This window comes from Hylobates moloch, unplaced genomic scaffold (assembly GCF_009828535.3).
Source record: "Hylobates moloch isolate HMO894 unplaced genomic scaffold, HMol_V3 SCAFFOLD_13, whole genome shotgun sequence".
Classification (NCBI taxonomy): domain Eukaryota; kingdom Metazoa; phylum Chordata; class Mammalia; order Primates; family Hylobatidae; genus Hylobates; species Hylobates moloch.
The window spans coordinates 41,465,051-41,537,139 of NW_026652288.1; the positions used below are offsets into that span (position 1 = coordinate 41,465,051).

Below are 72,089 nucleotides of genomic sequence, written 5' to 3' on the forward strand. Positions count from 1 at the left end.
AGGACAGTCCCTCTCTCATCCACCCTCAAAGACCCCATGAGTGGAGCCAATCCTGAGCCCTGGGCCATTTGGCTCCCTGGAGGCAGAGGACAGGAGCAGAGCAGACAATAGTCACGATTTTGGGTACTCTTGTTTCAAGAAGTAAAGGTAGGTTGAAACCTTTTGTCTGATCTGTGCATTTCTGTATCTCTTAATCTGTACCTAGTTGCAATTAAAAAAAATCAAAGCAAAGCCTGGCTCAGAGTGGAAAGGCAGCCCTAAGTGTGGCAGATCCTGAAATACTTGGATTAAGGCGCAAGAGGTCCTTTTTAAAATAAAAATGTCATTGCATAGGAGCAAGATACTAAGCCCTGACAGCTATTCATAGGTATTAGAGCTTAGCTATAATTCATTTATCATACTGCAAAGTCTTTGAGGTGAGGACGGATCTGGGGCAGCGCCCTTTGCCTGGAGACCAGCTGTGGGTAGACTCTTGGCTTAATGTTTGCTAGGCACTGGCAGCAGGCTCGCTCCACCCGCGAAGAAGACATGCACTCAAGACAGGAGGAGGTGCTGTTAGCCTTCTCATCCTGCAAGGGCTTAGATGGGCCTGCCTAGAAGTCATTTTGTCTAAAATGAATTAAATTAAGTGAAATAATGTACATGTAACCCTTTGGAAATTTAAGTTCTGGTCATTATCAGCATTAGATAAGACACGATAAATAGATCCATAACAACATAAAAGGGAGATTCTGATACAGACACACAAACAAAAATTGGAAATTTTATTTAGACAGAATTAAAATTTTATTCTCTCTCACAAATGTGATGTTTTAAAAATGTGGGCTTAGGATGGCAGTGCATACTTGAGAAACTTATATAAGGAGACAAAGAAGTGTTTGTTCTAATAAGAGTTCAGGAAAACCTAAGACCGGGGCAGTCAGAAAAGCCATTTGTCTGCTTGGCATTTTTCTTGAGAGGCACGTTGTTGATCCTGTGTTTCATTTCGGGTCTTTGGTTCGTCTGGCTTGCTGTCTTATACCAGAAGAATTGATGACAATGTATCTTGGCTATTGATTGCTGTGCAATCCTGACAGTCAAACAGAGCTGCCTGCGAACTTGGAGCTAGAGGGGCAGGAAAACAAACAGGAATTTTCTTCTTCCACTTACAACATTGCCAAATTTACCCATTTTCTTAGAATTGAATCTACTACTGAGAGAGTAAAGGAAGGGATTTTTAAGAGAAGCAAGAAAGGGGGGGAAAAAAAGAGTAGGAGTTGGGGGAATTTGAATGGGGAACTAGAATTTTTTTTCTTTTTTTTTTGAGACAGAGTCTCACTCTGTTGCCCAGGCTGGAGAGTTCAGTGGCATGATCTTGGCTCACTGCAACCTCCACCTCCTGGGTTCAAGCAATTCTCATGCCTCAGCCTCCCAGTTTAGCTGGGATTACAAGTGTGCACCACCACAACTGGCTAATTTTTGTAATTTAGTAGAGACAGGGTTTCACCATGTTGACCAGGCTGGTCTCAAACTCCTGGCCTTAACTGATCCACTCTCCTTGGCCTCCCAAAGTGCTGGGATTACAGACAGGCGTGAGCCACCACACCCGACCGTAGAATTCTTTTCAACTAGTCAGGGTGGAAATGAAGTATAAAAGCATGAATAACCTTTTTTTTCCTGGAAACACTTGTCACATCTTGCTCCAAGTTACCATTGACTGGATGAAGGAGGGTGTCTTTCTACAGGCTGAAGAAAATTCACTCATCTATTCATTTATTTAGTAGATACTCATGGATATCTTGCAGAATATGTCACAGCATTTAATATCAGGCACTACATTAAATGCTGGAGCATATGTAGGTAAATAAAACAGATCACTTCCTGCCTTCAAGGAGCTTACAGTCAAGTGCAGGAGATATCTATGAGCAAGGAAACAAATTCTAATAAGCTTTACGGGGTTCTGTGATGGAGAATTAGGAAGCCTTAGATAGGACAGTTGCTGAAGGCCTTTGGGAGGAAATAACATTTGAGCTGAGGCCAGAGCGTGGAGTGATGACTGGGTGGGGGTTCAGTGGATGGTGGCATCCGAGGCAGAGGGAACACAAAAGCTGAGATGTTGAAAACACTTGTTGAATCGATGAAGGTCTACATTTGATTAGGGCCTTGCTTTTAGCACTGACCAAGAAGCAGGACTCCAGGAACACTAAAACCTCAGTGACAAATAGAAACCTTTCCTACTTTGGGGAAATTGAGCTAGCTCATTAGAAAATTCAAGTGATGGGCCAGGCGTGTTGGCTCACATCTGTAATTCCAGCACTTTGGGTGGCCAAGACTGGTGGATAGCTTGAGCCCAGGAGTTCGAGACCAGCCTGGGCAACATGATGAGACCCTGGCTCTACAAAAAAATACAAAAATTAGCTGGGCATGGTGGTGCACATCTCTAGTCTTAGCTACCTGAGAGGCTAAGGTGGGAGGATCACTTGAGCCCAGGAGGTCGAGGCTGTAGGGAGCCATAATTGCACCTCTGCACTCCAGCCTGGGCGACAGAGTGCCACTGTGCTCAGCTTTCTTTGGATGATTTTTATTTATTTATAAAATACAATAGGATTTAGCATCAATTCTCTATTTTTCTTTTGCTTCTGACAAGTGTAAGAGCTAAAAAATCTTTTTCACCTAAATAAGTGTAAGGGGAATGGAATGGCTTTCAGTTCTTTGAGTTCATTATGAATTAACTGTATTGACAACTTTGTAATGGTATAACTTAATAGTCTGTCAACTGACAACCAACTTTGATCCTCAGTCAATAGAGTAATCTATGTTCTCAACCCTGGCACTGGCACTTCCGGTTGCCTCCTTTTTGGAAGAGGTTTTTACACTGGTGGCCAAGGCACCAGAGGAAGATTCTGGATGGAGAGCAGTGCACTGTTGGCTGAAAGGTGACTGTGAAAAGCCCAGTGGTAAAGGTGAGCCTGAGCCTCCAGCACTGGCATACGCTTCAGGCAAATGACTTTAGGAAAGAGTGTATGTAGAAACTGAGAATCTGAACATTGATTTCCTTAAAATTCTCTGATGACACCCACAGAGGTATTTGTGGCCCAGTATGAAGACCATTGTCCAGAAAAACCTCTGCTCATGAGTATCATGGTCAAGAATATTGTCAGCATCCCTGTTTGTACCAGCCCCAGACTAGAAACAAGCCAAATACCCCTTGTCAGGAGAGAGCAAAAATAAATTTTAATCTGTTCATATAATGCAATTAAATATAAATACTGCAGTGAAAAACAAACTAACAGCCCAATGTGGTGGCTCACACCTGTAATCCCAGCACTTTGGGAGTCTGAGGTAGACAGATCACCTGAGGTCAGGAGTTCAGGACCAGCCTGGTTCACTTGGTGAAACTCCATCTCTACAAAAATACAAAAATTAGCCAGGCATGGTGGTGTGTGCCTGTAATCCCAACTACTCGGGAGGCTGAGGCAGGAGAAGAATTGCTTGAGCCCAGATCGTGCCATTGCACTCCAGCCTGGATGATAGAGGGAGAGACTCTATCTCCAAAAAAAAAAAAAAAAAAGAAAAACAAATTAACATATTTATATTCAATGATATGAAAACTCAACAAGATGAATCTTGGAAACATGATGTTGAGAAAAAAAACAAACAAAAAAACAACCAACTAACCAACCAAAAACCAACCACACAAGTCCCAGAAGACTATGACCTGACCTTGTTTGACCTTCAGAGTATTTCCGCGAACCATCCTTAGAAAGCTCAAAAACATAGTGGCTCATACCTGTTAATCCTAGCACTTTGCGAGGCTAAGGTGGGCAGATTGCCCCCCTTTATCATAAAATACAAAAAATTAGCTAGGTATGGTGGTGCTTACCTGTAGTCCCAGCTACTTGGGAGACTGAGACTTGAACCTTGGAGGTGGAGGTTGCAGTGAGCCGAGATCGTGCCACTGCACTCCAACCTGGACAACAGAGTGAGACTCTGTCTCCAAAAAAAAAACTCCACAAAAAAACAAAAAAGAAAGCTCAAAAAATGTAAAATCAGCAATATGTGTTTAGGGATACATGCGTAAAAAAAATTTTTTTTTTTTGAGACAGAGTTTCACTCTTGTTGCCCAGGCTGGAATGCAGTGGTGCGATCTTGGCTCACTGCAACCTCCACCTCCCGGGTTCAAGCGATTCTTCTGCCTCAGCCTCCCAAGTAGCTGGGATTACAGGGACCTGCGACCACACCTGGCTAATTTTTTGTGTTTAGTAGAGATGGGGTTTCACCATGTTGGTCAGGCTGGTCTCGAACTCTCGACCTCAGATGATCCACCTGCCTCAGCCTCTCAAAGTTCTGGGATTACAGGTGTGAGACACCACTTCCAGCCTAAAAAAAATTTTAAGGACAACAAAATGATAAAATTCAGAATAGTGCTTGCTTCCGAAAAGGGGAAACAAGTATCAGAAAGAGGAGAAACATATTGGTAGATGCAGCCTATGCCATCCCAAAATATGCTACTTTGGCCTAAGGATTACCTTGAGCTAGAGACACTTGAAAAACAGCAGGTGCAAGGAGGTCACTCTCACCTCCCCGTTTTTTCCTGAAAGGCGATAAAAATCTCATGTGAAAGATGCCCTCCCTACATCAGGAGGAAGGAAACATCACCAAGAAATGGGGAATCTAGGCCGAAAGAAATCTGGACAAACACGATGTTAAAGTAACTCTCATCTTCCTTTGGTCTTCTCGTGTATGGTAGGTACTTTTCCACAATTGTCTCTCTTTGTTCAACCGAGGATGTAAGCACTTAATTTTTGCTGCTTCTTTGGGTTTTTATTTTTCTATGGGGATTTCCAAGTACATGTAAAAATCTGTGTGCTTTTCTCCTATATATCTGTCTTATGTCAATTCAATTCTCAGGTCCAGCCAGAAACAGTAAGAGGATGAAGATGAAGTTTTGCCTTCTCTAAGCAAAAGTTATTCAGGCGGGCAGATCACGAGGTCAGGAGATCAAGATCATCCTGGTTAACACGGTGAAACCCCGTTTCTACTAAAAATATAAAAAATTAGCCGGGCATGGTGGTGACCGCCTGTAGTCCCAGCTACTCAGGAGGCTGAGGAAGGAGAATGGTGTGAACCCAGGAGGTGGAGCTTGCAGTGAGCTGAGATGGCGCCACTGCACTCCAGCCTGGGCAACAGAGCGAGACTCTGTCTCAAAAAAAAAAAAAAATTATTCATGGGGTGATCAGTTTGCAGATTATAATTATAGTATTATGCATTATAATTTAAATATGTTACGTATGTACTTACATATATATGACCTGTATTTATCTTTCAATAAAAATGAGGAAAAATTTTTAAAAAAGGAAAGGGGAATAATACATGAAATTAGACTTGATTTAAAAACAAAAAGAAATGCAAAGGAATAGATTTGACTTCTTTTTCCTGTTTCTTTATTCTCTGAGGCAAGAGCAAGTTAGGTTGATACATTCTTATCCCTTTATCTTTGCTATTTATTTATTTATTTATTTAGAGACAAAGTCTCACTCTGTCGCCCAGGCTGGAGTGCAGTGGTGCCATCTCAGCTCACTGCAACCTCTGCTTCTCTGGTTCAAGCGATTCTTCTGCCTCAGCCTCCCAAGTAGCTGGGATTACAGGTGCCCACCACCACACCCAGCTAATTTTTGTATTTCTAGTCAAGACAGGGTTTCACCATGTTGGCCAGGCTGGCCTCAAACTCCTGACCTCAGCTGATCCACCTGCCTCAGCCTCCCAAAGTGCTGGGATTTCAGGTATGAGCCACTGTGCCCGGCCTACCTTTGTTATTAAAAAAGAAAGAAAAGTTACAGTGATTCAGGGTGCTCAGTTAAAGACTTAAGCCATAAGAGAGAAAACAGACTTTATATTGTAGGTGCTCAAAACATTTTTATATAACAGGTTGCATTAGAAACCCCATGTTCTTGCTATGTCAACACTAATCACATATATACATGCCATGCTGTGAGTAAAATATAGTCAAACTTTATGGGAACTTGAATCGTGCAAATTTGAAACAGTATAAAACAAATTATTGAGTTTTATTTTATATGCACAATTTAAAATAATGCAAATCTTTCCCCCTCCAAAAATATTATCAAGAATCACATACTGTAATTTCAAAGCCAGCAGGCAAAGGCAGACAGAGATAGGAAAAGTGAATTGGAAACCATTTACACTATATGTTGTTGTCACATGTGAATATTACTTTTTTATAAAACAAATATATCTTTTTTTTTTTTTTTTTACTTTAAGTTTTGGGATACATGTGCTGAATGTGCAGGTTTGTTACACAGGTATACACGTGCCCTGGTGATTTGCTGCACCTATCAGCCCATCATCTAGGTTTTAAACCCCAACTGCATTAGGTATTTGTCCTAAAGCTCTCCTTCCCATTGCCCCCCACCCCTTGACAGGCCCTGGTGTGTGATGTTCCCCTCCCTGTGTCCATGTGTTCTCATTGTTCACCTCCCACTTACGAGTGAGAACATGCAGTGCTTGGTTTTCTGTTCCTGTGTTAGTTGGCTGAGGATGATGGTTTCCAGGTTCATCCATGTCCCTGCAAAGGACATGAACTTATTCTTTTTTATGGCTGCATAGTATTCCATGGTGTATATGTGCCACATTTTCTTTATCCAGTCTTTCACTGTGGGCATTTGGGTTAGTTCCAAGTCTTTGCTATTATAAATAGTGCTGCAATAAACATACGTGTGCATGTGTCTTTATAGTAGAGTGATTTATAATCCTTTGGGTATATACCCAGTAATGAGATTGCTGGGTCAAATGGTATTTCTGGTTCCAGATTGTTGAGGAATCACCATACTGTCTTCCACAATGGATGAACTCGTTTACACCCCACCAACAGTGTAAAAGCATTCCTATTTCTCCAAAGCTTTGCCAGCATCTGTTGTTTCCTGACTTTTTAATAATTGCCATTCTAACTGATGTGAGATGGTATCTCACTGATGTTTTGATTTGCATTTCTCTAATGATCAGTGATGATGAGCTTTTTTTCATATGTTTTTTGGCCACATAAATGTCTTCTTTTGAGAAGTGTCCGTTCATATCCTTCACCCACTTTTTGATGGGGCTGTTTGTCTTTTTCTTGTAAATTTGTTTAATTTCCTTGTAGATTCTGGATGTTAGAGTTTTGTCAGATGGGTAGATTGCAAAAATTTTCTTCCATTCTGTGGGTGCCTGTTCACTCTGATGATAGTTTCTTTTGCTGTGCAGAAGCTCCTTAGTTTGATTAGATCCCATTTGTCAATTTTGGCTTTTGTTGCACTTGCTTTTGGTGTTTGCCCATGCCTATGTCCTGAATAGTACTGCCTAGGTTTTCTTCTAGAGTTTTTATGGTTTTGGGCTTTACATTTAAGTCCTTAGTCCTTCTTGAGTTAATTTTTGTATAAGGTGTAAGGAAGGGGTCCAGTTTCTGTTTTCTGCATATGTCTAGCCAGTTTTCCCAGCAGTATTTATTAAATAGAGAATCCTTTCTTCCCCTTTGCTTGTTTTTGTTAGGTTTGTCGAAGATCAGATGGTTGTAGATATGTGGTGTTATTTCTGAGGCCTCTGTTCTGTTCCATTGGTCTATATATCTGTTTTGATACTGGTACCATGCTCTTTTGGTTACTGCAGCCTTGTAGTATAGTTTGAAGTCAGGTAGCATGATGCCTCCAGCTTTGTTCTTTTTGCTTAGGATTGTCTTGGCTGTACAGACTCCTTTTTGGTTCCATATGAAATTTAAAGTAGTTTTTTTCTAATTCTGCAAAGAAAGTCACTGGTAGCTTGACGGGAATAGCATTGAATCTATAAATTACTTTGGGCAGTATGGCCACTTTCAAGATTCTTCCTATCCATGAGAATGGAATGTTTTTCTATTTGTGTCCTCTCTTATTTCCTTGAGCAGTGTTTTGTAGTTCTCCTTGAAGAGGTCCTTTACGTCCCTTGTAAGTTGTATTCCTAGGTGTTTCATTATCTTTGTAGCAATTGTGAATGGGAGTTCACTCATGATTTGGCACTCTGCTTATCTGTTGTTGGTATATAGGAATGCTTATGATTTTTGCACATTGATTTTGTAGCCTGAGACTTTGCTGAAGTTGCTAATCAGCTTAAGGAGATTTTGGGCTGAGACGACTGGGTTTTCTAAATATACAATCATGTTATCTGCAATCAGAGACAATTTGACTTTCTCTCTTCCTATTTGAATACCCTTTATTTCTTTCTCCTACCTGATTGCCCTGGCCAGAACTTCCAATACTATGTTGAATAGGAGTAGTGAGAGAGGGCATCCTTGTCTTGTGCTAATTTTCAAAGGGAATGCTTCCAGATTTTGCCCATTCAGTATGAAATTGGCTATTGGTTTGTGATAAATAACTTTTATTATTTTGATATATGTTCCATCAATACCTAGTTTATTGAGAGTTTTTTGCATGAAGTGCTGTTGAATTTTATCAAAGGCCTTTTCTGCCTGTATGGAGATAATTGTGTGGTTTTTGTCATTGGTTCTGTTTATGTGATGGATTATGTTTATTGATTTGCATATGTTGAACCAGCCTTGCATCCCAGGGTAAAGCTGACCTGATTGTGGTGGATAAGCTTTTTGATGTGCTACTGGATTCAGTTTGCCAGTATTTTATTGAGGATTTTTGCATCGATGTTCATCAGGGATATTGGCCTGAAGTTTTCTTTTTTTGTTGTGTCTTCCCAGTTTTTGTATCAGGATGATGCTGGCCTCATAAAAAGAGTTATGGAGGAGCCCCTCTTTTTTGATTGTTTGGAATAATTTCAGAAGGAATGGTACCAGCTCCTCTTTGTATTTCTGGTAGAATTCAGCTGTGAATCTATCTGGTCCTGGGCTTTTTCTGGTTGGTAGGCTATTAATTACTGCCTCAGTTTCAGAACTTGTTATTGGTCTATTCAGGGATTTGACTTCTACCTGGTTTAGTCTTGGGAGGGTGGGTTTATATGTCCAGGAATTTATCCATTTCTTCTAGATTTTCTAGTTTCTTTGCATAGAGGTTTGTTTTTTTTTTTTTTTTTTTTTTTTTTTTACAGAGTCTCTGTTGCCCAGGCTGGCGTGATCTTGGCTCACTGCAACCTCTGCCTCCCAGGTTCAAGTGATTCTGCTTCCTCAGCCTCCTGAGTAGCTGGAATTACAGGCACGCACCACCACGCCTGGCTAATTTTTGTATTTTTAGTAGAGATGGGGTTTCTCCATGTTTGTCAGGCTGATCTCGAACTCCTGACCTCAGGTGATCCACCCACCTAAGCCTCCAAAAGTGCTGGGATTACAGGTGTGAGCTACCACACCCAGCTGAGACTTTTATAGTATTCTCTGATGGCAGTTTGTATTTTTGTAGGGTCAGTGGTGATATCCACTTTATCATTTTTTATTGTGTCTATTCGATTCCTCTTTATTAGTCTAACTAGTAGTCCATCTATTTTGTTAATCTTTTCAAAAAACCAGCTCCGATATTTATTGATTTTTTGAAGGCCTTTTCATGTCTCTATATCTTTCAGTTCTGCTCTGATCTTAGTTATTTCTTGTCTTCTGCCAGCTTTTGAATTTGTTCTTGCTTCTCTAGTTCTCTTGTGATGTTAGAGTGTTGATTTTAGATCTTTCCAGATTTCTGCCATCAGCATTTAGTGCTATGAATTTTTCATCCCCAGCCCATCAGCAGCACCCATTCCCTATCCCCCTGCACATCAAATTATCCTTAAAAACTCTAGTCTCTGAGTTATTGGGGAGGCAGATTTGAGAAATATCTCCTGTCCTTCTGCTCAGCTACCTTGTGATAATTAAAGTCTTTCTCTGTGGCAACTCCTGCTGTTCTCTGTAACATCTTTTTTGGGCAGCAGAAAAGCGGAATCCATCAGTTACACTCCTTTCCCCCACACCTTGCACAAAAAGTTCACATCCTAATCCCTGGAATCTGTTGTAGGGGATCAGAATTTTCCACCCCCAAATATTCTACCCTGACATAAGTATTATTTCAAGTTGAAGGCAATTGAGAAAAAGTTCACTGCCCTCCCTCCATCTTCCTAAAAACAGGGTATAAATTTTCCTTGTGAAGGTATCCCTCCTTTTCCTGTAGCAGAGAGAACAACCCTCAATACCATAGACAGAAATGGTACCAGAAGAGTCTACACAAACAAACCTTACTGGCTAGCCCTAGGGGGCTAACATTAATGATTCTCCTACATTTATCTTTTCACAAGTTATCACTGCTAGAACATTTAGAAACCTCTTTCCTTTGTCTTGTCATTTCTCTATAAATTTATCATCCTTTAAATGGTGTAAAAGCCTTCAAGCCTGGCTACTTCTTTGGTGGGGGTGGGTTCTCTTCTCTAGAACTCCCCCTTCCCATGTAAAACTTTTAAGATCAAATAAAATTTGTATGTTTTTCTCCTCTTAATATGTCTTTTATCAGTTTATTTCATAGGCTCATCCACTGAGCCTAAGAGGGTAGAGGGAAATTATTATTATTATTTTTGCCCTGCATTGTGAATATGTTACCTTATATGGCAAAGGGGAATTAAGGTTGCAGATGGAATTGCTGGCTTTGAAGATGAAAGGAGTAGCACAAGCCAAGGAAGGCAGGTAGCATCTAGAAGTTGAATAAAACAAAGATATGAATTAACCCATATAGCCCTCAGGAAGAAACACAGCTGTCTTAGTCCATTTTGTGTTGCTATAACAGAATAGCACAGATTGTGTAATATATAAAGAAAGGAAATTTATTCCTCATAGTAATGGAGGCTGGAAAGTCCAAGATCAACAGGCCTGGCATCTGGCAAGGGCCTCTGGCTGTGTCATGCCATGATGGGACATGAGAGGGCATGAGGGGTGAAAGACAAAGAGAGAGAGTGAGGGAGAGAGAGAGAATTCACAGCCTCAAGCCCTTTTCTAATCTGCATTACCCTATTCATGAGGGTGGAGCCCTTATGATCTAAACACTTCCTATTAGGTCCCACCTCCTGACTCTATTGCATTGGAGATTAAGTTTCTAACACTTACTTCTTGAGGGACACATTAAAAACACAACAGTCCTAGTGACATCTTGATTTTAGCTCAGTGAGTGCCGTTTTGGATTTCGAATCTCTAGAAAGGTAAGAGAAGAAATTTGTATTGTTTCAAGCCATTAAGTTTTCAGTAATTTTTTTTGAGACAGGGTCTTTCTCTGTTGCGCAGGCTAGAGTGCAGTGGTGTGAACATGGCTCACTGCAGCCTTGAACTCCTGAATTCTAGCAATCCTTCCACCTCAGCCTCCTGAGTAGCTGGGACTACAGGCATGCACCACCATGCCTGGCTAGTTTTTTTCCTTTTGGTAGAAACAAGGTCTTGCCATGTTGCTCAGGTTGGCCTTGAAGACCTGGGTTCAAGCAATCCTCCTACCTTGGCCTTCCAAAGTGCTGGAATTACAAATGTGAGCCACTGCCCCTGGCCTATGGTAACTTTTTTTTCTTTTTTTGAGAAGGCGTTTTGCTCTCGTAACCCAGGCTGAAGTGCAATGGTGCAATCTCAGCTCACTGCAACCTCCACCTCCTGGGTTCAAGCAATTCTCCTGCCTCAGCTTCCCAAGTAGCTGAGATTACAGGCACCCACAACCACGCCCAGCTAATTTTTGTATTTTTATTAGAGATGAGGGTTCACCATGTTGGCCAGGCTGGTCTCAAACATCTCACCTTAGGTGATCCACTCGCCTCAGCCTCCCAAAGTGCTGGGATTACAGGCATGAGCCACCACACCTGGCCTGGTAACTTTTTAAATAGAAGCTGTAGAAAACTAGCACAGGATTTATAGGTTTAGTTTATTCGTTTTAATTGCTATGTAGGTTTATTTATGTTAATTTATTCATTTTAATTGCTATATAGAATTCCACTGTATGTGTTCTTTGCCTATTACTTCTCAAAATTGTATTTGGGAGATTCAATCCCGCAGCATGTGCCGGTATTTTGTGCAGTTTTATTTGTTTTCTGTTGAATGACTACACAACATTTTATTTCTCTATACCCCTGTTGATGGACATTATTTCCATTTTTTTGTTATAAGCAATGTTATGAAAAATTTTGAATTTGTTTTCTATGTACATGTGCAAGAATTTCTCATGGGGCCGGGCACAGTGGCTCACACCTGCAATCCCAGCATTTTGAGAGGCCAAGTTGGGAGTATCACTTGAGCCCAGGAGTTCAAGGCCAGCCTGGGCAACATAGCAAGACCTCATCTCTACAAAAAGTTTAAAAGCTAGTCGGGCATAGTGACATGCGCCTGTAGTCTTACCTACTCAGTAGGTTGAAGTGGAAAGATTGCTTGGGCTCAGGAGGTCAAGGCTTCAGTGGGTATTGATAGTGCCACTGTACTCCAGCCTGGGCAACAGGGCAAGACCCTGCCTCAAAAGAAACAAAAAGATTTTCTTAATAGGCCAATGGGTTGATAGCCCACTGGGATAATGAATCTAATGTGCAGCCAGGTTTTTAACTGAAGGGGAGTGGAATTGCTGGATTGTAGGGAGTATGCATCATTAACTTCATTATATGGACTAAATTCCCGTCCAAAGTGGTTCTACCAATTTAACCTCCTCTGGCAATGCATGAAGGCGTCCATTTTCCTACAAATTCAAATTTGACTTTAACATTTTTGCCAATATGATGAGTATAAATGGCTTCTCCTTTTTATTTTAATGTGCATTTCCCTGATTACTAGAAAGGATGAACGTGTTTACATATGTTTATTGGCCATCTGCCTTTCCTGTTCCTTGAATTGTCTGGATAATGTGGAACAATATAAGATACAGACCTGACATGCAGGACAATGCCAATGTGAAAATGTAATTGAATCCCCATAGGCCTTGATGGTTATTTAAGTAGTATTTATTAAATTTAAGTAATTTTAAGTGAAATTTACATGAGGAACTCATGAATGTTTTATTTAATAAAATGTATCATGAATATATCATTTAATAAAATCTAAGTAATAATATTTGTCTTTTCACGTGAAGAATAATTTAAAGCTATTGAAGCTCTGAGAAACTTTAACATGGCTCTTTTGACAAAAACTTCCTACTTTTTTTTTTTTTTTGAGACAGAGTCTCACTCTGTTGCCCAGACTGGAGTGCAGTGGCGTGATCTTGGCTCACTGCAACCTCTGCCTCCTGGGTTCAAGCGATTCTCCTGTCTCAGCCTCCCGAGTAGCTGGGATTACAGGTGCCTGCCACCATGCCCAGCTAAGTTTTGTATTTTTAGTAGAGACGGGGTTTTACTATGTTGGCCAGGATGGTCTCCATCTCCTGACGCCAAGTCATCCTCTCACCCTGGCCTTCCAAAATGCTGAGATTACAGGCATGTTCCACCTCATTCGGCCAACATGTCCTACTTTTTGTTTCTGATTTAGCAATCAAATGTCAAGAATATGAACCCATTTTTCATTAAACAATGAATACATTTTAGATTCTAACCAGTTTATTTAACAATGAACACGTGTTAGATTCTAACCAGTTCATTTAAGAAGAATTAAAAGCTTCTAGCAACAAGGATATCATCTTGATAATTATTGAATGTTTAAAAGTATTTAATTCTTAGGTTGAAGGAAAGGACTTAGGAAATCACAGAAGGGCATTGGTGGCTGGGTGTTCTGCTCAATTGCTCTAAAGCTGCGGTGTGCGAGACAACTGCTTACTCCAAAGATCTGTTCATCCAACAGCTGATACTCTCCCAGTTCCCTACTCTCCTCTCCTCTGGCTCTTAAGTTGAGAAATATCAGAAGCAAAAAGTCAGAAAAGCCATGATGCTATCTGTGATTTCACTACTCCCCCTTTCGGACATAGACTGCACTTGCAGCATGAGAGTCATCCACTTTCCATGGCATAATACAATAAATGACTTCCATTTCTGTATTTCTACTTTGTAACCAAAACTATCAAATGGTATTTAGTACATAAAGACTTCAAATTAATATCTTTTTATCTATTTAGCTAACTATTTAATCTAGACATATCTATCTGCCATAGGTATATAAATATAGACAGGTAGATGGATGACAGAGAGATGGAGATATGGCTAGAGATATAGATAGATATAGGTGATAGGCTTGTTTTCCTTCTCTTTTTTCCTAAGTCTTTGTGACATGGAATTTCCCTCCACAAAGCATTTAAAAATATTGTTATCAATTGACAATTTGCCCTTGACTATCTGATGTCTTTTTATCAAATTCTATTTCATACCTTTTAATCATATTTAAAAATTATGATTATTATGATTAATTATGATTTATCTAGTTTTCTGATGTGATGTTTTTCCCATGAAAGAGAAACTGGCTCAGCACAAATCACCAACTTTGTATTACTATTATTTTAATTTTATTTTTTTGGACAGAGTTTTGCTCTGTAGCCCAGGTTGGAGTGCAGTGACATGATCTCGACTCACTGTAACCTCCACCTCCTGGGTTCAAGCGATTCTCCTGCCTCAGCCTCCTGAGTAGTTGGTATTACAGGCACATGCCACCACTCCCAGCTAATTTTTTGTATTTTTAGTAGAAACAGGATTTCACTATGTTGGTCAGGCTGGTCTTGAACTCCTGACCTCAAATGATACACCCGTCTCCGCCTCCCAAAGTGCTGGGATTACGGGTGTGAGCCACCACGCCCAGCCATATTATTTTTGAGACAGGCTCTGTTTCAAAAGGCTGGAGTGTGGTGGTGCAATCACGGCTCACTGCAGCCCTAACTTCCTGGGCTCAAGTGATCCTCCCACCTCAGCCTCCTGAGTAGCTAGGACTGCAGGTGTGCGCCACCATGCCCGGCTAATTTTTGTAATTTTGTAGAGACGGGGTTTGTCCATGTTATCCAGGCTGGTCTCAGAACTCCTAGGCTCAAGTGATCTGCCCGCTTTGACCTCCCAAGGTGTTGTGATTACAGGTGTGAGCCACCACACTCGGCACCAACTTTATTATACCAGCCTATATTTTATTCCTTTCCTTTCTATTCTTCCCTCCCTCCCTTCCTACCTTTCCTCCTTTCTCCCCTACTTTTTGTGATCTTTTGTAACTGCTGAAACGATCACAAGTATTTCTTGCTACAATGCAAGGTATATTGGGATAACAAAATATATGGGGAAGATAATAGCCATATATAAGTCAAAGGGTCCCTCTATTACTTTTGTTATTCATTAAGTTGAGCCAAGATTTTGTTGGCTTTACAATTAACTGGGAGATACAAGCATATGATGCAAAATTCATACAGTAGTAAAATGTATACAGTGAGGGAAAAGAGTCTGTTTTACACATCAGCTTCCTGCCTAAGGGACAATCTCTGTTGCCTGTTTCTTAACATATGTATTTTAAAAGCGAAATCCTCTGCACATGGTTAACAAAATGGAGTGGAATTTCAGGGTGATATTATGTTCCTCATTTAATGGAGAGAAAAAAGCATATGCCCTCAAATACCCTTCTGCCTCCCCTCCCCTCCCCTCCCCTCCCCTCCTCTCCCCTCCTCTCGCCCTCCCCTCCTCTCCCCTCCCCCCACTCCCTCCCTTCCTTCTTTTTTGAGATGGAGTCTTGCTCTGTCGTCCAGGCTGGAGCACAATGATGTGATCTCAGCTCACTGCAACCTCTGCCTTCCGGGTTCAAGAAATTCTCCTGCCTCAGTCTCCCGTGTAGCTGGGATTACAGGCGTGTGCCACTATGTCCGGCTAATTTTTGTATTTTATTATTATTATTTTTTCACCGTTTAAGGAATTTTTATTAAAGCAATAATTTTATAATCCAAATTACGTTTCCTTGCTCAGTTATCAATTCTGTTACTTAAAACAGAATTGACATTTTGAGCTATTCCACAGTAAAGAATTACAAAATTAAAGAAAGGAATGCTTTAAATTTTTGCACTTTACTGAAAATTCTTTTTCCCAGAGTCTATAAAACATTAATAGGTTTTCATATTTTACTATTTTTGAGTTTTCTTTTAATTTTTAAATCAATAAGTAATCTAGGACTAGCATTATGTTTGCTAGACCTGGCATTTGCTCGGTACATAAGGTTCAAAGTTTCTTTTCCTTTTTAAATTTATTTTATATTTTGCAATGTTTTTTCCATAATATTTGTATTTTTCGATGTTTAGATATTTTTCTTCTGTGAAGCACAAGTTTCTTTTCATGGTCCCTGATCAATTTTAAACAGTTGGAACACCGGTGGCACTGTTAACTGCTTTCTGGGCAGCCTCTTCAGCTTGGTGGGCTTGTAATACAGCTACAGCTTCATCAACCTTAGAACAGAGTGACTCTGGAGACTCCAGCATATGAAGAAGTTCTGAATTACCAATCTCCAACAACATGCCAGTGATTTTACCAGCAAGAGCAGGGTGCATGGCTTGAATAAGAGGAAACAGTCATTCACCCAACATTTGCTTTTGCTCTTGAGCATGGGCAGATACCAACATGGAAGTAGTCAAAGGTTCCTGACCTTGTACATGAACAGCAGGCTGTTGCATTGTAACTTGTGGCTGTACATTAAGATGTTTCTGAGGACTGCGAACTCCCGCAGCATAGTTATAATGTGGAGTTGCAGCAGCAGCAGCTGCAGGACGTGGACCCATCGTCTATGTTGATGTGTTAGCAACACGCTGCGTTGACATAACTCATGGAACCTGTGAAGAAGCTGGTCTCATAGTACTAAACGGTGGTCTAGGAGCAGCTGGGTGGATAGCACTGGACATATTTTGGAATGGATGGGGTCTGGCACCCTGAGCAGTCCAGTGAGGAACCGGTCTTAGTTGAGCAATTTGGCTAGGAGGATAGTATGCAGCACCGTTCTGAGTCTGTGGGATAGCTGCCATGAAGTAACCTGAAGGAGGTGCTGGCTGGTAGGGGTTGATTACAAGATGGGGCACAGCTCGTACACTTGCCATTTTTTTTTTTTTTTTTTTTCTGAGACGGAGTCTTGTTCTATCCCCCAGGCTAGAGTGCAGTGGCGCAATCTTGGCTCACTGCAAGCTCCGCCTCCCGGGTTCACGCCATTCTCCTGCCTCAGCCTCTCCGAGTAGCTGGGATTACAGGCGCCCGCCACCACGCCCAGCTAATTTTTTTGTATTTTTAGTAGAGACGAGGTTTCACCGTGGTCTCGATCTCCTGACCTCGTGATCCACCCGCCTCGGCCTCCCAAAGTGCTGGGATTACAAGCGTGAGCCACCGCGCCCGGCCTACTTGCCATTCTTTGCATATACTGGTTAGTGAGGTGAGCCTGGCACTCTTCTTTGCACTGAGCTAAAGGGACATACAATGGCTTTGTGGCCACAATTCTACCATTCATTTCTGTAACTGCTTTAGTGGCTTCTTCTGGTGAGGAGAAACATACAAAACCAAACCCTTTGCGGTGACCACCCTCCATCATAACCTTTGAACTAGTGATTGTACCAAATGGAGAAAACTCTTTCTGGAGACATTAATGATCAATGCCATCATCAAGATTTTTCACATAAAGATTAACACCGTGGTCTGGTGATCCTATCTTGCTTCATCTGTTCAAATTTGCGCTTAAGTTCTGTCTGCCCTTCCACTTTTTTCTGAGCTCTACCAACATATATTTGTTTTCCATTGAGCTCCTTTCCATTCATTTCATCTACAGCTTTCTGTGCATCTTCAAGCCTTTCAAAGCTTACAAATCCAAATCCTTTGGATTTTCCACTTTCATCAGTCATTACTTTCACATTTAAGGCACGCCCAAACTTGCTAAAGAGATCCTTAAGGCACTCATCATCCATGTCTTCTCCAAAATTCTTGATGTAAACATTGGTGAACTCTTTCGCGTAGCTCCAAGTTCAGCTTCTCGTTCTTTATGAGACGTAAATTGTCCAACAAATACTTTGCGATCATTTAGGAGCATTCCATTCATTTTTTCCATCGCTCTTTCAGCTGCTTCCTGTGTCTCAAAGTGTACAAATCCATAGCCCTTGGAATCATTTTCATCACAGCCCACCTTACATGAAAGGATGTTACCAAAAGCAGAAAGTGTATCATACAGTGCTTTATTATCAATGGATTTGTCCAGATTTTTAATGAATATGTAGCCCACTCCACTTTTGCGAAGTGATGGATCACGCTGAGACCACACGATGCGTACTGGCTTGCCCTTTATAACATCAAAATTCATAGTGTTCACAGCATGCTCCGCGTCCGCCGGCTGGTGGAGGTTCACATACGCGTAGCCCAAGGAGCCGCGGGTGCTCGATCGTGTCCCTGCAGACCAGGCTGGAGAGGATGGGCTCGGCCGGGCTGAACTTCTCGTAGAGCATCGCCTCGGTCACGTCGGGATGGAGGTCTCCCACGTACAGCGAGGACGTGGAGTAGCTGGGGGCACTGGGGTTCATCTTGGCACGGCTGCTCGCAGGGCCACAGGCCGCGACCTTTCCGTGAGAGGATGAGAGCGAATGCCGGGGCTGGGGGCCGGAGCCGGGGCGGGAGGGGGGAGGTGAGCCGGGGCTAGCGCAAGCGCAGAGGGACAAAAATCACCCGGAATCGAAAACTACTCAACCGCCCCAGAACGGTATTGATCCGCCGCCGCTGGCTGCGGGCGAGGGTGGCGGTGTCAGTCCGGGCAGCAGAAAGGCCTCGGTCTCTTGGTTCCTTTTCGGAGCTGCTGCGGGCAGGTGAGTCGGCCTCGGCTGCTTCAAGGGGTTATTTTATAAAAGAGGAAGAAAAAAAAAAATAAAAGCTTAGGGGGGGGGGAGAGACGGAGTTTTTGTAAATTTTGGGGAAGTTTTAAAAATTTTTTTTAGGTTTTTTTTTTTTTTTTAAATAATAAATGTATGTTCCAAGCCTGGAGCACACACTTCGCACGCTCAGCACTAACCGCCGGGGAGAAGGGGCTAATTTTTGTATTTTCAGTAGAGACGGGGTTTCACCATGTTGGCCAGGCTGGCATGGAACTGCTGACCTCAGGTGATCTGGCCGCCTAGTCCTCCCAAAGTGCTGGGATTACAGGCGTGAGCCACCACGCCTGGCCAGTTTTTCTTTTTTTCTGATGTAGGCACTTGTAGCTTTAAAATTCCCTCTTAGTACTGCTTTTGCTGTATCCCATAGGTTTTGGTATGTTGTGTTTCCATTATCATTTGATTCAATAAATATTTCAATTTCCTTTTTAATTACTTCATTGATCCACTGGTCGTTGGGGAGTATATTGCTTAATTTCCATGTGTTTGCATAGTTTCCAAAATTCCTCTTGTTATTAATTTCTAGTTTTGTTTCATTGTGGTCAGAGAAAATGCTTGATATTATTTCAGGTTTTTTTGTTTTTTTTTTTTTTTAGACCGAGTCTCACTCTGTCACCCAGGCTGGAGTGCAGTGGCGTGATCTCAACTCATTGCAACCTCTGCCTCCTGGGTTCGAGTGACTCCCTTGCCTCAGCCTCCCGAGTAGTGGGGACTACAGGCACGTTCCACCATGCCTGGCTAATTTTTGAATTTTTAGTAGAGATGGGGTTTCACTATGTTGGCCAGGCTGGTCTCAAACTCCTGACCTTGTGATTTGCCTGCCTCAGCCTCCCAAAGTGTTGGGTTACAGGCGTGAGCCACTGCACCTGGCCCTGTTTTTTTTTTTTTAAATGTTTTAAGACTTATTTTGTGACCTAATAGATGGTCTATTCTTGGGAATAATCTATGTGCTGAGGAAAATAATGTGTATTCTGCAGCCATTGGATGAAATGTTCTGTAAATATCTATTTGATCCATTTGTTTTATAATGCAGATTAGGTCCAATTCATTAATTTTCTATCTGGAAGATCTGTCCAGTGCTGAAAGTGGGGTGTTGAAGTCTTCAGGTATTATTATATTGGGACCTGTCTCTCTCTTTAGCTCTAATAATATTTACTTTATATATCTGAGTGCTCCAGTGTTGGATACATATACATTTAAAATTGTTATATCCCCTTGCTGAACTGACCCCTTTGTCCTTATATAGTGACCTTCTTTGTCTCTTCTTATAGATTTGTCTTGAAATCTATTTTGTCTGTTATAAGTATAGCTACTCCTGCTCTTTTTTGGTTTTTATTGGCAGGGAATATCTTTCTATCCCTTTATTTTCAGTCTATGTGTGTCTTTGTAGGTGAAATGTCTTTCTTGTAAGCAACAGATCAGTGGGTCTTTTTTTTAATCCATTTAGCTACTCTATGTCTTTTGATTGGAGAGGTTAGTTCATTGGAGAGTTTACATTCAATGTTATTATTGATAAGTAAGAACTTACTTTTGCGATTTTGTTATTTGTTTTCTGGCTGTTTTGTGGTCTTCTTTCTTTCTTTTCTTCCTGTTTTCCCTTAGTAAATGTTATTTTCTCTGGTGATATGATTTAGTTCCTTGCTTTTTGTTTTTTGTTTGTGTATTCATGCTATGTTTTTTCGTTTGAGATTACCATGAGGCTTGCAAATACTATCTTATAACCCATTATTTTAAGCTGATAAAAACTTATCACTGTTTGTATAACAAACAAGCAAAAAGAAACCTAATAAAAAGTTTACACCCTAACTTCATCCCCCCCTTTTTAATTTTTTGTTGTTTCTATTTATATCTTATTGTAACTGTTCATGTATTAAAAAGTTGTCATAGTTATTATTTTTGATTGATTTAATCTTTTTTGATCATTTAATCTTTCTGCTTATGATAAGAGTAGTTTACACACCACAGTTACAGTGTTATCATAGTCTGTGTTTCTCCATGTACTTACTATTACCAGTGAGTTTTGTACCTTTTCTTTCAAATTGAAGAACTCTCTTTAGCATTTCTTGTAGGACAGGTCTGGTATTGATGAAATCCCTCAGTTTTTGTTTGTCTGGGAAAGTCTTTATTTATCCTCCATATTTGAAGGATGTTTGGACTGGATATACTATTCTAAAGTAAAAGTATTTTTTTTTATTCAGCATTTTAAATATGTCATGCCACTCTCCCTTGGCCTGTAAGATTTTCACTGAAAAGTCTGCTGCCAGGTGTATTGGAGCTCTATTATATGTTATTTGTTTCTTTTCTCTTGCTGCTTTTAGGATCCTTTCTTTATCCTTGACCTGTGGGAGTTTGATTATTAAATGCCTTAAGGTAGTCATCTTTGGGTTAAATCAGCTTGGTGTTCTGTAATCTTCTTGTACTTGGATATTTATATCTTTCTCTATGTTTGGGAAGTTCTCTGTTATTATCCCTTTGAATAAACTTTCTACCCCTGTCTCTCTACCCTCCTTTTTAAGGCCAATAACTCTTAGATTTTCCCTTTTGAGGTTATTTTCTAGATCCTTTAGGGATGCTTCATTGTTTTTTATTATTTTTTTCTTTTGTCTCTTCTGACTGTGTATTTTCAAATAGCTGTTTTCATGCTCACTAATTCTTTCTTCTGCTTGATTCATTCTGCTATTAAAGGCCTCTAATGTATTCTTCAGTATACCAGTTGCATTTTTCAGCTGCAGAATTTCTGCTTGATTCTTCTTATTTCAATCTCTTTGTTAAATTTTTCTTATAGAATTGAATTCTGAATTCCTTCTCTGTGTTATCTTGAATTTCTTTGAGTGTCTTCAACGCAGCTATTTTGAATTTTTCATCTGAACATTCACATATCTCTGATTTTCCAGAATTGTTTCCCACTGCTTTATTTAGTTTATTTGGTGAAGTCACATTTTCCTAGAACGTCTTGATACTTAAGGATGTTTGCTTGTGTGTGGGCATTGAAGAGTTAAGTGTTTATTGTCTCACCTGAAGCCAGCAAGTCCCAGAGGTTCACTGTCTGGGCCAGACTACTGCAAATGTTCCCTTAAGGCTCAAGGGCTCTTAAGTCAGCTTTTTTTTTTTTTTTTTGGATGGTCCCTGGCCTGGGACTCACCCTTCATGGGGGTGTTCTCCTCTTGGCCCAGGGCAGGTCCAGAAATGCCCACCAAGAGTCAAGTCCTAGAATTGGGGACCTCATGAGCCAACTGGGTGCTTTACCCAGCTGTGGCTGTGCTGTTACCTAAGGTGCAAGACAAAGTCCCCATTCACGTTTTCCTCTGCTTTTCTCAAGCAGAAGGAGTTTTTCCCTGTAGCTACCACAGCTGGTAATATGCTGAGTCTCACCTGAAGCCAGCAAGTTCCAGAGGTTCACCAAGGCCCTTGATGTAGTACCTGGGTATAACTGGTGGTTATTCAGAGCTCAGGGGCTCTTCAGTTAGCAGGTGATGAATGCTACCAGGACTGGATCTTTCCCTTCAAAACAGTGGGTTCCCTTCTGGCCCACGGAACGTCTAGAAGTGTTGTCCAGGAGCTATGGCCTGGAACAGGGGCCTCATGACTCTGATGCTTTGTCCTGCTGTGGCTGACCTGGCATCCAAGATTCAAGACAAAGTCCTCGTGGTTCTTCCCTCATCTCAAGTGGAACGAAGGGGTCCTTTTGGAGCTGCAAGCTGTGCAGCCTGGAGTTAGGGGAGGGGTGATGCCAGCACTCCCTTTGCTATGCCAGCTAATGTCTCAGTAGGTCATGTACCCCCCAAGTCCACTGTCTCTGGGCCTAGTTCAGCACTAAGACTCACCTAAGAGTTGCAGTCCTATGGCCTAGACTACCTTTCAAGTTTATTTAGAGACCTAGAGCACTTTAGCCCTCAGTGGCAAGGTTTGTGGGAGCTCAAGTTCAGACTGCTGGGATTGGCAATTCCCCTCTGGCTAGGGCTGGTTGAAAGACTCCCTCTGTGGGTGGATGTCAGCTGAGTTTGGTCCGGTTTTCCTTTCTGCTATAACAGGACAGCACCAAGTTTAATGCCTCATAATTGCTGTTTTCCCTCCCCCGGCACCCATAGATGCTCTTTGCACCATGCCACCAATGCCACGGGATGAGGAGGGGTGGCATTGATGATTCAGAACTGTTTTCTCTCTCTCTTCATTGCCTCTTTCAGCAATACAAAGTTAAACTCAGGTATGATGAGGGCTTACTTGATTTTTGGTTCCTACGAAGGTGTTCTTTTCTGTGTAGACCATTGTTAAATTGGTGTCTGTGCAGTGGGGGGTGGGAAGGTGATCGGTGGAGACTTCTATTCCACCATCTTGCTGTGCCTTCCTGTATCCCATTACTGATAATGTATTGATCACTTGGTTAAGTTGGTGCTTTCTCAGCTGTAAACTTGTATGTTTTTTCCTTTATAACTAGTTAAGTATATTGTGAGGAACTACTTTGAGACTATGTAAATCCCTGCTTCTTATCAGACCACTAATTTTAGAAGAATGGGTTAACCTATCAGAGAAGAGTGATTATCTTTCGTTTCCTAGAAATGCATAAGCCAGACAATAAGGGGAAGCATCCCTGAAAGCCAAATGTGCTAGTCAGGATGGGCTGGGTTATGCTGTGACAACAAACAACCCTCAAATCACAATGACTTAATACAGTAAAAGTTTATGTATCTCATTTTTCATGTTCATTGTGAGTTGCTGGGGGGTTCTTCTCACTCAGGGATGCAGGCTGACTGAGGTCCATTTGGACACAAGCTTCCCTAACTGGTGAGGCAGACAAAGAGAATGAGAGGCTGACTGCAGTGGCTCATACGTGTAATCTCAGCACTTTGGGAGGCCGAGGCAGGTGGATCACTTGAGGTCAGGAGTTCAAGACCAGCCTGACCAACATGGTGAAACCCCGTCTCTACTAATAATACAAAAATTAGCTGGGTGTGGTGGCGCATGCCTGTAACCCCAGCTACTTGGGAGGCTGAAGCGGGAGAATCAACTAAACCAGGGAGGTGGAGGTTGTAGTGAGCCAAGATTGCACTGTTGCACTCCAGCCTGGGCAACAAGAGCAAAACTCTGCCTCAAAAAAAAAAAAAAAAAAAAAAAAAAAAAAAAAAAAAAAAAAAAAAAAGAAGAAGAAAAAGGGAATGAGGTGATCATACTTTGGCTTCTCCCAGGGATTGAAACACGTTACCTACATTATACTCCGTTGGCTAAAGTAAGCCATGATAGTCCTAGCTTCCAAGAGGTCCACTGAGTGTAATCCTAGCATGTGCTCACAAGAGTAGAACTGAAATGCTTGTGAGTAGCCTCCAGGACTTTAACACCATGTCTCTTGTACTTCAGGTTTCACTAGTAGGGTGTGGTAACTCAGACTATTTCCAATATTTTCTCTCTTTCAGAAGACGGAGTATACACCTCCACCTGTTTGAGTTCAGGCTTGCCCCTGTGACTGCTTTGGTCTTTGGAAACTGGGCTGAAGGACAGGGTGCCAGTTCCAGGCAGAAACTTTGAGATCCAGGGCATGACTCATCACAAGGTACATCAATGATTGTCCTGTCCGGTTTTGACACTTCACTGTGAGAATAAAATGTTTCAGAGATGGGCTACTCCTTCCTCATGGGTTTTGGAAAGACTAAGACATGTGGGACCAAGTTGAGCAGGGCCCAGCGATGCCCCGCACAGTTGCAGCAGACAGGCAACCTCAGTGTAATGACGACAAGAAATACATGTCTGTTTTTGTACACCACTGAGATATTGAGGTTGGTTATTATCAGGCCAGGACTAGGGTGCTGAGAGTAAAGCACTCTCATTGGGGCAAGCTTCAGGGGGCGCCAAACAGTGTAGTAATCAAGGTGAGTGATATTTTCATGCAATTACTACCACCAAAAGTAATGTAAAATAATCCATGATGAACAAAATATCCAAAGTCAGAATCAAGACCAGATGAGCAGTATAGCTTAGCAAAAGCTCACTGAAGAAGAGTTTTTATGCAACTAAAACAAACTCTAGCTGGAGTTTTAGCAAGAGAAGGGAAGGAACAGAAAGCTGTAGGAAATAATAAAAAAAAAAAAATGTCAACAGCAGTTAGAAATGTGTTTCTGAGTTAATGATTCATTATTACGTTTTCTGTTTTGTTTTTACTGAATTTTTTTTTTTTATTATACTTTATGTTTTAGGGTACATGTGCACAATGTGCAGGTTTGTTACATATGTATCCATGTGCCATGTTGATTTCCTGCACCCATTAACTCGTCGTTTAGCATTAGGTATATCTCCTAATGCTGTCCCTCCCCCACTCCCCCAACCCCACAACAGTCCCTGGAGTGTGATGTTCCCCTTCCTGTGTCCATGAGTTCTCACTGTTCAATTCCCACCTATGAGTGAGAACATGCGGTGTTTGGTTTTTTGTCCTTGCGATAGTTTACTGAGAATGATGTTTTCCAGTTTCATCTATGTCCCTACAAAGGACATGAACTCATCATTTTTTATGGCTGCATAGTATTCCATGGCGTATATGTGCCACATTTTCTTAATCCAGTCTATCGTTGTTGGACATTTGGGTTGGTTCCAACTCTTTGCTATTGTGAATAGTGCCGCAATAAACATACGTGTGCATGTGTCTTTATAGCAGCATGATTTATAGTCCTTTGGGTATATACCCAGTAATGGGATGGCTGGGTCAAATGGTATTTCTAGTTCTAGATCCCTGAGGAATCGCCACACTGACTTCCACAATGGTTGAACTAGTTTACAGTCCCACCAACAGTGTAAAAGTGTTCCTATTTCTCCACATCCTCTCCAGCACCTGTTGTTTCCTGATTTTTTAATGATGGCCATTCTAACTGGTGTGAGGTGGTATCTCACTGTGGTTTTGATTTGCATTTCTCTGATGGCCAGTGATGATGAGCATTTCTTCATGTGTTTTTTGGCTGCATAAATGTCTTCTTTTGAGAAGTGTCTGTTCATGTCCTCTGCCCACTTTTTGATGGGGTTGTTTGTTTTTTTCTTGTAAATTTGTTTGAGTTCATTGTAGATTCTGGATATTAGCCCTTTGTCAGATGAGTAGGTTGCGAAAATTTTCTCCCATTCTGTAGGTTGCCTGTTCACTCTGATGGTAGTTTCTTTTGCTGTGCAGAAGCTCTTTAGTTTAATGAGATCCCATTTGTCAATTTTGGCTTTTGTTGCCATTGCTTTTGGTGTTTTAGACATGAAGTCCTTGCCCATGCCTATGTCCTGAATGGTATTGCCTAGGTTTTCTTGTAGGATTTTAATGGCTTTAGGTCTAACATTTAAGTCTTTAATGCATCTTGAATTAATTTTTGTATAAGGTGTAAGGAAGGGATCCAGTTTCAGCTTTCTACATATGGCTAGCCAGTTTTCCCAGCACCATTTATTAAATAGGGAATCCTTTCCCCATTTCTTGTTTTTGTCAGGTTTGTCAAAGATCAGGTAGTTGTAGATATGTGGCATCATTTCTGAGGGCTCTGTTCTGTTCCATTGATCTATGTCTCTGTTGTGGTACCAGTACCATGCTGTTTTGGTTACTGTAGCCTTGTAGTATAGTTTGAAGTCAGGTAGCATGATGCCTCCAGCTTTGTTCTTTTGGCTTAGGATTGACTTGGCGATGCGGGCTCTTTTTTGGTTCCATATGAACTTTAAAGTAGTTTTTTCCAATTCTGTGAAGAAAGTCATTGGTAGCTTGATGGGGATGACATTGAATCTATAAATTACCTTGGGCAGTATGGCCATTTTCACGATATTGATTCTTCCAACCCATGAGCATGGAATGTTCTTCCATTTGTTTGTATCCACTTTTATTTCATTGAGCAGTGGTTTGTAGTTCTCCTTGAAGAGGTCCTTCACATCCCTTGTAAGTTGGATTCCCAGGTATTTTATTCTCTTTGAAGCAATTGTGTTTTTACTGAATTTTTAAAAGCTTTAAACACATAAAGCATCTCAAACAACAGATTGCAAAAAGAGAGTAAATCAAAGAGAGAAAAACACAAACAAGGAATGTTTTAGAAATTTAGGCCCAACACTGGGCACAGTGGCTCACGCCTATAATCCTAGCATTTTGGGAGGCTGAGGTGGGTGGATCACCTGAGGTCAGGAGTTCAAGACCAGCCTGGCCAACATGGCAAAACCCTCATCTCTACTAAAAAAAAAAAAATACAAAAAGTAGCCAGGGGTGGTGGCACACGCATGTAATCTCAGCTACTCAGGAGGCTGAAGCAAGAGAGTTGCTTGAACCCAGGGGGCAGAGGTTGCAGTGAGCTGAGATTGCGCCACTTCACTCCAGCCTGGGTGAAAGAGCGAAGCTCTGTCTAAAAAAAAAAAAAAAAAATTAGGCCCAAACTGCACCTCCCTGGAAAGAATTAGGGGCCAGTTTGGAGCGAAGTGGTGACGGTTTAGTGAGGCCCCTCCAGCCTGACAGGGGAATTCCTCTTCTGCTATGTGGTTTTTAAAACCAAGGCTTCGCTACCCAGGAAGTTAAGTTGCAACAATAGTGTTTTCCATTTTCATCTCAGAAAGGTAAATAGATAATTTATTTAAAGCAATTCAGATCTATCTCAAGCAAGACAGACACATAGAAACCATAGTTGAATCGAAGATAAGTTTAAATACCAGGTTGATTTAGCCATCTGGATATTTTGGCAACCAACAAATGGAAGCTTATTTGACTAACTTCTCTCAGTAAACAATCCGAGAATCTGTCATTTGTGTTGGGAGTGATACAACCAGTTATCATAATGAAAGAGGCAAAATGTATATTCTAGAAAGTAAATAAAGGACAAAGGCTTCAGCATCTGAGAAGATTTTCAAGTGCTGAATGTGTTAATGTGACTTTTTTTTTTTTTTTAACATTAGAGACTCTATAAAATTTAAAGGCCGACAATAAGATTAAGTCCTAGAAACTGTGGTTTGCTGCCTAGAGCAGTACCTGCAATACACTAACTGTTCAACATGTTTGTGTAAAAGGAGTGTTTTAGTGAAACTTTAGTGGAAGTTTGCCACACACTAGACTGTAGAAAAGGTACTATATTCACTTGCATAATTTGCTTCTTTTTGGAAAAAGTTATTTCAACAGTAAAGCAGGACACATCCGAATCTTTGCAATAAGATGTAGTTCAACAAAAACGCATCTCGACAGTTGAACAGCCTAGACCGTACTGTCCCCTGCTGTGGCTGCTTTGTCAGCAACTTCAACTCTAGCACAAATGTAGAACTCCTAGGGAGTGAGACTGCAAGTCAAAAAGAAAGAATGCAGTTTCCTTTCAACTGGTAACTTTAAAAATATCTGTATTAAAAAAATCTGTATTTCTGCTACAGGAAATAACCCAACTAGAATGTACAAAACTAGAAGACACATTTTCGCCTCATTAGCTTACTTAAATAAAATAACTATAACTGTTAAAATAGTGTTTTAGGCCGGGTGCAGTGGGTCACCTATAATCCCAGTACTTTGGGAGGCCAAGGTGGGTGGAACTCTTGAGGTCAGGAGTTCGAGACCAGCCTGGCCAACATGGTGAAAATCCGTCTCCACTAAAAAGAGAAAAAGTAGCCAGGTGTAGTGGTTGGCACCTGTAATCCCAGCTACTCGGGAGGTTGAGGCAGGAGAATCGCTTAAACCCAGGAGGCGGAGGTTTCAGTGAACCAAGATTGTGCCACTGCACTCCAAACTGGGTGACAGAGTGAGACTTCATATTAAAAAAAAAAAAATGTTTTAATTACTGCTTTCATGGTAACAAGTATAATGAATGACTATCAATAATTGGTGATGCTTGTGAATACTGATTTTTCACAGACGTTTAAGCTGTTGTTTTATATTTATGAAGGTCTTATGTTAGAAACTATTGATACTGTATTAAACTTTATATTTCAGAAGTTCTACTTGCTAGTTATAGCTTTAAATGTCAAATTATTTTGTAGATCAAATAATATATCTCATAGGTAAGATTTTTTTATACAACACCTGATTGTTTCTTCAATTTGTAATTAATCTCAGTAACATCAAATTGTTTTTGTGGTAGAAATTTACTACCTGAAAAAATATTACTTTATTATTTAAAAATTCGCCTAAATAAAATATAAATTTGAAAAACAGTACAAGATTTCATGAATTTATTAATTTAATTTTTTCTTTCAGACAGGATCTTGTTCTGTTGCCTAGGGTGAAGTGCGGTGGCACGATCATGGCTCACTGCAGCCTCGACCTCCTGGGCTCAAGTGATCCTCCCACCTTCGCCTCCTGAGTAGTTGGGACTGCAGGCATATGCCACCATGCCCGGTTAACTTTAGTATTTTTGTAGAGATAGGTTTCACCACGTTGCCCTTGCTGGTCTTGAACTCCTGGGCTCAAGCGATCTGCCCGCCTTGGACTCTAAAACTGCTGGGATTACAGGCGGGAGTCACCATGCCTGGCCGATTTCGTTAATTTAAGTGTATGAGTGTTAAAGAAAAGCAAGGGTGCTGTTTAAGTTCTTCAGCTTCGTTGTTACAAATAATCAAAAGGGAGAGTTGTTTGATTCATTCTTTCCCTCTAGGACAAAACATAGCCTCTGTTGTGAAATAAGAATTCACTCATGATGTAGATACACCTTCCTGGCACCATGTTGATTAAAACATACTTTTAGAATATAATATCTCAAAAAATATGTTTAGATATATATATATATATATTTTTTTTTTTTTTTTTGAGACGGAGTCTTGCTCTGTCGCCCAGGCTGGAGTGCAGTGGCGCGATCTCGGCTCACTGCAACCTCCGCCTCCCGGGTTCACGCCATTCTCCTGCCTCAGCCTCTCCGAGTAGCTGGGACTACAGGCGCCCGCCACCACGCCCGGCTAATTTTTTGTATTTTTGGTAGAGACGGGGTTTCACCGTGGTCTCGATCTCCTGACCTCGTGATCCGCCCGCCTCGGCCTCCCAAAGTGCTGGGATTACAAGCGTGAGCCACCGCGCCCGGCATATTTTTTATGTTATAAATTCCATTACTTTGTTAGAGACTCAAAATTACTGTGGCTTATATGTGATAAAGGTGAAAAAAAGGTTCAAAGCTCCTTCTCTGCTAGAGTTTTATATTACAGTGGAAGGAGGTAAACGAACAAAGAAATAAATCTAGTAACTGAATGAAACGAATGTTATTTAGCTACTGAAATAGTGGTATGAATGACACATTTTTATTCCAGAAAGAGAAAAAAGCTTATATAAAAGTATACCCAAGAGAGCATGTTTACTGAACAGATAATGAGGGAAAGCACGAGCACTTGTTGAGGGGTAGAAGACAAGGCTGGAGAAATAGGTTGGAGTCAGATTGTGAAGGATCTTGGAATAACAATTTATAAAATGTTAATTTTAGCTGGGTGCAGTGGCCCATGCCTGTAATCCCAGCACTTTGGGAAGCTAAGGAAGGTGGATCACTTGAGGTCAGGAGTTTGAGACCAGCCTGGCCAACATGGTAAAAACTCCATCTCTACTAAAAGTACAAAATTATCCAGGCGTGGTGGTGCATGCCTGTAATCCCAGGTACTCAGGAGGCTGAGGCAGGAGAATTGCTTGAACTCAGGAGGTAGAGGTTGCAGTGAGCCAAGATTGCAGCACCACTGTACTCCAGCTTGGGCGAAAAAGTGAGTATCTGTCTCAAAAAGAAAAAAAAGGTAATTTTAAGTTATAGGCAACAAAATGCCACAGATGCCTTTAATTGATTGTGACCTGATAGTATTTCTATTTTAGAAGTATGTATGTGTGTGTCTCCTTCTCCTTCTTCTCCTTCCTCTCCTTCCTCTCCTTCCTCTCTCTCCCTCTCCCTCTTCCTCTTCTTCTTCTTCTCCTTCTCCTTCTTCTTCCTCTTCCTCTTCCTTTTTCATACGGGATCTCACTCTGTCATCCAGGCTGGAATGTGGTGGTGTGATCATAGCTCATTGCTGCTTCAGCCCCCTAAGTAGCTGGAACTAGAGCTGCATGCCACAACGCTTCACTAATGTAAAGTTTTTTTGTAAAATGGGTCTCACTATGTGACCCAGGCTGGTCTCGATCTCCGTCCTTAAGTGATCTTCCTGCACTGGCCTCTCAAAACTCCAGCATTACAAGGCACAGGCCACTGAGGCTGACCTATTATTATTCCTTCATGGCATTTTTCCTTCAATGAACTTGACATTTGATTTAGTTTGTTGAAACTGGAAATGATTAACTTGCACCCATGAAACTAAGGCAGTGCTGAGAGTTGGAGAGGCAGGGAAGACATGCTATTGTGGTTGTCCCTCTGAGATGAGACAAAATCTGCAAATGAGGGAGAGGTGTTGGGGATGGAGGGAGAGGCCTTATTCTAGGAAGACTTGGGGGTAAAAGGCACAGAATTTGGTGATTAATTGGAGGAATAGGGAGGAATAAATATGATGTTACGGATTGTAGCTTGGGAAACAGCTAATGAAACCATTTACTGAAATTAAAAATGTTTGAGAGGAAATAGGTTTGTGTGTGTATATTGTGGAAAAAGACAGTAACGAATACAGTTGTAGCTTCATGGTTTAAGTGCCCAAAAGACATCTAGGTGGGGCTAAAAGAGCCATTTGAGGGCCTGTGACACACTGAAGATGCCAAGTCATATGCCAGACAACTTATAGTAAGCGGGACTCTAATTCTTTCTGAAGATATAAAGAACTACAGCCATGCATGTCTAATGACAGGGATATGTCCTAAGAAACACATCCTTACATGATTTTGTCATGCAAACATCATAGAGTGTATTTACGCAAACCTGAGTAGTACAGCCTACTACACACCTGGGCTACATGGTGTAGGCTATGGCTCCTAGGATGCAAACCTGTATGTGTAGCACATCACCGTACTGAATACCATAGGCAATTGTAACACAAATGTTAAGTATTTGTGTAGTTAAACATAGAAAAGGCACGGTAAAAATATGATATAAAATGTTAAAATGGCACATCTGTGTAGAGCTCTTATGAATGGAGCTTGCAGGCCTGGAAGTTGCTCTGAGTGAGTGAGTGAGTGAGTGAGTGAGTGAGTGGTGAGTGAACGTGAAGACCTAGGACATTACCGTAAACTACTGTAGACTTTATAAACCCTGTGTATTTAACCTACACTAAATTTATAAAAAAAATTTTTCAGGCTGGGCGCAATGGCTCACACCTATAATCCCACCACTTTGGGAGGCCAAGGCAGGTGGATCACCTGAGGTTAAGAGTTCAAGACCAGCCTGGCCAACATGATGAAACCTCGTCTTTACTAAAAATATAAAAAATTAGCTGGGTGTGGTGGCAGGTGCCTGCTATCCCAGCTACCTGGGAGGCTGAAGCAAGAGAATCACTTGAACCTGGGAGGCAGAGGTTGCGGTGAGCCGAGATCATGGCACTGCACTCCAGCCTGGGCAATAAGAACAACTTTGTCTTAAAAAAAAAAAAAAAAATTTTTTTCTTGACAAATAAATTAATGTTAGCTTACTGTAAATTTTTATTTTAGCCGGGTGCGGTGGCTCACGCTTGTAATCCCAGAACTTTGGGAGGCCGAGGCGGGAGGATCACGAGGTCAGGAGATCGAGACCACAGTGAAACCCCGTCTCTACTAAACATACAAAAAATTAGCCCGGCGTGGTGGCGGGCGCCTGTAGTCCCAGCTACTCAGAGAGGCTGAGGCAGGAGAATGGCATGAACCCAGGAGGCGGAGCTTGCAGTGAGCCGAGATTGCGCCACTGCACTCCAGCCTGGGCGACAGAGCAGGACTCCGTCTCAAAAAAAAAAAAAATTTATTTTATAAACTTTTTAAACCTTTTGATTATTTTGTAATAACAGTGTTGAAAACACATTGTACTGCTGTACAAAATTTTTTTATATCCTTATTTTATAAACTTTAGTCTATTTAAAAATTTAAAAAATTTATTGTTACTTTTATTTTCTTACTTTTTGTTAAAAATGAAGACACAAACACCCGCATTAGCCTAGGCCTAGACAGAGTAAGAATCATTAACATCACTGTCTTCCACCTCCACATCTCACCCTACTACAAGGCCTTCAGGGGCAATAACAGGCATGGAGCTGCCATCTCCTGATAGCAATGCCTTCTTCTTCTGGATACCTCCTGAAGGATCTGCCTGAGGCTGTTTAACTTTTTTTTTTTTTAATAAGTAAAAGCAGTACACTCGAAAATAATGATGATATGGTTTCCATCTGTGCCTCACCCAAATCTCATGTTGAATTGTAATCCCCAGTGTTGGAGGCAGGGCCTGGTGGGAGGAGATTGGGTCATGGAGGTGGATTTCCCCTGTGGTGCTGCTTTCCTGGTAATGAGTGAGTGCTCGTGAGATCTGGTTGTTTAAAAGTGTGTAGCACCCACCCCCTTTTCCTTCTGCTCTGGCCATGTGAAGACACGTCTGCTTCCCCTTCGCTGTCTGCCATGACTGTAAGTTTCCTGAAGTTGTCATGCTTCCTGTACAGTCTGTGGAACTGTGAGCCAATTAAACCTCTTTTCTTTATAAATTACTCAATCTCAGGCATTTATTTATAGCAATGCAAGAACTAACTAATACAAATTGTAAAAAGTATAGTATAGTAAATACACAAAGCAGTAACATAGTCATTTATTGTCATTATTAAATATTATGTACCGGACATAATTGCTGTACTTTTACTTGACTGGCAGTGCAATAGATGTGTTTACACCAGTATCACCACAAACACGTGAGTGATGTATTGCAATACATATGTCATCACTAGGCTATGACATCACTAGGCGATAGAAATTTTTCAGCTCCATTATAATCTTACGGGACCACTATCATATATGTAGTCTACCATTGACTGAAATGTCATTATGTCGCATACATAATGTAGAGTTTTCAAGGGTACCTTAAAGAACATCTATAAATACATACACACACAACACACTTATACACCCAGTAGTCAAAATGATTTTAAAAATCACATCTTAGCTCAAAAAGATAATTAACTTTTATTATTCATTAAAAATGAACTTTCTAAAATATTATTAAATTTCATTTTAAGCTCTGTCTTGAAGTGCTGATACCACTGAAGTAACATTTTTCTTCTTTCAATTTTTTCTTGTAAAATTATAGTTTTCTCTTTTTCTAAAACAGCAGGGAGATCCTTCCAGTTCTTGATAAAGATAAAGGGAGCACCCATGGACTTGAGTAACTGCAGAGGAGCACTGTGGTGCACAGATGTATTCCCACAGTTGCCAGCTGTCATCACGTCTTCTACCACAGGAATGGAGCCATAGGAGCAAGCCTCATAGATTCGATAGCATTCTGTGTTTACTCCGACTGGGCACAATGTGAGATCACTCTGAAGCAAGGCATCTTGGTAATTCTTAAGACTTTCATTTGTTTCCTGAGGCTGCCAGCTAGAAAATCAGAAAAACAACTGTAGTTTTCATTTAGTACTAAGTATATATTTTGTGAACAAAAATACCTTATCTTTTAATAAAATCAGTTTCAGGAAATGGTGAAACTTTATAGAGATGATAGGCATAAGAGATATCCAAAATCCTGGCCCAAACAGATTTCTCAAAAATGCTGAATAATTGGAACGTTTTACAGTTGTACATTCATAAAATCTAGGAGTCACCGTAACATTTCTGAATGGATAATAATAATTCAACCCATACTTTGGGAGTCCAGGTCCTCTCTTCCCTACCTTGCCCTCATGGAGCATATATTCTAGTTCTAGTGGTGGAGATGGATAGTGACCAAGTGAAGTCAGTAAATCATTTAGATGGGGTAGAATACTGTGAGAAAAGAGCAAAGGAGTAAGTAGAGCAGGAGTTTCTGGGGGGGTAGGGTTGCAATCTTAAATAAGTGATGAGGGACTGTCTTACTGCGGCAGCATCTGAGCACAGAGTTGGGAATGAAGGAGCAAGTCACGTAGATCTGGGGGGATAAAAGAGCAAGCAAGAGTGAAGGCCATGAGACAGCATGTGCCTGGCATGCTCAAGGAGCTGCGGGGAAGCCAGGGTGGCTGAGGTAGGGTAACTGAGGGAACAGGCGCAGAAGAGAAAGTCTGAATGGTCACACGGGACTCTATCATGCAGGCTTTTGATCATGGGGTGACATGACGTGATGTAGGTTTCATTAGAATCAATCTGGCTATTGTGCTGAGAATGGACTGTACGGGGCAAGGGTAGAAGCTGAAAGATCAGTAAAGAAAGACGCGGCTGGGTGCGGTGGCTCATGCCTGTAATCCCAGCACTTTGTGAGGCCAAGGCGGTGGATCACCTGAGGTCAGGATTTCGAGACCAACCTGGCCAACAAGGTAAAACCCCGTCTCTACTAAATACAATAATTAGCCGGGCATGATGGCGTGCACCTGTAATCCCAGCTACACGGGAGGCTGGGGTAGGAGAATTGCTTGAACCTGGGAGGCGGAGGGTGCAGTGAGCCGAGATCGTGTCACTGCACTACAGCCTGGGCAATAAGAGTGAAACTCAGTCTCAAAAGAAAAAAAAAAAAAGATAGATGCTTTCTCCTGACTATTCTCAGTGAAATAAGCAATAGGGTCATAAAGTAAGAAAGATGGAGGTGTTAAGAGTGTAGGAGAGAAGAAGGTATAAAACAGCCTTCTAGGAGAGTGGGAGAATATGTGGACAAGGGAAATATAAGAGTGCTGGGCACCTGAGGTTCAAAGTCGTGTGTTTAAATAAAGGTCAATTAGCACCTTTCTCCAATTATGTTTAGCTGCATGGGTGCAGGCATAGAGTAGGCAGAGAGCTGGATTTAACCAGAGTTATGGTTTGCCAGATTCGGGAATTAGGGAGCTGATGGTATAGGCAATTATGATTGACAATGAAATTTAACTTAGGTGAAGAATAAAATGAAGAAAGGGGAGTGAAGGACAACAAAAGGGTAGTAGGAACAATAGATTCTAAGTGCCAGCTGAATTGTGAGAGTCAGATTATTACACGGAATGAGCTGGAATGACAGATGATGGTGGTTGTAGAAAGAGATGCTGTGACTTCAGATCATGTTGAGAAGGTGCAGTATCTGTAATGACAAAGTCTAGGAAATAACCATGAGAGAGAATAGCTGAGGTCAGGTGGAAGCCCAGATTATTGGAGGAGGGGAGGTGAAGGAACTGCAAAGACCAAAATGATAGAAAGACCATCTATGTAGATTTGCCAGTCTACACTAAGAATTGAGAACAGAGTAGTGTCAGACAGAGCTAGAGAGTACCAGGAGCTAAACTCTTCAAAGAAGTAGGGGGATAAACCCAAGGGTAAGTGCATGATTTCAGAGAGTAAGGGTGATGGATGGTTTTGTCTGCTGACATGAGTTTCAAAATTGGGATTATTAGGGAGGCAAAGGGGAGAATAGTCTAGAAGCAACAATGAGAAACAAGGAAAACATCTACTCAAACCTCTGGCTCAATGGTATGAGAGGAATTACAAGAATTATTCCCGTAATAACCTTTGTTATTTTACACTGTCCTCATTCATTCCACTCCAGACATACTGGCCCTGTTGTTCTTGTAACATAGCACACTCCTGCCTCAGGGCCTTTGCTCTTCCCTCCGTCTGGAATAGTTTTCTCCCAAATATACACAAGACTCACCCATGCACACTTAAGGCCTGTGCATAAATGTAACCTTCTAATGAATGTCTTCCTTGGATATTCCAAAATAGCAAATGCTCCACCACCAACACCCAAGCTCTTTCTATGCCATTCTTCTGCCTACTTTTTTACAGGGCATTTATCATCTTCTGACACACAATATATTTTACTTGCTTGTCTCCCCCAACAAGCATTTAAGTGCCAGGAGGGCATGGACTTTGTTTTGTTCACTGCTGTATTTACTGTGGGTAAAAAGTTTCTGGCATAGAGCAATTGGTTGGTAAACATTGACTGAACGAATATGATATGGTTACATTGCAATAAAGACTACCTGCTATAATTTAAAAAGTAAAATTCCAGACCTAACCGGACATTTTTAAGGCATTACTTCCCTGATGACTCTGCATTATGCTTTGTTTATTTGAAAACTTGATTTGTCTATTTAAAAACAAAATAAATGATTACAAATTTACTTCCTTCACACCATGAACACCTGTTTCCTGGTTACTACATAAAAGAAGAAATTTAACCCTATTGAGTCTCCCTATCCAACCATTCATCCACTCACCATTTATCCTAGGCCTACTTTGTGCAAGGTCCTATGTTAGATCTGGGGATTCACAGAAGAAGAATACAAGGTCCATGTCCTGAAGATGGTGTCAGGTTCCTGAATTTCTGAATTTGTGAGGGGTACTGCACACTGGTCTTGGAACACTGAATTGGTCCACTGCACATCATCTCAGTGATGAACCTAAGTATCTCATTAGCATTTATAATCTCCTATGTGACTAACAAATATTATTGAGGAAACCCTAACAACTGAAATTTGCAAATGACAGTTACCAGTGTTCCTCTTCAAGATGGACTACAGTCATAGGTGGTTCTCCCTATTCTAAATGTGTACAACCCAATCTCTTCACAGTTTTAATTACTAATGTATCTTCTGGGGAAAGATTGGTACAAATAGAGTTAACAATGCCTCTTTGGAAACCTGTGTTTCTACATAAAGCAACTCTCAGACTGGAGAACAAAATGAATGAATTAAATAAGCATAGAACTTACTGTTCTCTTGCTGAAACCCAACAAAGCTTATCGTTCCCATCTTTTTTCAAAATGTTCATTAGTGCCTGTCTGGATGAATTTTCATAAATCGTTCCTAAGAAATTACATAAATATGGCCTCTCATCATGCAGCATTGACCAACTTGCCTCCACCACAGGAAAATTCCTATATCTATAAAAATAAATACACATGAATTAATATATGATATAGAACTGGCAAAAATTCCCCATAACCCAACCTCTTAGGTAGCAAGAAGTATACAGAAGAGGTTTAAAATGTGATTTCTAAATCTCAAATTGTAATTTTCCATGCATACTTTGGAAAATTCCCTGAATCTACTGACTTAAAAAACTGAATTTCACACTGACACCTCTTACAAAAGTGTTACAGAGATGTTGTGCCTAAAGTTATTTGTTTTTGACATTCTTTAACTTGCATTACTCATCTGAAGCTGTTAGGCATGTTACATTCAAAACCTTCAAAGTATAAAGACTCTTCTGTATTCATAATGATCATGATTTAGGCAACATTTTAGCCAGGTGATGAAAAGATTACAGAATACTCCAGGGGAGGGAGATGGATGGGGAAAAGGAAGATGGTGATCAAAGGGTATGAAGTTTCAGTTGGACAGGAGGAATAAGCTTTAGTGATCTATCACACAGAATAGGGAGACTATAATAAATAATAATGCACTTTATATTTCAAAATTGCTAAAACAGCAGATTTTATGTTTTTACCACAAAAATTGTTAAGTATATAAGATTACGGATTTGTTAGTCTGATTTAAGCATTCTACATTGTAAATGTATTTCAAAACATCATTTGTACCCCATTATCATATACAATTACTATTTGTCAATTAAAAAAAAAGGAAAGATTATATATTTTGCTATTGCAAAGGGCTCTGAAAAATTAATCCCAAGGGCTTTTCAAGTAGATTAAAACAAACTGACAGATAAAACCATGGTATGCCATACAGGAAAAGTTACCTATTTTTATGAGCATTTGGAAATACCAGGGATTAAACTGTGTACCTGAAATATAACCTTCACACGAGAACAAAATTTTACCTAACAGTTAGTATATAACAGGGTTTCTTAGCCTCAGCATTACTGACATTTTGGGTTAATTTTTTCTTGTGGAGGCTGTCCTATACATTGTGAGGTGTTCAGCTGCATCCCTGGGCTCTATCTGCTAGATACCAGCTGTGACAATCTCTTTCCTCCAGTTGTGACAATCAAAAATGTCTCCAGGCCAGGCACAGTGGCTCATGCCTGTAATCCCAGCACTTTGGGAGTCCGAGGCAAGCAGATCACTTGAGGTCAGGAATTCGAGACCAGCCTGGCCAACATGGCGAAACCCCCTCTCTACAAAAAATACAAAATTAGCCAGGAGTGGTGGTGCCCACCTGTAATCCCAGCTACTTGGGAGGCTGAGGCAGGAGAATGGCTAGAACCTGGGAGGCAGAGGTTGCAGAGAGCCGAGATCGTGCCACTGAACTCCAGCTGGGGTGACAGAGCAAGACTTTGTCTCAAAAAAAAAAAAAAAAAGTCTCCAGATACTGCCAAATGCCTCCCGGTAGGCAAAATTGCCGCTGGTTGAGAACCACGGACCTATATAAGAAATATACTGACCTAGTGCAACAACACCATGATTACCAAGAGGTTCCATTTTATACTATATGAAAACATTTTACAAATGCAGGCTCTGCTCAAAAAATAGATTTTTAAGAGGGTCTTAACCTGGCTTTACTTAACAAAAACCTTTTTGTCTGGCCTTACCCCAAACCTACTGAGTTAGGGTGTTATAGGAGTAGGCTTGGGAATACATCTCATTACTGGCACAGATGTACCAGTGACATCTGTGTCGCTAACTAGGCAGCAGTCTAAGGCCACATCCAGCAACCAGTGACAGAATAATGAATAATGAATGTATGATTCAAAAATCATGTCAGTGAGATTTTTCATAATTTATCCACTCAACAAATACAGAATGCCTACTCTGTGCAGGTGCTGTTTTAGGCTCTGTGGATAGAGCAGTGAACAAAAGAGACAAAAATCCCTACTCTCAGGAGGTTTATATACTAGTGGCAACTTATCTTAAAGTCAGCTTGCTCTTAATTAAAAATATCCTATTAACAGAAAGATAAAAATATATGTTTTCCATTTTATAGCTGGAGAAAGACTGTATCTTTTTTTTTTTTTTTTTTTTTTTGAGGCACAGTCTCATCTCACTCTGTTGCCCAGGCTAGAGTGCAGTGGTACAATCTCAGCTCAATCTCCTGGGCTTAAGTGATCCTCCCGCCTCAACCTCATGAGTAGCTAGAACTACAGGCGCCATACAGGAGTCCATGTCACCATGCCCAGATAATTTTTGATTTTCTTTTTTGTAGAGATAGGGTTTTGCCATGTTGCCCAGGATGCTCTTGATCTCCTGGACTCAAGCAATCTGCCTACGTTGGCCTCCCAAAGTGCTGGGATTACAGGCAGTGAGCCACTGCGCCCAGCCTAAAAGACTGTATCTTGAGAAACCTTAGCTATCATTTAATTAATCCCTCCTTTTATAGAAGGGATTTGTATAAATTCAGCCAGTCTCAAACACAATGGTACAGTATATTCCTGATACAATAATATTGCCTTTTTTTACTATAATTTATATAGATACTACCATTGTTTTTAAAAAAATCTATCTGCCATTTCTCTGCCAAATATCTGTTTATGGCACTCCTAATAAGCTTGAAAAATCCATTCTATGCCTTGGGGTTTTAAAAGAAAAAAAGTAACTCATCTCCTCGTTAAAGAATAAAATACTCTTAAAAACATCATAATTGTTATTGAAGGATGCGACCACACCCTATTTTTATCTCTGAGAAAGACTGTACCTGGCCTCAATAATCCCAGAAGAACTAAATTTATTACAATTTTGAATAAGTCTTCCTGGTTCAGAAATTCAGGTGTTAGGGCCTAAAAATGTTTAATCATATTTTGTACTTACGTTGCTACTCCTAAAGGCCACTGAAAAACATCCACATCATTAACCCAGGGGCTGTCATATATTATGAAAAGCAGCTCCACGAAGCCTCCATTTCTTTTGAGGAATGGGTTTATCCACTCATTATCACAATGTTCATTTCCGAGCAAAACAACAGCAAGATGCTGGAGTTTTTGAATTTGCACTAAATTTTGTGCATAAAGTAACCACTGGGTGGCATAAAAGATCTTTGCTTTTTCTCTTCCATTTAAAATAAGTACCACATTATTCACATCAACGGAGAAGTACCCTGGTATTACAGCTGGACCAGTGATGAAGCTGTTAAAAACAACACAACAAAAACAAGAGACAAACAAAGCCTGAACAAAGGTATTTGGTATCAGAAATTCATCATTTTATACAAAATCTACAATGAGACTTAATCCATATTCTATCTAGAAGTAAAATTTCTATAATACAATTTCTTTTGAACAAGTTTGAATGATGGGGCATAGCTGTAGATTAATGGTAAGCTTTGGTTGTAGGCAGATCAATTTGCATATGATAATACAAAATGCGATAGTTTTTTTTTTTTTTTTTTTTGAGGCAGGGTCTCAACTCTTGTGGCCCAGGCTGGAGTGCAATGGTGCAATCTTGGCTCACTGCAGCCTCCACTTCCCTGGCTCAGGTGATCCTCCCACCTCAGCCTCCCGAGTAGCTGGGACTACAGGTGTGCACCACTACACGCAGGCAATTTTTTGTATTTTTTTGTAGAGATGGGGTTTCACCATGTTGCCAATGCTGGTCTTGAACTCCTTGGCTGAAGCAATCCACCTACCTCAGTCTCCCAAAGTACTGGGATTACAGGCATGAACCACCATGCCTGACCTTTTTTTCTGTTGTTGTTTTAACCATACTGAAAATAAATGCTGGCTAGAATTTAAACTCTTAAACAAAGAAATATAATTGAATAGCATGGAACTCTGTAAAACCTGAAAGGTATTTAAAGTCAGTAGTTCTCAACCCTTTTATGGTGTGAGCTGCTATTACACTCTTCATCTGATTCAATGGATGAGAAAGTGCTGACAAATTAAGAAATGAAGAATAGCATTACAAACATTCCATGAATGTTATATCTCAAAAATATAATGTTAAAAAAAGCAAGGATTAGGACACTCACAAAATATACATAAACTTGAAAATACAGTCATAAAAATTATTTACGCATATATATTTAGGATCAGTATAAATATAAAAATTTGAATGGGAGGATCCACATCAAATTCATGATAGCAATTGTATCTGAGGAGGAAGGAAGAGGAAAGGGACTAGAAAACAGTAGAAAGGGAGCTTTACCCTTATTGAAAGTATTTAATTATTTTAACAGGAAAATTAAATATCTGAAGCAAATATGATAGAGAGCTGAAATTTGTTAGTTTTGAATGGTGAGTAAATGGGAATTTGTTGTATTACCATTTTTTTTTTTTTTTTTTGAGACAGAGTCTCACTCTGTTGCCCAGGCTGGAGTGCTGTGGCATGATCTCAGCTCAGCAGCTTCTGCCTCCTGGGTTCAAGCAATTCTTATGCCTCAGCTCCTGAGTAGCTGGGACTGCAGGTGCGTGCCACCATGCCCAACTAATTTTTTTATTTTTAGTAAAGACAGGGTTTTGCCATGTTGGCCAGGCTGGTCTTGAACTCCTGACCTCAAGTGATTCACCTGCCTTGGCCTTCCAAAGTGCTGGGATTACAGGTATGAGCCACTGTGCTCAGCCTACTCTCTTTTTAACTGTATTTTTAAAAAGTTTTCATTAAAGGAACAGACATGTATCATAACTCATTTTTTTCATATTAAGTGCTGCCTAGAACAACCAGTACCATTGAAATCTTTTCACTAGTATGTATTAAATAGAACAAGTACCATTTAATTCATCTTAAAATTAGTCACTCTTATCCTGGATTCTTTACAACTTGCTTAAACCATTTCTTTATATCCTGATAGAATCTTAATTTTCAGCACAAATATACCCAAAGCCTACTTTCATTGCTTCTTACTGCTGGGGATAAAAACATTTGTTCAACGCCTTTTATATACATGATACATAAGCACTTTGCATGGGTCATCATTAACCCCCACAACAACTCTGAGGAGTTCATTATTCTCTCATTGGCATTTGTGAAACTGCACTTTAGCTGTCAGCTTGTAATGGCAATGCTGAGTTCTCAACCAAGCTCTGTGTCACTTCAGAGCTTAAGTTTTTCCATAACACCATGGTTAACAAATACCAAACATATATTAGTTAAAACACAAAACCTAAAAATATATTTTACTATGTGTGCATGTACCATATGATTTATATGACATTATTCTAAAATTATATACCATACAGGGACCAGGACTATGTTTTGAGGACTATGTTTGCCTTGGACAGTATCTAGCACTGGCAATGACTAATGATTCAGTGATTACTTAGTAATTTAAGACAATATGCAGAATCTGAGGGGCTAGAAAAACTAGCAATGATGATGATAATTATGGTATGTTTAAAATATTTATTATTGGTAGCATATGAATACTTCACATTTCTCTTTTAGAAATATAAGCAGCTATAATTCTTAGAGCGTGAGAAAGTCTTCCAGTCCTCCTTCCCCATGTTAGGCAAATTTTATGAAGGAAAAAAAGGAAATCCTGAGAGAGGTTCTATGACTTGCATAAAGCTAGCTGACACTAGATAGGAAATGGTACAGATCAGACTCAAATTTGGTTATTTGACATCAAGCCCATATATATCATGTGCCCAAACAATTTTAGAGTGCCATACAGCTGGGTGTGGTGGCTCATGCCTGTAATCCCAGCACTTTAGTTGACTGAGGTAGGGAGATCGCTTGAGTCCGGGAGTTTGAGACCAGCCTACACAATATGGTGAAAACCCATCTCTACAAAAAATACAAAAATTAGCTGGGCATGGTGGTGCATGCCTGTAGTCCCAGCTACTCAGGAGGCTGAGACAGGAGGATCACTTGAGCCCAGGAAGTCAAGGCTGCAGTGAGCTGAAATCACACCACTGCACTTCAGCCTGGGTAACAATGAAACGTTGTCTCAAAAAAAAAAAAAAAAAAAGAAAAGGAAAAAGAAAAAGAAAAAGAAAGTAGGTTTTAGTCAATGTATTAAAATAAAATACATGAAGCTATTCTCAAATGTAACTTTCATGTGAAAGGAATATCTTTCTAATTTTAGTGATCCACACAAATTAACAAAATGAAGTATGATTCATTCAAGGGCACATTTATACTGTCTTGGTCTTGGATGTCCACAGCTCCCTGTGTTTTGGTAATGGTGAAAGCCATGGGGTCAATACTGGGAAGCCAAGGTGTAGGTCAGAGGTTCTCAGCACCTTTAGTGTTTCTGTAAATTTTTCAGTGTCTCCCAAGCTAAAAGAAATACTTAACAGTTCAATTTTTAAAGTCATTAGGTCTAAACAACCTAGTAAGTGTCTATGTCCTAACAGCTTAAAAGTGACTTAAAAAAATACAGACACTGAAAGAAAAAAATCATATTCCTATTTCATTCTTAACTAATCACAAATATTTAATAGCATGTGTGCACCTGCTGAGCACTACAGAACTTCTCAAACCTTGGAATCAGTGGACACTGTCAGTGTCATTTCCTGTTTCACACTGATTTTTGTGCAGTGCATGCATTTTATCACGGCAACCATGGAAAACCCAGCTTCACAAAGTCCTGACATTGTTCAAATAAATACAGGGTGATCTAATGTTGAAACTGTACTACTTTGAACTTGCAGTTTGCATGGGGCCTGAAAGATATCAAGTGTTTCCCATAAATATTTAAAATATTTTGTGATGTCCCACAGTGCCTCCGTCAAGGAACCACAGATCTAAAAGATGAAACTTTAAGGGCCAAAAAAATTTCATTAGATTCAGATACTTGGGTTGTATGTATGTATGTACGTATGTGTGTTGGGAAGTTTGTTAGTCAAACTGCAATGGGTTGAGAAGTAAGGAAGTGATTACAGTGAGTATAGACAAGGATTCTGAAAGTTTTGAAGAGAAGGTGATAAAGCAATAATGAATGAAGTGGAGAATAAAGGAGAGCAAGAAAGTAATGCATGGAACAAGGTCCTGGAAGCAAGTGGGATGCACAGGTGGTGGGCTTTAACCTTGAGCCAGGAAAGATCACTCAATGTTTGAGAGCTTGGAAAGAGATAAGGATGGGTGAGGGACCAGATAGAGAGTAGGTACATGTTAGAGCAGCTAGTTAAGAGAGATAATTATGATGTCCTCAATTTTCCTGATGAAAGAGGAGACAGGGTTGTCTGCTGAGAAAGAGGAGATAGGTAGATGCTGGGTGGTGGGCTAGAGAAGAGTGGACAAATTTGCTCCTATTTCTGTATTTTCTATTTTTGTGTCACATTAGCTACCTACTCATGCAAACTAGAAACTAGGGACTTGTCAGATTTGTTTCCCTCTCTCGTCTTTCCATCTAAGTAATCCCTAAATTCCGACCATTTTGCTCCTAAATATTTCTCGAATTTGTCCCTGGCTCTGACCCACTACCACTTCCCTATTTCATCCATTCGTTTTATCTCTGTTGGATACTTCCAGTCTCCTACTTGGTCTGCCTGTCTCCTTCAAATCACTTTCCCCCATGGCTGCTAGGGAAATCTACACACACAAACACATGACAATACCACTATCCTGCTTAATCATCCTCAGTTGCTTTTCACTACCCTAGAATAAAGTCCAAGAGCCTTAATGTGGTACATACAAGGCCCACCATGATCTGGCCCTTGCTCAATCCTCCCAATCTCAGCTACCCTACCTTTTCTTCATGCTCTAGGAATATTGTTTTGCAATTCCATGCATAAACCCAAGTTTATCACTTATGAACCTCTGATGTCACCTCTGCTGGGAATATAATCTTTTTTCTGCCTTGCTAACTTCTACTCATTTTAAAGACTGCTCAGCTATCACCTCCTTTAGGAAACATTTGTTGATAGGCCCCACATCCCTAACGCAACTCAGATTGAGTTAATTGCCTTTCTTCTGTATTTCCGTAACAATAAACATGGTAGAGTATGCATATTCTTATCATTATGCTTTCTATATGGTATGAAAATAATTTATGAGGCTGGGCATGGTGGCTCACGCCTATAATCCCAGCACTTTGGGAGGCTGAGGCAGATGGATCACTTGAGGTCAGGAGTTTGAGACCAGCCTGGCCAACATGGTGAAACCCCGTTTCTACTAAAAATATAAAAATTAGCTGGGCATGGTGGCAGATGCCTATAATCCCAGCTACTTGGGAGGCTGAGGCAGGAGAATTGCTTGAACCCGGGAGGTGGAGGTTGCAGTGAGCCGAGATTGTGCCACTGCACTCCAGCCTGGGTGACAGAGCAAGACTCTGTCTCAAAAAAAATAAAAGAATTTGAACTAAGATAGTCTGGCTCCAGAGTCTGTGCTCTCAATAACTGAGTCACATGCTACACTGCCCAGAGGTGACAGGGCTTCATCAGGCTCATCCAGAAATTCAGTTTGCCGTGTATGTATTCATGCATTCATATTCTGAGCACAGCCTATGGATGATGTTACTGATTCAGTGGTGAACAAGGAGTCATATTTCTGTCTTTCTTTCTGAAACAGAGTTAAAAGCACTACATATAATTAAATCCCATATTATGGTTCCACATGTAATCAACCCTCAAATAATTGGTTATCACTTGTAGCCTGCCTGTATGGAAAGAATGTGTCAGTCAAACCAGTACAAACACATGGCCTGACTGACAGCTCTCTTTCCATTCTATATCATTTATTTGGTATGCTGGAATTCATTCATTGGGCCTATGTGTTGACAAAAATCAGCATTCCTGAGCCTGATGAGCCCTGCAACACTGATGATATCCTTTCTACTTCTGTCTTAGAATTGTCTCGAGGCTACAATGAAATGATATAAGCTCATTTGTTTATTTAAACAAAATATATTTACACTTGTTTTCAACAAGTATCTTAACAGTACTTAGAAATTCTTCCAATATCTTCAAGGTGAGCCATTACTTCTGATTCACTTTTGGTCAAATAAGGATGGCGAATGTGTGGAAACACTTAAGTTAGTGCCATGTAGTTGATTCAACTCAAGACTTACAATTGCATAAAAGTTTATTAATTTTGGATAAATTACGTACGCTACTTTTCATGAACCTAACACTTTAATACGCTGTTTAAAAAAATCTCATACAATGGTGACCTTTCTTGAATATAGTTCTCTTAAATCCTAAGAGGAAACGGTATTACTGTTTGGCCGTAATACCAGCACACCTTATTTTATTGTGCTTCACTTTATTGTACTTTGCAAATAAAGAGTTTTTTACAAATTGAAAGTTTGTGGTGATCCCCAGTCAAGCAATTCTATTGGTACCATTTTCCAACAGCATGTGCTCACTATGAGATGGTGATATGGTTTGGCTGTGTCCCCACCCAAATCTCATCTTGAATTGTAGCTCCCACAATTCCCACATGTTGTGGGAGGTGCCCAGTGGGAAGCAATTGAATCATGGGGGCAGGTCTTTCTTGTACTGTTCTCATGATAGTGAGTAAGTCTCACAAGATCTGATGGCAAACTTAATAGATAAATGCTGTGTGTGTGGTCTAACTGCTCCACCAACCAGTATTCCCCCATTTCTCCCCATCTCCTTGGGCCTCCCTATTCCCTGAGACACAACGCTATTAGGCCAATTAATAACCCTATAATGCCCTCTAAGTGTTCCCTATAATTAATAACCCTATAATGAATGCCCTCTAGGTGAAAGGAAGAGTCACAAGTCTCTCACTTTCAGGAGTGTCCAAGGGAGAGAATATAGGCATGGATTCTTAGTTTCTGTTTCTGGTTGGGCCAGTAAAGCCCCTTCCTTATCCCTCTTTTCTGCTTATTACTAAAGACAGAAACTAAAAGCCATGGCTTCAAGCTACTAAAAGCCATGGCTTCAGGCTGCTAAAAGCCTAAGACAAAATAAAACAGGACAACAACAACAATAAAATAAGGTGGGTTGGAGAAGCTTGCAACCGAAAGCTAGAAATAATTAACCTTAGTGAGGAAGGCATGTCAAAAGCTGAGGCAAGCTAAAAGCTAGGCCTCTTATGCCAAACGTCAAAGTGGGAATGCAAAGGAAAAGCTCTTGAAGGAAATGAAAAGTGCTACTCCAGTGAACAACATGAATGATGTGAAGGTGAAACAGTCTTATTGCTCATGTGGAGAAAGGTTTAATAGTCTGGATAGAGGATCAAACCAGCCACAACATTCCCTTAAGCCAAAGCCTAATCCAGAGCAAGGCCTCCTCTCTTTTCAATTCTGTGAAGGTTGATAAAGGTGAGGAAGCTGCAGGAGAAAAGTCTGATGTTATCAGAGGTTGATTCATGAGGTTTAAGGAAAGAAGCCATCTCCGTAACATAAAAATGCAAAGTGAAGCAGCAAGTGCTAATGTAGAAGCTGCAGCAAGTTATCCAGAAGATCTAGCTAAGATCACTGATGAAGGTGGCTACACTAGACAACAGATTTTCAATGCAGATGAAACAGTTTTATATCAGCAGAAGATGACATCTAGGACTTTCATAGCTAGAGAGAAGTCAATGCCTGGCTTCAAAGCTTCAAAGGACAGGCTGATTCTCTTATTCGGGGCTAAATGTAGCTGGGTGACTTTAAGTTGAAGCCAATGCTCATTTATCATTCTGAAAATCCTAGGACCTTTAAGAACTATCCTAAATCTACTCTGCCTGTGCCCTATAAATGGAACAATGCCTAGATGACAGCAACATCTGTTCACAGCAGGGTTTACTGAATATTTTAAGCTTACTATTGAGAAGTACTGCTCAGAAAAAAGGATTCCTTTCAAAATATTACTGCTCATTGACAATGCACCTGGTCACCCAAGAGATCTGATGGAGATGTACGGGAGATTCATGTCCTCATACCTGCTAACAAAATATCTATTCTGCAGCCCATGGATCAAGGAGTAATTTTGACTTCCAAGTCTTATTTAAGAAATACTTTTTGGCCAGACACGATGGCTCACGCCTGTAATCCTAGCACTTTGGGAGGCTGAAGCGGGTGGATCACTTGGGGACAGGAGTCCGAGACCAGCCTGGCCAACATGGTGAAACCCCATCTCTACTAAAAATACAAAAATTAGCTGGGTGTGGTGGTGTGTGCCCATAGTCCCAGCTACTTGGGATGCTGAAGCACGACAATCACTTGAACCCGGGAGGTGCAAGTTGCAGGAAGCCGAAATTACGCTAGTGCCCTCCAGCCTGGGTGACAGAGCGAGACTCTGTCTCAAAAAAAACACAAAAAACAAAAAACAACAACAATAACAACAAAAGAAATACTTTTCATAAGGCTATAGCTGCCACAGACAGTGGTTCCTCTGATGGATCTGGGCAAAGTCAATGAAAACCTTCTGGAGATGATTCATTATTCTAGATACCATGAACATTCATGATTCATGGGATGAGGTCAAAACATCAACATTAAAAGGAATTTGGAAGAAGCTGATTTAAACCCTCATGGATGACTTTGAGGGGTTCGAGATTTAAGTGGAGGAAGTCACTGCAGATGTGGTAGAAATGGCAAGAAAAGTAGAATTAGAAGTGGAACCTGAAGATTGTGACTGAATTGCTTCAATCTCATGATAAAACTTCAACAGATGAGGAGTTGCTTTTTATGAATGAGCAAAGAAAGTGGTTTCCTGAGATGGAATCTACTTCTGGTGAAGACACAATGTTGTTAACATTGGTGAAGTGACAATAAAGGATTCAGAATATTCCAAAAATGTAGTTGATAAAGCAGCAGTAGGGTTTGAGAGGATTGGCTCCAGGTTTTTTTTTTTCTTTGAGACTCATTCTGTCACCCGGGGTTGGAGGGCAGTGGCATGACCTTACCTCACTGCATCCTCTGACTCCCAGGTTCAAGGATTCTTTTGCCTCAGCCTCCCAAGTAGCTGGGATTACAGGTGTGTGCTGCCACTCACAGCCAATTTTTGTATTTTTAATAGAGACAGGGTTTCACGATGATAGCCAGGCTGGTCTCGAACTTCTGACCTCAAGTGATCCACCCACCTCAGCCTCCCAAAGTACTGGGATTACAGGCATGAGCCACTGCCTCTGGCCTAGGATTGACTCCAATTTTGAAAGAAGTTCTATGGGTAAAAATGCCACCAAATAGCATCATGTGCTACAGAGAAAACTTTTGTGAAGGAGGAGTCAACTGATGTGGCAACCTTCATTGTTGTCTTATTTTAAGAAATTGCCACGGCCACCCCAGCCTTCAGCAACCACCACCCTGATGAGTCATCAATACCCTGATTAGACACCAACATCGAGGCAGGACCCTCACCAGCAACAAGATGACTTGCTGATGGCTCAGGTAACTGTCAGCATTTTTTAGCAATAAAGTATTTTTCACTTAAGGTACGTATTTTTTTTTTAGGCATTAATACTATTACACACTTAATAGACTACAGTACAGTGTAAACATAACTATCATATGTACTGGATAATCAAAAAATTCCTATGACTTGCTTTATTGCAACATTTGCTTGACTGCAGTGGTGTGGAACTGAACACGCAATATCTCTAAAGTATGCCTGTAAAATCTCCCACAAATATTTCAGAAGTAAGGGATACATTTGGCTTTCTTTTGGGAGTTAATGTTCTTTGCTCGAATCTTTCACTATTATTATAGTAACAATGTATAATTTTAACCTTAAAGATGCTAACTTTATGAATTTTTAGTAACTTTTCCGAAAATTTTATATATTATGGATAGATTAGACTAATATCCCTAACACACATTTACTTTTCAAATACCAAAATAATAGATTTATACACATAATACACATTTACTTTCAAACACCCAAATCCAACCATTGTAAGTTTAGGTCTATTTAAGCCTTGAATGGGATTAGATCAACAGAAGCATGAAGATGAAAGGAAAAATAATCATTACCAATGATAATTTTAAAAACCTGTTTACTTTTTAAGTATAACTTTGAAAAGATACATGCAATAGAACTGCTTTCCAAGTGTATATAAAGTAAATGAAGAATTAAAGCTGTAGTAAAAATTACAACAAAATTGAGGTTAACTATAGCTTTTCCTTTCCTGATTTCTGTAAAAAAGAATGAAATTCCAATAGAAAGCAGAATCTTTAGTTCACATTTTCCCCCAATAATACAACTGTTATACAAATAAGCATTTAAAAATAATGTTATTTTTAATTTCAATAAGAAAGCAAAATCTAAAATAGCATTTCATATAAAATTATAGTTTTCCTAAATAAAATAATCTTAATATACTTAAAAACACTCAGAAAATATGCAGTCATAGAAAACAGTTATATAAAAAGGCCAAAAAAGTCTAAGCAATACATTGGTTTTATTAAATCTAAAATAAAAAATAAATCCTGATAGAACTCATCAAATTTGTTCTAATAAACAAAAATCTAAAAAGTGACAGCAAGAGCTTTGATATCACCTAAATATTTAAAAAAGTGAACATGACTATTATATGAAAGAGAAAAATGAAAATACTTTTAGGTTTACATGTTATTCCTCCAAGATACAGAATGTTTTAAATGGCTGTCACCATTCAAATGCTGTAAGATGTGGAGTATGAACTTTTCTATATAATTAGGTAAAAATAAAACAGACATATGATTCCAAAAAGGAGTATTCTGTAATATACAATTTCATAAGGTCCAAGTAAGCTTAATTATGAATACATATTCATGAGATTTACTTCTCTATTCTTTACAAGTTGAAATAGAAATATTTTTATAAATATATTTTCCTATTTTTCTTTTAGTATTTACATAAAATATTGTAGAGCAAAACATCAAAGGTTAATGTTGCACAACTCATACACTAATACCTGTATTGTGTTCTTCCTATGACTGACTTTCCTTCTCTCCACTGAGCAGTCACATCGCTGGGATCAAGTAAGCCTTCAAAAATATGCTCCCAGAGATACAAGCCTGGTAATTAACAAAAAAACCAAAATCAAAACAATTTACTGTCTCATCTACTCTAGTGCATGAGACAAGTTTACGTTCTGTTCTTTTACTCATTTGTCTATAAAACCAGAATGCCTCCCCTTTGGGCCGTTGGCAGGCAGTGCTATCAAGCAACAGCTCCAAATCATCAACATGGCAGCTAATGAGAGACAGAGCTCAGAAGCTGTCAGTGTGTAAAATGTGGCAAAATGTGAGTTAATATTAAAGACCTCTGCTACTCTAGGTTTGAGAAACCCCTAATTTATATGGATCTTTACCACCTGCCTTATTCTGAAATGAAATGTATTATATTACAAAGTAAACTATACTATGTGGTTAGAACTGTTTTTATAACAGATTGGGAGAGTTGCCATTTTGTGCCAAATGGAGCCAGAGGAGCTCATGTATTTACATATATTAATACATTCAATATGTCAAGGGGGTATTACCTCCTCCTCACTTGAACACATATCCCTGAATGCATGATCTCCTTCACAGACAAATGCCACTGCATCTTTTCTCCTTATGGCAGCCCCTGATGTTTTATCATGATTTCACCTGAATGAAAGCTCTGAGAGTAGAAGAGAGCAGTGTTACTCAATGAGGCGCTATGGAGACCATACACCACCTCTGAGCACCCTGTTTTGGTTACACTCAAAGAGGTTTTTGTTCCATTCTCATTGTACCCTGGTACTAAAGGAAACCCAAGCCACCATGTTTAAAACGTGGCCAACTAGATAAAGCTTTCCAAATGTGATGGGTTGAATAATGTCCTCCTGCCCCACCAGCAAAGATGTCCATATTCTTATCTTTAGAATCTATGAATATGTTATCTTACATGGCAAAAGACACTTTAAAAATATGATTAAGTTAAGGATGCTGAGGTGAAGAGATTATTATAGATTATCTAGGTGGGCCCTATGTAATCTCAGGAGTCCTCACACAAGGGAGGCGGGAGTGTCAGAGTGAGGCAAGGGATATACAAAGATAGAAGCGAGGTCAGAGTGATGTGGGGCCATAAATGAAGGAATACGGGTAGCCCCTAGAAACTCTAAACAGTAAGGAAACAGGTTCTCCTCTAGAGCCTCCAAAAGTAACACAGCCCCCACACATTTTAGAGTTCTGCCTTCAGAAAGGTAGGATACTACATTTGTGGTAATTTGTTATGGCTGCAATAGGATGCTATGGATTCTACAGTAAAGATTATGGCACCTGGAAATGAGGTGCTACTGTAACAAATACTTAAAAATGTGGATGTGGCTCTGAAATTGGGTAATGGGGAAAGGCTGAGAGAACTGTGAGGACATGATTTTAAAAAGCCTAGATTAGACTGCCTTGAATAACCTGCAGATAGAAATATGGATGTTAATGACTCAGCTAGTGAAGACTCAAGAAAGTGAGGCAGAGTAGAGAAAACCTGTATTGTCTTAGAGGATATCTAAATGATCACAAGCAGATTGTTGGTAAGAATATGCAATCTTTTTTTTGTTTTTGTTTTTTTTGAGACAGAGTCTCACTCTGTCGCCCAGGCTGGAGTAAGGTGGCATGATCTCGGCTCACTGCAACCGCCACCTCCCGGGTTCAAGCAATTCTCCTGCCTCAGCCTCCTGAGTAGCTGGGATTACAGGCACGTGCCACAATGTCTGGCTAATTTTTGTATTTTTGGTAGAGACGGGGTTTCACCATGATGGCCAGGCTGGTCTTGAACTCCTGGCCTCAAGTGATCCACCGGCCTCAGCCTCCCAAAGTGCTGGGATTACGGGCGTGAGACACCACGCCTAGAATATGCATATTAAAGAAATTGCTGGTGAGGGCTCAGAAGAAAATCAGGAATGTGTTATTAGAAACTGGAAGGATGAGGATCCTTGTTATACAACAGTAAAAAGCTTAGTTGGATTGTATCCTGCAGTTACATGGAAAGCAGAACTTGTGATCAACTTTAATAAATTAGCTGGAGGGTTCCAAGCAAAGTGAAAAGTGTGGACTGGTTTCTTCTTGGTGATTAGTGAAATATAAGAAGAAAGAGATAGAAGGAAAAACTGTTAAGCAAAAGGGAACCAGAATTTGATGATTTGGGAAATTCTCGAAACATCAAGATTGCAAAAGATGTGAAAAATTATATTTACTGTCTGAAAAGGGTGTTCCAGAAACAAGACCAAGGATGTGGCTGCACAACCTTTTGCTAGTGCCTCAGAAGGATCAGAAGATCTGAATATTCATTCACACAAAGGGCTCTTTGAAGAGATTATACATGTGACTTACAGGTCTCCTCAGCCATCTCAGCAGAAGCCAGAAATGGAGACGGGACTACTCAGAAAATATCTGCAGAGGAGCTTCCCATCTAATGGAGTGAATCCTGTGAAATACATAGGAGGCCCACAAGGTTCTTCAGAATGTTATATGAGCAGAAACACTGGCAACTTGGACTAAAAAAGACAGCAAGAGGTCACAACGAAAGAAGGCTGATGGGCTCTGAAAATTTTACCAGCTGTCAACAGGCTGATAAAATTACTAAGCTGCAAACTTGTGCTACTTTTTATGAAAAAGGAAAAGATGACTTCAAGAGTGTGGCTGAAATGCCAGAGGGCAAAGCTGTACAAGCCATAGATTATTCCTAGGCCTGCAATATCATCTAATGGAGCTGGCCATTTAGATGAAATTTAGATTTCAAAATTGCTTGGACCAGTGACACTTTTTTACTTCAATTTTTCTCCCCTTTTGAATGGGAATGTCTATAATGGTATTTTATAACTGTGCCTAGAGAATAGGCTGATGAAAGTAGCATTTTTCCTGCCAGCAGAGGTGTTAAAAAAAAAAAAAAGGTAGCATTTGATGAAATTCACTTGGCCACTTTGCGCTTATCAGATTGAAAAGAGAGAAGTCGGGAAATGAAAACCTGAGATTTAAAAGAAGAAGTCAATATTAGAGACTTTATTTAAAAAATAATGGCTAGAACTTGATGATTGAAGGCCTGGTTTCAGGTACTTGAAATTTGGAGGTAGGTAGTAATCTTCCAGGATGTATACTTGTATGTAAGTATGAACGAATTTATGAAATACCATGAGCAGAGCACTATGCTCTGTACATTTTCCTCTCATCTGGTACTTTCTATCCATAGAAAGCCTTATTGTACATAAACCCAACTCAAGTTCAAAGGCCAAATAAAGCGCTTTCTAAGTCACTAAATTCTTTGTGACTCTTTAAATCCTCAGGGCCCCATTCTGTAATTGAGCATAATATATACCTTAGAACATTACACTCTCATGATATTCACAGCAAAAATGCTTCTGTGGTCAATCAAGTTTAATCAACTACATACTGTAATATATTCCTTCGCTGATACAATGAACATTGTCATATTAAAGGCTCTTGAGAAAGGCCTGCAGTGAAGGACCTTGTTTAACTTTGTACTCTTCAGTGTTTCCCAAATGTGTTTGGCCATCAAGGGCAGGGGCCACATATTATACTTGTGTATCAAGTGTCCAAAAAATACACAGATTCATGAAAATTCAGTTGACATATGCACTGCAATCTAATGACACTATACAGCCTACTCAATGTATCAATAAATGGAGCTGTGCTCTGCTAAAGACCAATAGTGGAATATGTATGTGTGTACATTTACGAACAGATGTTGTCTAATTGGAAGGAGAAAGGAATTATTGACAAAAAGTGAAAAAATATATCATGATGCCTTAATTAACAAATTATGAAATAAATTATATTAAAATGAATTTCATATCAATAAAGTACATTTTACAATGCTTTTTACATGTCTTCCTTCTACATATTAACTTACCAATGGCAGCTTTGCCCCAGATTTGTACACTGAGGTCTGTTTTTCCTTTCGTGGATTTATTTAATATTTGAAGGCTAGTTTTAAATCTGTGTTGTTGCTCATTTTTTTCATCTCCTTCCCAAGGATTCCATTCTTCACTTTCCAAAGTGGACTGTTCTGTTTTAAAAAAGAGTGTTTACCAGTAAGTTATTATTGCAGTTGTAGGTAAATTCAAATCATTTAAATTAAGTGTTAGTTCTAATTTCATCCTAACTTTAATTTTTGAGAGATAGAGCAACTGAATTTAAACTGGTAATACACAATGAAAACAAAAAAGAAAATCAGCAATTTTTTTACTGAACTTTTTTTACTCTGAAAGGTCTTAGAAATAAAATGCTAACTTGAGACAGGAAAATTCTCTTCCCCAACACAAAACCTTTAAAAATAACAGGATAATATGTATCAAGTTACAGGCTTAACTTTTGCAATTATTTTTATCCATTGTATACAGGTAACCTATACACAAAAAACTGACTTCAGAGTGTAGTGTTCACCAGTCTTAGATACTATCGTGCAAAATTCTGAATAAAGGGAAAGAGAAAGCCGAGTCTGATGTTAACACAAGTTAAAACACAGGACAGGGGACCAGAATTTGGAGGTAAAGCCTGCCTTACGGTCATTGCAGGATTAGAGAGGGCTTTGTTTCAACATGGAAACGGATGTCTTAAACCGTGCGGCGATTTTGAGGCCTTCCAGGAGCATTCCCGCAAATCTCTGGCATTTGAGACGACGTCTTGGATTTTAACGTGTTTGAAAGGCGGACGCGCCTGTCACCCCCTGGGATGGGGAGCGGGGATGGCGTGTGAGATCTGGATAAGAATGAGGACCATTCTCCAATTCCGAGCCAAGGGCTGGCTCGAGTGGCTGCAGGGGGCAAAGCGCTTCTTAGGCTCCGCGGGTAATCCCGAACTTGAGTGCCGGGTGCGGTGACTCGGTCCCAGCCGCCCTGCAGCCCCCAGCCAAGAGCGCAGAGCCGGAAGGAAGCCGCAGACCCAGTCCTACCTCGGCCGCGTCTCTCCCGCGCGGCGGCCGCCCCCTTCCTGAGGCCCCGCGAGGACCCGGCCGGCGCCTGGCGGCGGCGCCCGAAGAAGACGTGGTAGGCAGCGTAGAGCGAGAATAGGCAGTACAGGGCGATAAGAAACGAGCAGAGCCGCTTCCGCGTAAGCCGCATCCCACTCGGGCTTCCAGTCAGGCATCCACCGCCATGGAGCGGGGGGAAAGAGAATGCGCGGCCCCGGCGGCGTCCGGAGCAGGCCCAGCCAGTTTTCCAGGCAGTCCCCATCCAAGGCTCCTCCGCCCAGCGCCCGGTACAGCCCCGCCCCGGGCACGCCTACCGCCCGCCTCCCGCCCAGGCCCCGCCCCCTCCGGTCGCGGCTCATCCACCCGGCCGAGGGCCTGCCCACCTCCGACAGTAGAACAGGGGGTACTGGAGCGGCCCCTGCCCCACGCTGCTTCCAGACGCCGGGCTGGGTGGGAACCTCTCTGACCTCTGCCGTGTACTCATTGCACCTTTCAACTCTGGCCACTTTTCCCAAGTACATAAAGACTCGGGGGGAAAAGAACATCCGCCGTGGTCCTTGAGGGCCATGTGAAGGCATGGACCGTGACGTTTTTTGCTCTACATGGAATCCCTAGCGCCTAGGACAGTGCCTGCTACATTGATAGATGAGTGAATATAAACGTCCTTTAAAAAAATTAAGTGATGATGGTCGCTTAACATTGTGAATGTAATTAATACCACTCACTTGCATGCATAGAAATAGTTAAAATGTCGAATTCATGTTTTATATAATTTACTGCAATAAAATGTTTTTAAAATTAAGTTTTATTATTATGATGTGAGTTGAACGCACATAGGCATGCAGAATTTTGTCAAATAGAGGCTGTAAACGTGAATGCTTCAATAACCTTTGTGTCCAGCCTTGGGAAGATGGGCTACAATATTTCGATGTTTTGTCAGTTGCATCCGGTACTACTGTTCAAATTAGCCAGCAGTCTTGCGACGCTGTGTCCACTAATTAGGGTGACCAATGGTCCCAGTTTGCCCAGGACTGTAAGGATTCTCCAGTTGGAGGATTTTTAGTGCTAAAATTGGGAAAGTCCTAGGAAATCAGTAAAAGTTGGTCACGCTAGCACCGACCCTAAACTATTAGGTCAAACACTTTACCCAATCCCCCAAACAGTTCCCTGCTTCAAGAGACCTGTTTTAAACCATTTTTGCTCAGACTCCCCAAATCCTATAAATATCACCCCCAACCTTCTCCTTCTGAGACTGCCAAGCTTCTGTCAAAGTGTGGCCTCCCTTACTGTAGTAGATTTAATAAATTTAGCTTTCCTTGATTAACAGGCTATTCTGGTGTCTTAGGGAGATGGCAATTGTTTTATGTACACTGTATTGTTGTTTATCCTATTTTGTTTGTGGAAATGACAATTCTTTAAGGATAGGAAGTAATTACCTTATAATTACTACAAAACACCCACTGTATCAATGTACATTCAGATGCTGACTAATGGTTTTACTATTGAGAAATGCATACAAGGTAAAACTAATATGCAGTTGATGTCATATTGAATAGGGGAGAGGGCCATGAAAATGAAGGAGTTGTTTTACCTCAAATTGCAAATGACTGCATAATTTGATGATAAGCTTTTAAAAATGTATTTAGGTTACAAAGGAATCTTCTAATTGATCTAAGTCTGGCAGAGTTCATTTTCCTTTCTTTTGGTGTTTAATGGTTGAGCTACAGCTGGGAGCTACTTTCTGTATATGCTCTCATCTCTTCAGGTGGATGGAAAGAGAGGGAAAGAGACGTGGTGGGGAATGCAGTAGTGTGGAGGGGGAGACAAGGTTAAATATCCTCTGGGGGTTGAAGCTCCGCATATAGGGAACCAGACCTGAGAAGGAAAGATGTGGGAGGAAGGATAGAAATAAAGGAATATGAGATGAATTAAACTAAAGCAGGGCTAAAATCTTTACTTGGTGAAATTTTCTACTCTGTCTGCAAAGGGAAGAACTATTAATCAACGAGATATTGAGAAAATAGCCCTGATGTCCTAATGCCTTCTTCTGGTTGACTGTGAAATAGTACACGCTTATTCTTAGAAGTCCCCAGTACAAATTTCTTGTGATACCTGGTCAAAATTCTCTTCTTGGTTTATCAAGTTTCCAGTAATACTCAAGAAGTGTGTTAACTACTTTGAGAGATTTTTCACAGCTTGGCCAAGCTTTTATGTCAAACCCTTTGTAAGATACTTCTAGCAGGGCTTGGCCGTGTAAGTTATAAACTATAGCTATCTCAAATTTGTAAGAATCAGTCCTAAGAAGATACATTTTTCTTTTTCATGTGAGTACAATGCTCACAAAAATAAGTAATAAAACTACAGAAATATATTGGCATTGGGAAATAGTAAGCAAATTATAATGCCTTCTTTAAACAATCAAATAACATACTAGTAACCAACCAAACAGAAACTAGCATGAAGGTTAAAGACAGAACAACTCTGAGGTGAAATTGAAGCAGATGAGCAGAAACAGATTCTGTGCAAACATCACTTCCTCTGTAAATCTTTCCCTCACCTATTTCCCCTTCCCCACACCCTCTAAACACTATGCACAGTTTCATCATTGGTGTAACATTTCATCACCAATTTTGTTTATGTATTCCACGTGATCCGCCAGCCTTAACTAGTGTGATAGTTGTCTATGGACTCTGTTTTACTAAAAGCTCTTATGAGTGGGTACCACCATGGTGATAGCCTCGGAGAGTGATTCAAGACAGCTTAAACCCATGTGACTCCATCTCTCATTTACCACTGACTTCATGTGCATATGCTGTTTTTCTAATGATATTATCATCAACTTGGGGTAGGAGGCTACTGAAAGTCCCCAGGAATGATATAAATGCATTTCAACCTCTTAAAAATTAAAAAAAAATTTTGTGAGTACATCATAGATGTATATATTTATGGGTTACATGAGATTATTTTGATATAGGCATGCAATGTGTAATAATCCCATCAGAGTAAATAGAGCATACATCCACTGAAGCATTCATCCTTTGTGTTACAAACAATGCAATTATACTCTTTTAGTTATTTTAAAATGTACGATTAAATTATTTTTGACTATAGTCACCCTGTTGTGCTAGCAAAGACTAGGTCTTATTCATTCTTTCTTACTGTTTTTTGTCTGCATTAACCATCCCCACTCTCCTCCCCCCACTGCCCCCACTACTCTTCACAGCCTCTAGTAGCCATCCTTCTACTTTCTATCTCTGTGAGTTCAATTGTTTTATTTATTTATTTTTTTAAAGTAGAGACAGGCTCTCATTATGTTGCCCAGGTGGGTCTTGAGATCCTGGGCTCAACTGATCAGCTTGCCTTGGCCTTTCAAAGTGCTGGGATTACAGGCGTGAGCCACTGTGCCTGGCCTCAATTGCTTTAATTTGCAGCTCCCACAAATAAGTGAGAACATGCAAAGTTGGTCTTTCTCTACTTGACTTAACATGATGACCTTCATTTTCATCCATGTTGTTGCAAAATGCAAGCTCTCGTTCTTTTCTTTATGGCTGAATAGCACTCTGTGGTGTATATGTACCACATTTTCTTTATCCATTCATCTGTTGATGAACATTTAGGTTGCTTCCAAATCTTGGCTATTGTGAATAGTGTTGCAATAAACATGGGAGTGCAGATATCTCTTCAGTATACTGATTTCCTTTCTTTTGAGTATATACCTAGGAATGGGATTGCTGACTCCCGTGGTAGCTCTATTTTTAATTTTTTGAGGAACCTCCAAACCGTTCTCCATAGCGGTTGTACTAATTTACGTTTCCACCAACAGTGTACAAGGGTTCCCTTTTCTCCATATCTTCTCCAGCGTTTGTTATTGCCCTTTCAACCTCTTTTAGTCTCATTTAGTGATGTCTTTCTGTGCTTTTTGCTCACTTCATTTTTTTGTGGTTGCAAGAATGTAAATATTTGATGTATTCCCTCTCCTAATTTTGACTTTTCATCACAAGGTCTTGATGGCTTATACATATTCCTGTGTATCCATCAAATTCATGCATTCTTATTTCTATTAACTCAATTAACTCACCCAGATAGATTTATTCTTTTCCAATAGAATAGACACATCTGATTAATAATGCACCTTCAATAATCTGAGATTTATCTTTATTTTTACAAACTCTGCCATGTTTATTTTATATCAGGATGATTGCTAGCTGTCTCAAATGGGTTGGATAGCATTTCAGTCCTTGAACAGTTTATATAACATGGAAAATACTAAGTCTGTGAAAGTCTGACTGCACTTTTCAGTAATATTCATTGGCCCTAGAACTATTTTTGGAGATAGTTCTTTAATAACACTCGTTTGGTTTATTCTTGCTTGTAATATTAATACTTAAGTCTGTTTTGGCAATTTTTATTTTCTAAGAAACCAGTTTACCTCATTAGGATTAAAAAGTATTCAGATATATCCCTTCTTTCATTCCTAATTTTATTCTTTTGAGTTTTTCTTTTGTATATTGAAATTTTCAGCTTTTATAATTGGTTGTATGATTTTATTATTGGTTTTCCCCTCTCCTTCCAACTGTCTTTGGATTTATCAGTTTTGTTTGTCTATGTAGCAATTACTAGATTGTGCATTATTTTTCATTATTTTGTTTTTTCTGTTTTCCTGTTTGATCTTTTCTCTAACTTTCTTAATTGGACAGTTGGTTTAACATTTTATCATTTCTTCTTAATAATGAAATCATAGAAACTGATTAATTTACCTTTGCATCCTGAAAGTGCAATATTTTTACTCTTTGCTATTTAGATTTTTTATTTGATCCAGTAGAGATTATAGGAGAGTATGTGATATTTTAATGACCAAGTAGTAAACATTTTGTTAGAGCAGTCTTTAAAATTTTTACCAATATGATGGCTGCAATGGACTTTTATTGTTGTAATTTTCATTTCCCTGGTTAATAATGAGGTTGAGTATCTTTTAATATATTTATTGTTTTTTTGTTTTTGTCTTCTGTTTTTAGGTTTTGTATAGTTTTTTATTTGTTGCTTATCTTTTACTATTGATTGTAGAATTTCTATTTACTTTATACAGCAATCATTTGTTTATGTATATTAAGTATATTCTTCCAATTTTTGGCTAGTCTATTTTATTTGTATATATATTTTTATTTTTTATTTTTACGGACAGAGTCTTGCTCTGTCATCCAGGCAGGAGTGCAGTGGTGCAGTCTCAGCTAACTGCAACCTGCGCCTCCCAGGTTCAAGTGATTCTCCTGCCTCAGCCTCCCAAGTAGCTGGGATTACAGGTGTGTGCCACCATACCGGGCTAATTTTTGTATTTTTAGTAGAGACGGAGTTTCACCATGTTGGCCAGTCTGGTCTCAAACTCCTGAGCTCCACCCACCTCGGCCTCCCGAAGTGCTGGGATTACAGGCATGAACCATCACACCCCACCATATTTTAATTATATTTACTTTTATTGTAAAGACATTTTAAATTTTAACATAGCTAAATTTATCAGTCTTTTCCTTTACAATTTGGGGGGGTGTGTATGCATATATGGGTGTGTGTGTGCATATGTGTATTCTTTAAGAAAAATATGCCTGCATATTCCTATTAGAATCTTAATTAAAATTGGGTTACATTTATAGAATAATTTGGGTAGAATCAAGTTACAATATTGAGTTATTCCACCCAGATGTATTACAAATTATCCCAGTACCAATTATTGATAGGCCGTCCTTTAATGACTGATCAGCAGTGCCTCATCTGTCAACATGAGGCTTTCTTGTATGTGTAGTCTAGCTCTGGCTTCCCTGCCTTTCTTGTCTCAATTTCATACTATCTTAGTTACTATAGCTTTATAAGTCTTCATATTTGGAAGGACAATCTCTCCAATTTGCTCTTTTATTTTATTTTTTAAAATTGTCTTGGCTATTCTTATTTCCCTGTACATTTTAGAATTAGCTTGTCGAGTTTTACTAAAAAACACTCATGAATGGTAATTAGCATTTTATTGCATTCATAGGATAACTTGGGGAAAATTGACTTTTTATATAACATTGAATTTTTAATTCTATTTATGGACACTAAAACTGTGCCCGATTTAATTTTATACAAGCAATGCTGCAGGGAACCCCATTGTGTTTGTCTCCTTGTTCCCATGTGTGACATCCTCCAGGGCACAGCTCCCAATTTGCACATGTCAATAGAAAAATGTGAAAAAAAATTACATTGATTGACAAAAGTAAGTCACAGAAGGAAATGGATGGTAAGATAGTATTTAGGTCCAACTTAATGTCTTTCAATACAGCTTTATAATTTTATCCATACAGTTTGCATATCTTTTATTGGATTTTCTACAGTAGGATTGGCTATGTGTAGCAGAGACTCAAAATATCAGTGATTTAAACAAAACAGAAATCTATTTTACGCTTCATTAAAGTTTTGAATGAAGTAAATTCTTCACTTGTCTCCTGTGATGTTGTGACATATGTGTTTGATTTTCTCCCTCCAGTTTCTTGGCATACAACTAAAATCCTTGGAATAAGTGTCTTTTTGAATGCTAATGAGATGACTGGTGGCTGATGGCCCCTTAGGTAGCTTCAGGTTAGGTGCTGGTCACTGGAAAGACCAAGGCAGGAACAGAAGGTTGGAACTTTCTTCTCCACCCGATAACCTCCATGAAGGAGGGAGGGGCTGAAGGTAAAGTTGATCAATGGTCAATAATTTAATCAATCATGCCTATGTTTCTCTCTTTCCTTCCTTCCTTCCTCTTTCTTCCTCCCTCTTTCTTTCTTTCTTTCTTTCTTTCTTTCTTTCTTTCTTTCTTTCTTTCTTTCTTTCTTCTTTCTTTCTTTCTTTCTTTCTTTCTTTCTTTCTTTCTTTCTTTCTCTTTCTTTTTCTTTCCTTTCTTTTCTTTCTTTCTTTCTTTCTTTCCTTTCTTTCCTTTCTTTCTTTCTCTCTCTCTCTTTCCTTCCTTCCTTCCTTCCTTTCTTCCTTCCTCCCTCCCTCCCTCCCTCCCTTCTTTCTTTCTTTCTTTCTTTCTTTCTTTCTTTCTTTCTCTCTCTCTCTCTCTTTCTTTCTTTCTCTCACTTTCTCGCTTTCTCGCTTTCTTTCTTTCTCTCTTTCTTTCAGATGGACTCTTACTCTGTTGTCCAGGCTGGAGTGCAGTGGTGCCATCTCGGCTCACTGCAACCTCCACCTCCTGGATTCAAGCGATTCTCGTTCCTTAGCCTCCTGGGTAGCTAGGATTACAGGTGCACGTCACCATACCTGCCTAATTTTTGTATTTTTAGTAGAGATGGGGTTTCACCATGTTGGCCAGGCTGGTCTTGAACTCCTGACCTCAGGCGATCCACTCGCCTTGGGCTCCCAGAGTGCTGGTATAACAGGCATGAGCCACCACACCTGGCTGTAATTAAACTTTCATAAAATCCCTAATGGAAAGGGTTTGGAGAGCGTCTGAATAGCTAAACATGAGGAAGTTCCTAGAGGGTGGCACCCCCTAAAGAGGGCAGGAAAGCGCCACGCCCCTTCCCACATGCATTTCTCCATGCATGTCTTCATCTGTATCCCTTGTAATATTCTTTAAAATAAACTAATAAACGTAAGTGTTTCCCTGGGTTATAACGAGCTGTTTTAGAAAATGCGTCAAACTCGAGGAGGTGGTTGTGGGAACCTGGATTTATAGCCAGTGGGTTAGACGCACAGCTAAAACAACCCAGAGCTTGCGGTTGGCATGAGAAATGGGGAGTAGTCTTGTGTAATGGAGCCCTAAGCCTGTGGGGTCTGATGCTATCTCCGGATGTTGTCAGAATTGAAATGGAGATACTCAGCTTGTGTCTGCTGAAGAACTGATGGATTGGTTGATGGTTGTTGGTGGGGAGAAATCTCCAGATACTTCTTGGTGACCAGGGGTCACAGAAGTCTTTTTTTTTTTTTTTTCTGAGACAGGGTCTTACTCTGTCCCCCAGACCGGAGTGCAGTGGTGCAAACATGGCTCACTTCAGCCTCACCCTCCTGGTTCAAGTGATCCTCCCACCTTGGCCACCTGAGTAGCTGGGATCATAGGTGTATGCCATCATTCTTGGCTAAGTTTTAAAATTTTTGTAGCGACTGGTTCTTGCTACGTTGCCCAGGCCGTTCTCAAACTCCTGGGCTCAAGCGATCCTCCTGCCTTGGCCTCCCAAATTGCTGGGATTATAGATGTGAGCCATCACTCCAGCCAACATAACAATTTTGAAAATTTCTGTTGTGAGAATAGTCTGTTCTTTAATCAAAGATTTTCTGAACAAGAGGAATATCAACATAACAGAACAAAAAATGATCCTAGGAACTGAATTGGAATCTTAATCTCTTGATGATGAAATGAAGGGAGACAAAGGTTAGGTCAGAAGGGCTTTTTTGGAAACAATCTATAGCCCGTTCTCTGTAAAAACATACAATCCTTGACTCTTTTGTTGAAGAATAACAAGATACAAATCGTGTTCAAGATCTTCTCATGCTCATGAAGATGGAAAATATTTGGAGTTAGTTGATTTCTCTCTCCTCACCATTCCCTTTGCTAGCGTAGATTCAAAGACAGTCTTTACAGCAGCTGGAGAAAACTTGTACAAAAATATGCTTAACCATGACAACATTAACACACTTTGTTTTTTTAAGATCACACTTTTCAAAAAAGGTCAAGTAATATTTTATCTTTAATTATCTATGATAAATTTTCTTTAGTTTAATTAAATGTTTAGGCTACTATTTTTTAAAGCTTTATTATTTGTTAATTTATATTTGAATAATAATATAGTTTTCTTATTTTTAATTTACATTTTTACTTACTAGGTTTATAAATTTATAGTTTTTTTATATTTAAAAATACCATTTTTCAATATAAAAAGGAAAATATCAGTTTTGTATTTGAAATATTTATTTTGTATTTGTATCATTTCATATTTGAAATTATAATAATTTCATATTTGAAAATATAAACATGCATCATTTTATATTTGAAAATGTAAATATACAGCACTGAAAACAATATACTTTCCTGCCTCTATGCTGATCAATTCTATACCAAATCATACTTTCTTGTTTTCGACTAAGCAATAGTGGGGCAAGTCTAATACAGCTTAACTGCCTATAGTGGAAATAGTGGCTGCTGGAAGTCGACTGTAAACCAACTAAAACAGCTTATGTAGAAAGTAAAAGTTCCTCTTCAAAGTTTCCCTTCTTGTTAAAGAATAAATCATAAGTGTTAAAAATAATAGTTTCTTATAAAAACTAACTTCCTTCAAGCCTCCTTGCTTTGTGCTAATAACTCTTTGTTAAGCCCAATCCTATGTAGCTGTTAAAAATGCTCACAGGCACGTAGTACATTGTATGCCCTTGTACCTTAACCAATATATCTGTGCTGGACATGCTCACAGGCACGTTCCAGCTTGCAGCCTATGCCCCTTCCCTATTTGGCATAAGCAACTTCCTCTTTTCGTTTGTCTTTCCGTGACTTTTACCTATTTAGAAAAGTTTTAAACTGTTAGCCAATTGGGTTTTAGTTTAGATTGTGAGGTCTGGCTGCAGCTGATGGAGACAGGACACAGTAGCAGGGACAAACTGTGTAAGGGATAAAAATTTCTTCCCTCCTTTGTTCAGGTGTCCTCTCACCATTGTTCCATCTGCGATGAGTACCCTTTCTGCAGAAAAAAAATGGCTTTGCTGAGACAATTAAATTTATGTTCGAGTGCTATTTCTTTGCAGCACCAGGGAACAAGTATTCTGTTTCTAAATAAACATTTTACATATAACACTTACCAAGAACTTGCCTCATATCCCAGTCTCACTGTTTGATTATCCAAAGCTATTATGCCATGAATTCTACCCAATCCCAACCAGTTTCCTGCTCTTAAGACCTACCTTAAAATCATCTTGCCCAGACCATCAAATACTGTGAGTATCCTGTCTTGATTTTCCTCATCTGAGACCCTACTCAGACTATCAAGTTTGTGTCCTTTGTTATTTTAGGAAACCTAATAAACTTAGTTTTGATTGATCAACAGGTTTTTCTGGTGTTCTTTTTGGGACCAAAAACATAAAAAAATTTGTTTACGCCGTACCGTTTTGTCAATACTGCTGTTGGTGTTTGTCATATTCGAATGTTTGCATTTTTTTCCTTGTGAGTTCATCATTGGTAAAGATGGTTTATTTTTTTTTTCTGAGAGAATTTCATTTGTCCTGGACTTAGGACAAATGAAAATTGCCCTGAGTTGTGAAAGTGTCTCCAGAGAGTGGGTTTTGTTTTTCATTGAGTTTCAATAGATCAGCACCAGTTTTTCTCTTTTTTTAAAGCTGAAGTATAACATATAATATGCATATTTACTAAAGTATAAAATGTAATATCTGTATGGAAAAGGACAATATAAATGTAGAGCTTAATGCATTTTCACAAAGTGAACGCTGTTCTGTGACTTGCACCTATATCAAGAAATAGAATATCACCAGCTCCTCAGAAGCCCCACTGAGATCCCCTTCAGCCACTACCACCTTCACACTGCACAAGAGTAATCACCATACTGCCTTTGAACATTGTCGATCATGTGGTTTTCTGAATAGCTTCACTCATTTCACATTGAACTTATGAGGTTCATCTGTATTTGTGTGTGGTGGTGTCGATCATCATTCTCATAGCTGTATAATATTTCAATATGGGAAGGTACTATAATTTATTTACCTGGATTAGTTTTAATATTTTTCTTAGCTTTTGATTCTTAATCTAAACAGGTCTTTCTATTTTTCTAGGTGGGTTTTATTTTCTTCCAAGTTTCTGAGCAGCTCACAAACTAATTTATATCCTCCTACCGCTCTGGGAAGAATTCCTCATTTTTCATGAGTGGGATGAACTGATATTCTAGATATTATGCAAGAGGTTCACTTCTACTCCCTTGCTTCACACAGGCCTGAAGTTATATCTCCTGTTCTGTAGGGGACATACTTGATACGTATTAGATAATAACTATTTTCTCTCCATTGTGAATTTTTATTTTTCTTATTATAAAATTACCCTGTTTATTCCATTTAATTCTTTTTGATTTAAACTCTACCTGAATTAATATTTCCCTGTTGGCTTTTGCAATAAACTGAATGTGTCTTCACAGAATTTATATGTTGAAATCCTAATCTTCAATATGATGGTATTAGGAGGTCCGGACTTTAGAAGGTGATTAGGTCATGAGGGTTAGGCCCTCATAAATGGAATTAGTGCCCTTATGACAAAGACCTTAGAGAGCTCCCCCACCCCTTCTGAGAAGATGGCTATCTCAATCAAGAAGTTGTCTCTCCCCAGACACTGAATTTGCTGTTACCTTGATCTTGGACTTCTCAGCCTTTAGAACTGGGAAATAAACATTGATTATTTAAGCCACCCAGTCTATTGTGGTTTGTTATAGCAGTCCAAACAGATTATGACAGCTTTCTGTTTGTGTTTACAAATTGAATCTTCCATTCCTTTATTTTTATGGTTTTTTTGGTTTTATTTTACTTTAGATTTGTCTCTGAAGCTGCACATGGTCGGTTCTTACTCTTTAACTAGTATTTGCCTTTCATGATGAGATTTTATACCTTTTGTGTTTGAGGTTGTAATTGCTACATGTAATCACTATTTTTTGCTAAGCTTCATATTTTTTATGTATCCTTGTTCTTTCTTTTGTTTTTGATATTTTGCTACGTAAGTTTAATTTACTTTTGTCTTCTCCAATAACTTGGAAGGAACTCTGAAACTTTAAATTCTTGAATAGTTTTTGTAAGTTGTGTTTTAATGAAAAGAACATTTAGCCCATATTTCTCTAATTGTCAAAATAAAAACAAAATTGTGTATTTTGATCTTTTTCTTCCTACTCTTTGTGAGGATAATCTGGGTTTAGAACCAGATGCCACGAAATTACTGACTTGACATGATGCAGTGTATCGACAGTGGTAGGATGTGTTACTATTCACAATATTTGTGTCGCCTGCTCACAGGAGAATTACATGTGCTTGCCCTGTTGCTTGATCTCAGGCGTGGCCACATGACTTGCTTTGGCTAATGAAATTTTGAGTGGAAGCATCCATGTGGCACTACCGGCAGAGCTTCAGGAGCCTGCACATGCTCTGCCATACTCTTGCCCATGGGTCACTGTGATTGCTGCTTTCTAGATGGTTTCTGTTCCCTTAGCTGGGTGCTGCTGCACTAAGTGTGTCTATTATGAACAGAGCTGTCCTGCTGATCAGCCATCGACATATGCCATGAACAAGAAAAATTAACCTCTGTTTTTATGGGCCACTAAGATTTTAGGATTACTTGTTGCCTCAGCCTTACTTAGCTTCCCCTGCCTGATATGATGACATTTGGAGAAGTCTGACAAGAGCTTGTGAATGAATTTGCTAACAGAAAATTAATATGGTAAAATCTCCTCACAATGTGGTGACCTATCTATTTGAGTAATCCAGCAAGAGATTGTAGATGTGTTTCTGGAATGTCCAAGGACTGTTGTGGAGCAAAGCCATTCTACTTTCCAGGACAGAAATTAGTGAGTGTTACCTTCAAGAGACAGAGTTACAGAGGCCCTTGCGAACCAAGTATTCAATAATTAAGAGTTTTGTCTCTACCCTGAAGGCAGTGGGAATCTGCTGTATGGTATTAAGCATTCATTTATTCATTCAACAAATATTTATCAAACAATGATTATGTGCTTATTACTGTATTTAGTCATGGGGCACCTGCTGTGGGCAAAACAGAGTTCCTGCTCAAATTAGTTTTCTTTTTTTTTTTTAATTCCTGTTTTCTTTTTGAGAGGCTCAAGCGATCCTCCCATCTCAACCTCCTGAGTAGCTGGGACCACAGGTGCATGCCACCATACCTGGCTAATTTTTTTTTTTTTTTTGTATTTTTTGTAGAGGCGGGGTTTCGCCACGTTGCTCGGGCTGGTCTTAAACTCCTGGAATCAAGTGATCCTCCTGCCTTGGCCTCTCATAGTGCTGGGATTAAAGGTGTGAGCCACCATGCCTGGCCTTCAAATGAAATTTCTTTGTGGCAAAATGGCAAGCTATGTCCCTGACACTGTGGTAATACCCGCACAGCCAACTCAATAGTTTCAGACTGGACTATCCTTGCTTATTGTCTTAAAAGTTACTATGGGTAATGTTTGAACAACAGTTGGCGTAATTCATGTCCCAAGTATGTATGTAGCTATGTGCAAAATGTGTCACACAGTCAGCCCGAACAAATGATATCTGAATCATATGACCCAATTTTCTAGTTTAAACAAAAATAGTATAGGCTTGAAATTTATCTATGATTCAAATAAATGTTGGGGGTTTTGATATGGGAAATTTAAATACATTTTATAGTAGATTTTGTGCTCCTTGCTCTGACATCGTAGCTTCTTGAGTTAGCAAAAGAATAATTAATAAAGGTGGCACTGTCCAAAAAAGAATCACTGAAAATTTTGGGATAAAACAATACTGTCAAGATGAATTATTCCAAAATGCAGTTTTTAAAAACTGCATTTAAAGAAAGTGAACAGAGGAGGGAGCCGTAGATAGAATTTTAACTACATGCATACCACTATTTTTATATAAGAGATTTCTGATATATGCTAATATAAATGTACACATTACTAAAAAATTATATAACATAAAAATTGTATGCGTATGTATCTGTGAATTGGAGATGTTTGCTTGCAGGTTAAAAAAAGAATGTTATAAGGTTAATTCTAGGTTTGTTATTAAAGATACCTGTGTTCACAAATGATGTCCCTATTTTTAAATTCTTTTTTTTGTGAGGTCACTTTTTAACTTAATTTAATTTTAATTTTAATTTTAATTTTGTGACAGGGTCTTGTTCTGTTATTCAGGCTGGAGTGCAGTGGTGTGATCATGACTCACTGCAGCCTTGACTTCCTGGGCTCAGGCAATCCTCCCACCTCAGCCTCTTGAGTAGCTGGGGCTATAGGCAAGTGCCACCATGTCCAGTTAAATTTTTTTTTTTTTTTAAAGAGATGGGGTCTCTCTATGTTGCTTAGGCTGGTCTTGAGCTTCTGGGCTCATGCAGTCCTCCCACCTCAGCCTCCCAAAGTGCTGGGATTACAAATGTGAGCTATGTGCCTGGCCAAGGTCATTCTTTCATAAGTAAACCATGTTTCTCAGGTTACACCAATCAAGTGGGTAAAGTGAATTAATAATAACAATTTAAAAAAAGAAAGATTTCTCGGCTCTGCCAATATCACTTTGCATGAACGCTTGTCTCCTCCTTGATATTCCTGCTACAAATAACTCTTCCCCTGTAGCCTTTGTTATCCACCTCCTCCGTCACCTTGGTTTGCTGTGGTGCCATCTTCGTCTTCTGTATGAAACACCTAGGTAAAGCTCAGTGAAGTTGCCTTCATTACTGCTGCTGGGAGATGTCTACACTGACACTTCCCTGCCATATTGATACAGATGGTACTAATATTAATATTGGTGCCAAGGGTCTCTTGCCACTGCCAATATTGCTGGTATGGTATCCACTGACTATGCAAAATATTGTCAGCAGTGCTGCTTATATATAGCTCCTTCATCCTCTGCTCATTTTTCATCCTAAATAGATCTCTTTAGTTTTATTTCCATCAGGCCTTAAAATATGCCCAGTCTTGCCTGTATAAAGGCTGTTTAGAATCAAGCTTGGATCTTACAAAGATTTTAGGACAATTGTATTGCCATTTTTTGCAAAAGCCAGAGAGGGAGGGGGGGACCCCATTACTGTGTACATCTAAGATAATATAATCTAGTTTGAACTTGTTCATGGAGCTGAAGATACATGTATCTTCAGCAACCATTCATTGAATAACCTATTCTCTATAATTTTTTTTCTGTTCAGATACATAATCAGATCTGTGCTATATTGCTGTCTGGTCTCACATCAATTCTATTCTACATATATGAACAAGTTCAATTTAGGCAATGTTTATTTCTAGAGGTAATTTGTTCCCTTTGGCATGTGTATATAAAAACTTTCCACTGCTGTAAACCCTTCCTTCCTTTCATCCTTTTTTTCCCTTCCTTCCTTCCTTCCTTCCCTCCTTCCTCCCTTCCTTCCTTCCTTCCTTCCTCCTCCCTTCCTTCCTTCCTTCCTTCCTTCCTTCCTTCCTTCCTTCCTTCTTTCCTTCCTTCCTCCCTCCCTCCCTTCTTTCCTCCCTCCCTCCCTGTTTTCCTTCCTTCTTCTCTTTCAACAATTTTCCATGGGTCTCTCCTGTTTCTGTATGTCTTGTGAGGAAAGGCATTGGGCCATCTTTGTTCTGGACTGTTTTCTCAAGGTCGTTTGTTAGCAAACAGCCTTGGAGGATGGAGGTAGAGTCTTCCTCTGGAGAAAAAAAGCAAGGTTATTTACTGCCCAGTATCATAAAGACAATGATTTTCTTCGGGGCGAGAAGTTCGAGCAGGCTTACTGCCCATCATAAAAGATTTGGGTTTCCGAAGCTCAAGGATCCTCAGCTGTGAGGCAAACCCACTGCATGGGCAGCATCCACTTGGAGCCCTCTGGCTTGCCTGGCAGAGGTAGGGGCAAGGGGAACTGGCATGAAACATGATCCTTAGGCTACTTGCTGTGCCGTGGTCTTTGACCCAGGAGTCTTGGGTCTTCTGCCAGCATCTGTGGAACTGTGGCAGGCTGATTTATTAGCTTACAAGTAAGGTAAAACCTCAGACCCTTTACAGTTTCTGATTCTGTCTTCCCAGCATTCAGATTCCTTTTGAAGAATACCAAGTCCATCTGAAATATTTTATAAATAATAATGCATAAGTACAGATTCATTAGTGTAGGCTGTTTAATTGTTGGCTGATTTCTGACAGAAAAG

The 72,089-nt window shown here is 39.8% G+C and overlaps 2 protein-coding genes, 1 long non-coding RNA gene and 1 pseudogene across 3 annotated transcripts; 1 reads left to right on the forward strand and 3 right to left on the reverse strand.

The window, feature by feature from the left end:
- Positions 1 to 16,166: 16,166 nt before the first annotated feature.
- Positions 16,167 to 16,901, reverse strand: LOC116480047 (polyadenylate-binding protein 1-like; annotated as a pseudogene).
- Positions 16,902 to 17,471: 570 nt separating this feature from the next.
- On the reverse strand, positions 17,472 to 18,420 carry LOC116480812 (polyadenylate-binding protein 1-like). The gene is given in 3 exon segments (XM_032173170.3): positions 17,472 to 17,800; positions 17,803 to 18,214; positions 18,216 to 18,420. Coding segments are annotated over 3 exon segments (882 nt in total). The 5' UTR covers positions 18,360 to 18,420; the 3' UTR covers positions 17,472 to 17,474.
- Positions 18,421 to 18,513: 93 nt separating this feature from the next.
- On the forward strand, positions 18,514 to 33,967 carry LOC116809429 (uncharacterized). The gene is made up of 3 exons (XR_004369847.2): positions 18,514 to 18,638; positions 24,110 to 24,246; positions 33,821 to 33,967. It is a non-coding gene; the product is annotated as an uncharacterized LOC116809429 (long non-coding RNA).
- On the reverse strand, positions 33,193 to 56,506 carry RXYLT1 (ribitol xylosyltransferase 1). The gene is made up of 6 exons (XM_032173167.2): positions 56,221 to 56,506; positions 55,180 to 55,335; positions 51,260 to 51,362; positions 40,346 to 40,660; positions 37,352 to 37,522; positions 33,193 to 34,086 (listed from the first exon to the last, which is right to left on the reverse strand). The coding sequence occupies exons 1-6, from the start codon at positions 56,498 to 56,500 to the stop codon at positions 33,669 to 33,671; spliced, it is 1,443 nt and encodes a 480-aa protein (XP_032029058.1). The 5' UTR covers positions 56,501 to 56,506; the 3' UTR covers positions 33,193 to 33,668.
- Positions 56,507 to 72,089: the final 15,583 nt, after the last annotated feature.

Bases quoted from the DNA above. Each gene is read 5' to 3' on its own strand.
- RXYLT1 (XM_032173167.2), bottom strand. From the start codon at position 56,500: ATGGGGACTGCCTGGAAAACTGGCTGGGCCTGCTCCGGACGCCGCCGG. The intron at 51,363-55,179 runs GTAAGTTAATAT...GTTAATTACCAG, and splicing joins CTGGGGCAAAGCTGCCATTG to GCTTGTATCTCTGGGAGCAT. The intron at 40,661-51,259 runs GTATTAGTGTAT...TGTTTTTAACAG, and splicing joins ATAGGAAGAACACAATACAG to CTTCATCACTGGTCCAGCTG.